The following is a 72,089-nucleotide window of genomic DNA, read 5'->3' as shown; positions in this document are numbered from 1 at the left end:
ACTTGATTGGTCATTTTCACTTCGCTTACCGGACTTTCTTCCTGTCTTTCTGGCTGAATTAATGGCAATAATGTTAGCTTTGCGAAAGGTAAATATTTCCATTCCAGTTGTAGCAGTCATAACTGATTCATTATCAGTGTGCTCTTCTCTGTCCGCATCTGGTCACTCACCTATAGTGAAACTTTTTAAATCGTTGATCCCCTGTCATCTCCGAAGTATTCATTTAATCTGGACACCAGGGCACAAAGGTTTGTTGTTAAACGAAATAGCTGATTCTCTTGCGAAGGCATCCCTTTCGACACCAATTATTCCTATTTTTCCCCATACAGTATACATTACGGTGGCGCGATTTCGCACACTTAAAATCAGGCAAAATTTATCTGACCCTGCACTGACGGCTTCTCCAGAGTACAAACACTTGTTATTTCCCTGGCGCAGTGAACTGACTAAATCAAGGATGATGGAAGTTGTCATCACAAAATTTCGTTGCCGCGTTACCTCCCTCAATTTTTACTTGCATAGATCAGGCATATTGAATTCCCCTATGTGCATTTACTGTAATCAAGAGGAAACGATCAGTCATTTTTTATTACATTGTCGCCGTTTCGATTTATTCAGGCAAAGCATACTAGCACCACCTCTTCAAAGACTGGGCTTGCAACTATCACAGCCTGATCTTCTTTCATTTGGAGCCTCTACACTGGGTTTCAGCCACAGGGATGTTTTATTCGCTGTTCAAGAATACATCACTGCGACTAAACGATTTTCTTGCTAAATTGCTGTCTCAAAATTTTTCTTATTTTTTTTCTGCAAACTTGATATCGGTATTTCAAATCAAAATTAAGTTACAAAAAAAAATTGTAGGAATGACACAATGCTGAAAGTTTAGGGCAAATTCACCTTAAAATCGGCCAATCCCCTTCTTTGGGTACGAGCCATTTCTACAGGGAAACAACAACAACAACAACGACTACCTCGTTGGGCGTCTGGCCCATAGGTACGACCCAGGCCACGTCGCGACACTCGTACTAGCCGAGTGGACAGCTCCGCCTCCGCTAGACGACCGGTCCAGGAGAGCTGGCGCCAGGTTCCTGAACCTGTCCTTGTCCCGCTGGTCGTGGAGAGCTGGCGCCGGGTGCCTGAACCTGCCCTTGCGCCGCTGTTCCAGGAGGGCTGGCGTGGGTTTCCGAGGCGGACTACAGGTGCTCAAGGGCACAACTCCCTGCCGCCGGAACACGTGAGTCGTCGGCTCCAGTTCGTCGACAGTGGCGCTGAGCCACTGGAGTTCGACGCGGCGACCCTGCGTCTCCCGACTTCGTCACTGCAGGTGACGACGCCGCCCAACATCGACTTCGCCACTGAATGTTGCCGACAGGGCATCAACGACGGCCCAGGCTACTACCCCGACGACCTGAACTGTAGGCCGAACGTTCTACTTATTCATTTAGTTTAGCCGCGTGTTTTTGTGTTAGGAACTTCGTAATGTGTGGGTTGTCCATGTGTGAAGGGTACAATAGAAGTTGGACGTGTGTTTGTGCACTGGCGTGCTGTCTGATTCTTTCTGGAGCGGTCCTGCCCCAATAACATCACAAACTGGCGAGCCTGCCAGGATCCGCTCGTTAAACCAGTGAAAGAAGACAGTTTCGCTCGAGGCAGACACACGTTCAGACTGCACCATGGACTTGGAAAAACTCGCCGCTATAGGGCTCCAACTAGGGTTCTCGGGTGCAGAGCTAAACAAGTGGATTGAGGCCCAACAGGCTAAGCTAAGGGATGAGAGAGCTGCAGAGCGAGAGGCAGCCAAAGAAGCTGACGAGAGGCAGCGTGAAATTCTGCAGCTTAAGGTAAAGCTTCAGGAAGGAGCTCAGAATATGCCTGTAGCAGCTAATGACGCTTTGACTGCGCCCAGCACCTCCTCACCCCTCAATCCGCAGAAGTTACTGCCTGTATTTGACGAGAAACGCGATGATCTGCACGCGTATCTGCAGCGATTCGAGCGCGTAGCCACAGGACAGGATTGGCCGCAAGAAAAATGGGGTCTCGCTGTTAGCCTGTGCCTAACGGGTGACGCGTTAACCGTGATAGGCCGAATGACTGCCGCTGATTCGATGGACTACCAAAAAGTAAAGAAAGCTCTACTGCAGAGATTTCAGTTTACGGCTCAAGGCTACCAAGATAAGTTTCGGAAAGCACGAGCAGCAGATGGTGAAACTGGACGACAGTTAGCAGCAAGAATTACCAGTTATTTCGACCATTGGATAGACATGGCAAACGTATCCCAAACCTATGAAGGTCTAAGGGATCACGTAATCGCTGAGCAATTCTTGCGTTGTTGCCATCCAAAGCTGGTTGTTTTCTTAAAAGAGCGAGAGTGCAAGTCACTAGATGAACTCGCTAATTTGACGGATCGCTTCCTTGAGGCGCAGAATTTGACTAATATAGGAAAAGGTCCTGACCCCGCGAAAGAATCCAGTGGAAAGCCTACCGAAGCGTCGCGGAAACCGCAACTCAAGTGTATCCTGTGTCATCGTTTCGGACATTTGGCTCCTGACTGCCGCAATCCACCTAAGCAGATGCTGAAATGCAAGTTGTGCGGTAAAACGGGACATGTCACAGAAACTTGCCGAAACCAGCATGGGAACAACAAACCGAGTTCTTCGTGCGCATTTAGCGAACCTGACTCTGCCCGGGCTGGTGCTAGAAAAACAGCCAAGCGTCCCGGAGGGAAGATTCCTTGCTCAAGTCACCACGACGACAAGAACGTGCAGGGTACAATACGTTTCCTGGCCGACGGGATGCCAGTGGTCGAAGGTCTGCTGCTAGGAAGAGAGGTTCGAGTCTTACGCGATACGGGATGCAACACGGCAATCGTCCGACGGGAGCTCGTTCCTGATGTGTGCCTGACAGGCAAGAAAATCAGTGTCGTTCTCCTAGACAGGTCAACTAGCCATCTCCCGGAAGCTATTGTACAAGTCAACACGCCGTACTTCACAGGGATGCTGAAAGTGGCTTGTATGGATCAACCCCTCTATGACCTTGTGCTGGGAAATCTTCCAGGCGTCAGAGGACCATACGATCCAGATTCTGACTGGAAGCAGGCGACTCATACCCAGGTGGATGAGTTACCTGCGCAAGCACACCCGACCAAGTCACCTGTCACCTCAAGATCTGCTTCTTCAAGCGTGGCAAAAACCAAAGCCAATCAACAAGGTCAAGAAAATATCAGGCCTTTGTACGTGTCAACAACGCTCTTACCTGATGTTACCAGAGCCCAACTCGTCGAGGAACAGCGAAATGACCCGACACTCAAAGCTGTCTTTGCTAAAGTGAATAAAGAGTTCAAATCGGGAAAGGGCCACTGTTACGATTTCATCGAAGATAAAGGATTGCTTTATCGACGCTACTGCCTTGCCACTGGCAGGACGTTTAAACAGCTGGTCACTCCGAAAGCGTTCCGGGTAGGCATACTGGACATTGCTCATGGCAGTATCATGGCGGGACACCAAGGCATCAAAAGAACTACTGATCGTGTCCTAGAAGAATTTTATTGGCCTGACCTGAACGGAGACGTAAAGCGCTTTGTCAAGTCTTGCGACAAGTGCCAGAGAACTACCCCTAAAGGAAAAGTTGGAGTCGCACCACTAGACAACATGCCTCTTATCCGGACACCTTTTGAAAGGGTCGCGGTTGATTTAATCGGCCCATTTTCACCAAGATCGGACCGTGGGAACCGATATGTTCTGACACTTATCGATTTTGCGACTCGCTACCCTGACGCTGTAGCATTGCCCGCAATCGATGCAGTTCACATTGCGGAAGCACTCATCGAGATTTTTTCCCGCATCGGCTTGCCAAAGGAAATCGTCACCGACCAAGGGGCAAGTTTTACCTCAGAATTAATGAACGAGGTTAGCAGGCTTCTCTCCGTGAAGATGCTAAAGACAACCCCATATCATGCGATGGCGAACGGTCTCGTGGAGAAATTTAATGGCACCCTGAAGACAATGCTAAAGAGAATGTGCCAAGAGAGACCTCGATCTTGGGACAGGTACCTAGCTCCGCTACTCTTTGCATATAGGGAAGTTCCACAGACAAGCCTCGGGTTCTCTCCGTTTCAGCTCATTTACGGCCGCCACGTCCGAGGACCGCTAACCGTGCTGAGAGAACTGTGGACAAATGAGGGGCTAGACGCAGAAACGCGGACGACTTACACCTACGTCTTTGATTTGCGCAATCGCCTAGAGGAGACTTGCAAGATAGCCCATGAACAGCTGGAGAAGGCTCGTGTGAAGCAGAAAACCTATTATGACAGGAAAAGTCGCCCTAGAAAATTATGCCCAGGCGACAAGGTTTTAATTCTGCTCCCGACTGACTCCAACAAGCTGTTAATGCAGTGGAAAGGGCCGTTCCAAGTCATCGAACGGAAAAATGATGTCGACTACGTCATCGATGTGTTTGGGAAAAACAAGATTTTTCATATCAACATGCTCAAAAAATACGAAGAGCGCGAAGTGACGGAACCACAACAGGTGTCAGTTGTTGCAGAGCTCCACGAAAATCTCCCCGAAGAAGAAGAAGAAGTCAAACAAATGCCCATATTGAGCTTGTATCGCACGCAGTTCAGCACGGATGTCAAGCTATCACCACACCTCACTGCTGAACAAGTTCAGAATGTGCAAGCACTTTTTCAAGAGTATGCGGACATTTTTTCTGACTTACCAGGGAAAACAGCACTCGTGGAGTGTTCGCTACGTCTGACCTCCAATAAGCCTGTGCATGTTCCGCAGTACCCCATCCCCCTTGCCTTGCAAGAAAGAGTAGAAAAGGAAGTGCAAGAGATGCTGAAACTCGGTATTATTGAGCGGTCTCAGTCGCCGTACCACGCTCCCATTGTCGTGATGAAGAAACCGGACAACACGATTAGGTTGTGCATAGACTTCAGAGAATTGAACAAGATTCTGGTCCCCGACTGCGAGCCAATACCACGCATCGATGTAGTTCTTGCACTTGTTGGACAAAAGCAGTTTTTCTCCAAATTTGATTTCACGAAAGGATACTGGCAAGTACCGATGGATCCAAACAGTCGTGAAAAAACTGCTTTCTCCAGCATGTCTGGGCTCTATCACTTCCTCTACATGCCTTTTGGCATTAAAACGGCGCCAGCAGTATTCGCGCGCCTTATGAGATCAGTACTGGGTGGCGTTGACAACGTTCACCATTATTTCGACGATGTCATCATTGCGACCGATACTTGGCAAGAGCACATCGACACCCTGAGACAAGTTTTTGAACGAATCAACCAAGCTCACCTCACCATAAAACCAAGTAAATGTGAGATAGGAGAGCGAAGCATATCCTTCTTGGGACATCGAATCGGGGAGACTACAGTTGAACCGCTTCTCAAAACGCTAGACAAGATTCTTGCCGCAAAACGACCTACAACCAAGAAAGCAGTGCAGTCGTTTCTTGGCTTGACCGGCTATTACAGGAAGTTTATACCTAACTACGCCGAACTGACCAAGCCGCTGACGGACCTTACAAGAAAGGGACAAAGCCACACTGTTTCATGGGGCGCACATCAAGAGGAAGCGTTTACGGCCCTCAAGAAGAAGCTCGGTGATGCTCCCATCCTCCTTGCTCCCGACCTCTCGAAGGAGTTCGTTCTTCGTACGGATGCCTCCAATACAAGCCTGGGCGCAGTATTGCTCCAGATGGGAAAGGGCCAGGTGCTGCATCCAGTTGCTTACGCAAGTCGTAATTTATTGCCCCGAGAAACCCACTATTCAACAATAGAACGGGAATGCCTTGCACTTGTTTGGGCAGTGCAAAAATTTCATATTTACCTCTATGGCAAACCTTTTGTCATTCAGTCAGACCACCAACCATTACAGTATTTAAATTCCGCCAAACACGTGAACAACAGAGTGTTGAGGTGGAGTCTCCTTATGCAGGAGTACTCATTCACAGTTCATTACATCAAAGGTTGTGACAATGTTGGAGCCGACTACTTGAGTCGCGCATAACTGCCGTTTAGGTAGCAACGCGGTTCTTAATACTACTAGCCCTCAGTCGTGAATAGTTGACTCCTAGTTGCGACATAGCAACCCTACTTGTACGGTAGTTTTCCAACCGAACTGTAAGCAGCCTTCTGTGAACATTCTGCTACTATGTACATGCGACCCATAAGACAATGCAGTGCAGTGCAGGGACCGTGCAGTGACCGTGCAGTGCAGTGACCATTCGTTCGCCCCGCGCCCTTGTAGTAGAATAGTTGCAAACAACTTTCTCGGAAAAGGGGGTGATGTCATAATATGTGCTGCGCGGACGCGAAACAGAAACTAAAAAAAAAAACGACAATAGTGTGCCGTGCGGTGGCGAAGAGGATATGATGTGTGCGTGTATGTGCCGTGCGGTGCCTACGAGGAAGACGACAGCTCGTGAGGCGCGGGCTCGAGGGTGCGTGACCCGTGCCTTCGGCAGTGCGCGAGGTACGTCGTTCGAGGCAGGACTACCTCGTTGGGCGTCTGGCCCATAGGTACGACCCAGGCCACGTCGCGACACTCGTACTAGCCGAGTGGACAGCTCCGCCTCCGCTAGACGACCGGTCCAGGAGAGCTGGCGCCAGGTTCCTGAACCTGTCCTTGTCCCGCTGGTCGTGGAGAGCTGGCGCCGGGTGCCTGAACCTGCCCTTGCGCCGCTGTTCCAGGAGGGCTGGCGTGGGTTTCCGAGGCGGACTACAGGTGCTCAAGGGCACAACTCCCTGCCGCCGGAACACGTGAGTCGTCGGCTCCAGTTCGTCGACAGTGGCGCTGAGCCACTGGAGTTCGACGCGGCGACCCTGCGTCTCCCGACTTCGTCACTGCAGGTGACGACGCCGCCCAACATCGACTTCGCCACTGAATGTTGCCGACAGGGCATCAACGACGGCCCAGGCTACTACCCCGACGACCTGAACTGTAGGCCGAACGTTCTACTTATTCATTTAGTTTAGCCGCGTGTTTTTGTGTTAGGAACTTCGTAATGTGTGGGTTGTCCATGTGTGAAGGGTACAATAGAAGTTGGACGTGTGTTTGTGCACTGGCGTGCTGTCTGATTCTTTCTGGAGCGGTCCTGCCCCAATAACATCACACATATGATTATGAGAGATGCCGTTGTGGAGGGCTCCGGAAATTTTGACCACCTGGGGTTCTTTAACGTGCACACAAATCTGAGCACACTTTTACATGATGTTTCGTGTTAATGAAATGAGTACACGTTTCAATGCGAACTCAAGGAGAAAACTCTCCGTCCAAAACGTGAGGTGATCGTCGCCATAAGTAAGTAATTGAATAAAAGAAACCAACCTTTTGTCTTAGTGTCTCTTAACTAATGGCCTCCACAACCACCCATTTTGGTCGTTGCCAAACGAAAGACACCATTACACTTGCAGTCAGTACGAATAAGTTTCAAAAATTAATAATCAGGTATATTAACAGGCAGATCAAAGACACGATACTAGTCTAGACTTCCTCTAGAATGCTTGTGTACTTCACCTAAGTGAGTTTTCGTGTCTTTTTGTAGTTGCAGAGCTTCGGCAATGCTATGTTATCAGTCTCGCTCGGCTAATACTATGCACCCACGCTTTTCATACTGGTTGAGTTGAATTTCATGGTAGTGGAATAAAGATCCTCTTTCTGCACGTCATGGTATACAGCCTTCGTATTAAACAGCACGCATCGAAAAATTCCTACTTTGCAAAAACTCGATCCCCGACATGCTGAAATTCTAACTGCACACTGCGTCTCAATGCAACAATGCAAAGCGCTCTTTCTTTCCTTTTTTTTTCACCCAGGCCCCACAGTCGACTGGGGCGCCACGACAACTGAGCAGGCTGGCACGCAGATTCGGCTCGTCGAGGGCGTACCAGTCGCCGGCTTCTGCGAAGACTGGGCCGTTCGCGCCGCTCTGCGTCACGAGCCTCGCGACGACGAAGTGTACGTGGTGGCCTACCCGAAGTCCGGCACCACGTGGGTGCACTACCTGACGAGGCGGTTGCTGCATCAGGGACACGAGAGCCCTGCAGAGAGCGCGATGCAGTGCATGCTCAGCTCCATCATAGGGTACACCGGCAGCGACAAGCCGGGCGCTGTAATCAAGTCGCACCTGCTTTTCGGCAGGACACCGTTTTCGGAGAAGGCCAGGTGAAGGGCGGCACGCCATGCTGGCGTCTAGTGTGATTAGGTGTTAACGGAGTACTGACACCATTTTTTAAACTCATGTTTACTATGTCACACAAATCTATACCGACGTGGCTCTGAGAAAGTGTGATGCTAAGCAAATGCTTATAGGATGATAGTATGTTTCATTTCGATATGAAAGTTACTTTTCACGTGCCGCACCTACTGACGTTGATACAAGTTTGACTTCAGGCTAGAGTACTGATTATGGTGACTTCGCGCAACCGTATGGCTAGTTGTGGTGACGTGAAGTACTAACATTTCCAAAACGGCTGCCTGCACGCCACCTAAACTCTCAAGACAGCCGTTATCGCACCAATAACAGAGACACGGTGTCGAGTGGCCGTGGAAACGTCACGATGCAGTGCGAGAATACGCGATGAGGAGTTGGCGTTTTGACGTCAATGTATATATATATATATATATATATATATATATATATATATATATATATATATATATATATATATATATATATATATATATATATATATATATATATATATATATATATATGTTTCCTGGGCGCACTCGCCCTTGCCAAGACATGCAATAAGTTTTTAATGGCTTGTCTTCTCATTTGATGCTAAAAAACGATAACAGAAAATTTCCGTGTGAGTAATGCTTCGAGTTTTTGAAAGCGAAGCGTTTCTTAGCGAACTTCAGCGAATTTGAGCGTGTATGTCTATCTATCTATCTATCTATCTATCGATCTATCTATCTATCTATCTATCTATCTATTTATCTATCTATCTATCTATCTATCCGCTTACGACTTCTAGCTCTCCTGACCGTTTCAATAATAGCATCATACCAAAACTTGGTACGGCATAACGGGAATGTATGAAGAGTGTAAGAGACAAGTCAAAACATGAAAATCATGACATATATGTCATGAAAGTCATAATTTACATTTCATGGTCTTGCAGCTCTCGCGGTGGTTCCGCTCACATGACATGTTGCAAAACTGGTATGGGATGACATGACTGCATGGCCAACGCAAGCGACGGACCCTAACGTAGACATCGTTGCATGCATGCCATGGAAGTCATGAGTGATGATTACATGCCACGCTCATGGTGCGCTTGCGTCCCGTAATACCAAATTTGGTATTACGGGACGTGAATGCATGACTAAGGTATATATTACTGGTGCAAACATGATAGTCATGAGATGCGTACCACGTTAGAAAATGACTACATGCCACGCTCATGATGCGCTCGTGGTCGTTCCACTAGCTTTACATATACCAAATTTCGTATTACGGGACGTGAATAGATGACGAAGGTATGTGACTGGTGCAAACATGATAATCATGAGATGTGTGTCATGTAAGAACACGAGACTACTTGCGTCACTCAAGGCCCCAATACACTTCGACGGAACCAGGTGTGCGTGCGCGCCGGCGTTCGTTTCGTCGCGTCACGACGGCGATGCCACGCCGGGCGCCGATCTGCCTGCCTAATATTACTCGCAGGCGCGCGTCGTGCTGCGTTGCTTAGACGCATGTGCGTGTGAGTGCGGCGGGCGTCCCTTCTTCGCGAAGAGAGGCAGACGCAGTGCTGTCTGGGTAACGTCGTCGGCGCGAAATGCACTATGTCGCACTTCGCGCCGGTTGCCGCCTGGCCGCACCGACGAACGCTGGTCGCGCCTGGCGTCAGACATATTGCTCGCGTTGCTACGCAGCGTTGCCATGGCCAGCGTGCGCGCGCGTCAACGTTATACGTCGAAGTGTATAAGGGCATTCATGATGCGCTTGCGGCCGTTTCGCTGGCTCCACATATATCAAATTTAGTATCAGGGGACGTGAATAGATGAAGGTAAATGACACGTTCAAGCATGATAATCATGACAAGGAGGTCATGTACAGCCTAATTTACCTCCCCCGTGTAGTGATGCGCTCATTTTAAAGTGACTTATCAGCCTTTTCCATACGTGCTTCGCATATCATAGATTCCCACTGTACGTGGGATCTGCCAATTTTTTACGTTCCAAAACCACGATGTGGTTATCAAGGACGTCACTGTGGAGGGCTCTCGAAATATATTTGAGATAATCGCTGTCAAAGCTGGCACGTTTGGCATGCATGGAATGAGCCTGCTGCACGTGTAAACACTGCGCAGTGTGGAATTATTATTTTAAAATAAGAAGCGCCCCTAATATTACGTTTTTTATTGCTTTGAAGCCACAGGTATCTCTGTGTTTGTAATGTGGACAAAGCGAGAGTGCTGACTCAGCGCATGAGCTAGCTGTGTGCGCGCTTGTATTGACTAGTATGGTGGCTCGCAGCCATAGGGTGGCTCACCATGCTCCCTCACCCTGAAATTTCGGTCGCCCTGAAAAATGACTGTTTCGAAAAGCTGCCCCCCCCACCCCCCTAAATCTGCTTACGCCCCTCTGCCGCAGCGGCGCATTCGCTTACACTACGCCAGGAACAGGACCACAAACGTTTTGAGAGCGTTTGTAATGAACCGCGTTCTGGGAACACATAGCCCGAAAACTGTACTGCCTATTGTTTCTGCAGGTATGTTTACGTATTGCGAAATCCCTACGACTGTTGCGTGTCGTACTATCACCAGCGAGCCGGCCTGCCCAACTTACCCGCAATCAGCTTCGATGAATTCCTGGACGACTTCATCGAGGGTCAAGTGCCTTTCGGCGACTACTTCGATCACCTGGCCGCCTGGTTTCCGGAGAGGTCGAGGCCAAACGTCATCTGCGTACCGTATGAGCAACTGAAGGGGGACGTTCGTGCAGGGATTCTGCGCATAGCCGACTTCCTTGGCCGAGACATCGGACATGCTTTGCGTAACGATGACGGGGCACTCCAGGGAATTATTCAGGTGGGTCAGCGACAGACTTCGTGATAAAAGTGCTCCGTTGTGGCACAGATTCTGCATACCACACCGTAAGCGCTACTGACTAAGCAAATTTATTGGGAACAGTGAAAATCCTACATTTTTTTAGAAATATAAAAAAGAGACGGCAGTGAAACTTGAATATCTGGTTGACATCATGATTTGATGTGCGCGGAGCATAGAAAGAATTCTGTTTTATGCAACGGAATGACAACCTTATGAGCATAGTTCGAGCAGAGTACTACATAAAGAAAAGATTGTATAAGTTCACCGTTCATATATGGAGTCAAATAAGTTTTGACTTTAAAGCCTAAACAGCGCATCGTAAGGCAAAAGACGAGCGTAAGGTTGGGGGTGTTTTTGTGTGTGTGTGTGTGTGTGTGTGTGTGTGTGTGTGTGTGTGTGTGTGTGTGTGTGTGTGTGTGTGTGTGTGTGTGTGTGTGTGTGTGTGTGTGTGTGTGTGTGTGTGTGTGTGTGTGTGTGTGTGAATATGATTCTCGCAATTCGATTACAATATAGAGTACACGCAAGTTCAACCAAGTTGGTTTGTACTATTTTAAGCATAGGCATGATATTGTTTCATGTACATGGTGCGTCAGATTATCTTTATCCAGAATTTTAAAATATTCCGACACACACAATTGCGACGCGAACAAATGCATGTTCGAGGCCGTTGCCTGGAGTTATAGACTTTTGTGTTCAATATTATAACTTTTTAGATATGTTTAATTAACTAACTTTTGAAGGAACAAAGATGGATAAACCATTTCAAAAAGAAAGCTTCAGATTAGTTTGCAACACATTCGATTAAACAGTTTGAAACTTCATATCTGTTAATTATGTGTGTTTCTCCGTTAACTATGATTGCCCGCAAAATACAATAAAAATACCACGTGAAGAGCCCACTTCTGGTGTTTTTTCTGGTGTTCTGGCCCAATTCTGGTGTTTTTTAAAGCTAGGCTTACGAACGCTACACTTTTCTTGTACCAATTCATGACAGCGATAAGAAGTCGCAGCGGCTATTGTTTTTGTGGCTGACAGCAAAACGTGTTCATCGCAAAGCCACTACGATCGTTGCGGCTCTGTCGCGACAGCACACTCGAGCAAATACTGTGGTCGTTCTTACTCCGAAGGTTTGGAAGCACTTGAATTATCGTGCGCACTGGCGAGCGAGTGGGTGTGTCACGTGGCATTTTTTTTGTATTTTGCGGGCATTCGTAGTTACCAGAAACACAAATAATTAACAAATATAAAGTTCAAAACTTTCTGATCAGATGTTTTGCAAACGGATCTACAACTTTCTCATTGAAATTGTTTATCCATCTTTGTTACTTCCAAGTTAGTTAAAGATCAAATCAAATCAAATCGAAAATCTTTTATTTTCACCATTTCATACAAAGGTGAAAAACGGAGAACTGGAGAAAAAGCCGATAGTTCTTCGGCTTGACAAAGCTCCGGTCCCCCAGGTACCCGAGACAGTGGTAAAGTTTGTTTCAAAACAATAGAAGAAAGCATGTTACAGAGTATAAGGCATTAAAGCAATAATAACATTTCAACTGAATATAAAATAAACATTGCGATGTAGGAAGAGAAATGTATAAATTAAAAACAACTATACAGCAACTACAAAGTACAACCGAGAAACACTTTTTTTTATAACATAGAAAATTACTATAACAGCAGCATGCTATCAACAACCGGTGGTATTTTTTGATATCTAATTAAACAATATTTATGGATATAAATAATTATTATCTAATGGATATCTCATTAAACAATATTTTAGAACACAAAAATAGCTTGACTATCTTTTTTGTAGGCCTGTGTGCCAAGATTTGGGTGCACGTTAAAGAACCCCAGGTGATCGAAATTTCCGGAGACCTCAACTACGGCGTCTCTCATAATCATATATATGGTGCTTTTGGGATGTTAAACCCCACATATCAATTATCGAAAATAGCTTGACTAACTCCAGGCAACGGTCAGCAACTTGCATTTGGTGGCGTCGTGATTGCATGTGTCAGCATATTTCTAAAACCTTGGGAAAGATACCTGGGTCATCCTGTATATGTATCTCAAAAGTGCGCAGTATGTTCTATCGTAAACAGAGTGAATGTTTGATATAACATCACATCGAGAGATAAAGGTGGTCTTGCGAAATTGCAACTGTGCCTGATGGGCCTGTGGTATGAAATAGGGCCAACTCGAAACAGTGGTTCAGATATTATGTTTCCGCTAATACCCGTTGAAATCTTTTCTTTTTTTCATACTTGAAGGCCTAAGCGCAAGTGAGACAGATCTTAAAGTTGCGGCATGTGAAATATTTGCTGAGCGCGCAACTTGCACACTTCTCCAGCGTCCCTTGCACTTGTCCAGAACACTATATCTGCAATCATAATTTCTGTTCAATTTGTGTTGTATTAACGCAATTGCCTTAAAGAGCTTGTATTGCAGGAATTACGGCATTGGTGTTAGTGTCGTTGGTTTCGAGCGAAAATCCATCTTGTGCGTGACAGAAAAAATGAGAAAGATGGAAATAAACGAAATAATGAAAATTCCGCGACCGATTAAAGATTGAGCGGAGGGGCGTTTGCGTGGCAAGCAGATTTTCTACAACACATCCATGCATCTGCCTAGAAATGTAGTTAAAATACCTTACTCTGCTTGGAAACGCAGTGAAAAGAACGTTCATGCTTTGCAAACACACGTGTCCTGTATACAAGCTTCACAATACAACATCTAATGTCGCGGTAATAGGGAGATTTAAAATACCGTTTGCAAGCGCTGCGGGCGTTGCGGGCGTTGCGGGCGTTGCGGGCGTTGCGGGCGCCATATGAGTTCTAGAATTGCGTTTGCCCTGCTGCGATCCGCAACGCACGATTGCAGCGACCCCTTAGCCTCCAAACCAGCGCTTGCGGGCCACATGCGGGCCACCATCATCGCATGCAATTTCGGATTTCGTGCGTGCGGTCCGCAAACGCCGACTCGCGTTACGACGCATGCGTAGTGGCAGCGACCGCACCGCAAAAGCTCGCGCTATTCTGCGCTATTCTGAAACTCCCTAATATCGCGTGATACAGGAGCCCTACGTTGCCATCGGGCGTCAAAGCATGGTATTGTTACAAAGACTACGTGGTTCTAAGGAGACCACCAATTGCAAAAGGCACGAACGTTACTGCATGTATTATTCACCTGAAGGCCATGTCGGGTGCATAGCAAGTTCGAAAAGATTTGACGCGCATAACTGCTCGTGTTTTGAAGCGTGCTACACATCAGAAACAATACAGCCACCTGGGAAGCTTGACTGACAGGAGGCACTTTTAATTTTATCGATTAGATTGTAGTAATCTACAATTTGAACTTAGTAGCAAGATAAACAACAAAAAAGTATGCATTAGGTAGCATTGGAAATATGCCCTAGGGACACCTTATTATCGCGTTCAACTCTTATAGGGCAAAGCTTAAGAGGGCCTCAATTTTTTGTCCGGCATTTTGCTACACACACTTTGTGACTCAGATCACAGTTTGTGGCTCAGAGCACAGGTTTGCGGTACTCTCTCCCTCTTTTTCTTCGTCTTTAATCCTGTAATTTCTACCAGGTAACTAGATTTCTCCTTGAGCAGTGCTCTACGTCTTTCAGTTTGGCCTACCTCTTTAGCTATGGTTAGGTTCGCCAGCGAGATTTAAAATGCAGCATTGGTCTAGTCTTGTTATTATCTCACTACCTTCTGATTTTCTTGGCAACGCAAGTACTCATTTTACCAATGTATTGGACATATGAGCGCTCTTTATAGCCCTTGAATAAATTCAAATGTGATTTTCCTTTCCGTCGCCACACATAGCTGTGAAGTGAATATAAAAACAAAAAACTAGACTGCGTTCTTTTTCGAACTACTGAGAGCTTTCTCATGCATATGTACACAGGTATGACTGCGCATATTAAGCATCATCTACTTTTTAGTCATCAGGGTTATAGTTCTTCCGGGCCCAAACTTTGCCACATGAAGCAAGTCTTCACTTTTCGTACGGGTTGCTGAAATCGTTTCAGATATAAATACGATAAAAACATGTAATGTATGTTTCCGCTAAATTGCACGTACGAATCATTGCTCACACATTTCTTCAGCGATCACCTACATGCGTCAATAATGAGGGCATGCTTCCGGCCACGATATCTGTGGAAAGGCCGAGCATTCACACATTTCTCGGAGGGAGGGCGGACGCCAATGCTACAATCGGCGTTCAGGTGTTTTCGAAGCTGAATAGCTCCAAAAGCTCAACAGCATGCCGTACTCTGTAACTTTTTTGGGACACATCAAAGCAGACGCCCAATTCACACATGGTAGGAGACTTCCTGCCATATAATTCGGGTCGCAGTGTGGGATACGAATTAAATGAACCTGATGTTCGCAATCTATCGCGTTGTCTTTTCCCCTCTACAGCCTCTACTCTCGAAATATTTCTGCCTCTGAAGTGATGTTGTACTACCTCGGCGCGAATTTTACCGAGCGATGATGTCGTGTGGTAAAGTAATTTTATTACGCAGTGCATTTCCGACCGCAGTATCATGTTTGGCATTCCCGATCGTTAATGTAACTTTACAATCACAAACAGTGGCGCTTTAGTGTGCACTTTAGCGTCCTTTAGTAACTGAGGCAGTCTCGCTCTTTACTATCCGCCTTCGCATAGACGGCTCACCTGCAGAACGTGTCCTGTTCTGCGTGCAACGAAATTCACCTTGATGACATGCTTCCAGATTTCGTACTTTGCCTTCCATTCCATTCCATACATAGTATTCTACATTCCACAATATTTAACACGAAGCTTACGGAGACTCTCGTAAAAACACTCATCGTGTATTCTTTTTTTGAACCTGTTTTACACGTAATGCGAATGTGAATGCTCCAGGTTAGCCAAGCTTTTCTCGTTGACCACCGGAGGAACAGTGGCTAAGGTGCTCGCCTGCTGACCCGAACATCACGGGCTCCTTTCCGGCCGATGGCGGTCGCATTTGAATGCCCGTGTACTTCAAGGCTCGCGTACTGTGCTCGTGTACTAAGCAATGTACTAGGGCACAGCGCACGGCTCGTGTATTTTCGAGGCCCGTGTACTCTGTTATGTCAGTGCACGCTGACGAACACATGATGGTCAAGATTTCCGGAGCCCTTCACTACGGTGTCTTTCGATCGCATCACAGCTTTGGTACGTTAAAACCCAAACATATTATTATTGGCTTTTCTCGTGAAGCCTCTACATTTACCAGTTCCAAAGTTACAGATAGGATACAGAAAAAAAAGAATATCAGATGGTGCATCGTTGTGCCACCTTTCTCTATTTTTTCCCACATTTCAGACAACGTCCCCGGACGAGATGCGACGGCATTTCTCCGAAGCACGAGCGGCACTGCTGACCGCCCCCAGTGACGAAAAGCAAGCGCAAGTAGCTGCGGCGTTCCGAGCCAGGGGTCATCGAGCACCACCGGCTGGTGCAGGTGACGGAGAAAAGGCCAACCTGTACAAACTCGTGCGCAAAGCGACCGTTGGCGACTGTAGGAACCACTTCTCGGATGCTCAAGCGCAGCGCATGAAAGCCAACATGGATTCTAAGATGGCCTCCAAAATGGCCGTCCATCGAGAGGCTGTGCTCGTTCTGTGGAAAAGTGTCAACCTGCCGTAGCTTGCGATGAATTCTTCTTGTGCCTAGCCCAAAAAAGCGCGCTTTCCGCTCTATCAATTACCTTTGTGTATTGCGACAATCATTTTTCACGTGTATTTCATTTTCACGAATGGTTTCATTTTTGTTCACTTCGACGTGACGCGTTTGCGTCCTCATAGTTGAAGTTGTGCATAAGGGTGCAGGACATTTTGCTACAGGATGTGAGGTCGTATATAGAGAAGGAAAATAACGAAGTATTGTGTAACGGGGCTATTTAATAAGATATTACATTTTGGCCGAATATAATTACCAGTTTTCATTGGAGGACTCATTAAGCTCAATAGGTGTATGTTGGCCCATATTTACAAGGTATGCTGTGTTTATTTTGTCAGCTCTACAAGCGCCTGGCTCTACCTAATGATAACTGAACAAAAACAAAAAATACGCCGTCTTGTGTGGTCTGTTCTCGAAAAAATAATTAGGACTCCTTGCACTAGGGCATGCTAGGCTGGAGTCAACAGCCGAAATTGTGATCCACCTATATTCTCCGGTTTTTTCTAGTCTTGAAGTGATGCTTTGTATTGGCCCTAATTAGCCTTATAATAATTCATTTTTACTACCCAAGTGTAACCACTTTACCTATGTTTTCTTGTACAAGGGTAAGAATATGGCACATTAAACGAAACAGCACCAAATGCCTTAACAAGGTCTTGTAGTAGAATAGCGACTCTCTCTAAAAAAAGAGTGGCCAATTTGGTGTTTTTGGCATCGTGAAATTGTACTTTACTAATACTTAACTTCACAGGGGCGTCTGCGCAAGCAGGAGTTTGGTGTGTGGCAACACCACGGGCACGAGCCAAGGGGGGGGGGGGGGATGACTTCCTTCCACGTTTAGCCGTGCGTGGCTTAGCTGTGTCCGGGGAAAACGGGTTCCTAAAGGTTGAGCTGACGCTGGGTGCTTGGACCTTTAAGGCCTCCCGGCAGAGGCAACACACTTCTTTGGCCCCAGCTTCAAGTAGACGGCACCCCTGGGTTGACCCAACCAGGGAAAATTGGCAGTTGCCTTTTTCTATCCCCGTATCTCTCCATTTCTTTTCTATATCTTCTGTACCTGTCCTGTCTTCTTAAATCTTCTTCTTATTTCATGTACTGGCGGCGAGGTTTAACCCTTGGGGAAATGGCCTCTCTTGGTCAGGACCACAGGGTTATAGTAGCAATGTATGACTAACGTGTGTATACGTTCTCCTTTTTGCACTTCATGGTAGGTGGCCAGCATAGCCACCGAATGACCATCATTTTCTATGGAAAAAGGTATCCCCTTTCCATAATGATCGGTCCCGTAAAAGGGGTCGCACCGAAGCAACCGAAAAATGCTTGACTGAAGAGAACGACTACAAGAATTTTTTTCTTGTAACATCTTTGACAGAGACTAAGATTCAGGATATATCAGCATTTCCAATTGCAAAAGCAATCAAAGATTGTATTAGAAGCAACTACAGTGCAAAAAATAAATTGGAGAGATATCCTAATAGAAGTATAGAACAAAGTAACAAAATCAGACACCTAGTGAAAATCAGACAACATTAAGTTCATGTAGCAGCCCGCCGATCTCTCAACAACACGCGAGGAGTAATATCAGAGAATGAACTGCTCAACTGCACCGATGCAGAAATTGAAGAAGCTCTAGCAGATCAAGGTGTACTTGCAGCACGAGTCATCATTATTCGTGGAGACAACACGGAAACCCGCACAAAGAATGTTATACTAACCTTCTCAAGCACAACACTCGCCACCGCAGTTAAGGTAGCATACCTATGTCAGGCTCTACGTACCCGATCCTCGCAGGTGTTTTAGGTGCCAGAGGTTCGGGCACGGGCGTCATTCATGCTGTGGTAATCCAACTTGTGCGAAAGTGGCAAGAATGAACATGATGAAGGCGAGTGCCCCAACCCGTTAAGCTGTGTGAACTGCAAAGGGCCCCATGCAGCGTATTCATGCTCCTGCTCACAATGACAAAAAGAAAATGACATACACTGAAAACAAAAGAAAACATTTCGTATCAAGAAGCGTGCAAGCGAGTGGCGCTTGCCCAAAAGAGCACCTACGCTGAAGCGGTGCGAAGGGGGAAGGCACCGTCGACGGTCTCTGTAGGCACACAGGTCGAACTCCAGGACCTAGTGGCCGCAGTCCATCGCCCAGACAAGAGCGCCAGAAAGGCACCAAATGCGTTTCTTCAGGGAGGCCCTAAAGCCTAAACCAGTGTTGGTGCCACCCAACCTAACGTCGAGGCAAAACAGGCCTCAACGATGGTGCCGAGTAGCCCACCTTCTTTGAGGAGGCCAGTGATCTCACAGAGCATCAACATTGTTGAGCACCCTGGTGGTGCGCATTTCATGGACGTGAGTCCAACGAACACTAAAAGCCTGGGAGACCCTGCTTCTACCAGCAGGATGATTAGGCAACCAATCATCATACCTTGCAAAGTAGGGAAAAAAAAACAAAACAGAGTTTCGGCCCCACAAAAAAAGAAGTAACCGAGCACAACACAATCGTCGCTTTTTAGGTTACGCACAACTAACTCAAAGTATGAGATCTTATACAAATTGCCTCACGCAATGGCTTGCATTATTCATTGGAACTGCATAGGAATCATACGCAATTTGGGCGACGTTAAAGACATCCTAACGAGCTTCTCTCCTCTTGCACTGTGCTTGCAGGAAACGAATATAGGACCGAAAAATACCAAAGCATTAAAAGGTTTTACCGTTATACGTCGCGACCACTTGCAAGGACACCGGCTGTCGGGCGGGTTCACCATTATACACCAAAAGGCATAGCGGCGAGAGAAGTATACTACTATTGAAACAGCGGCTGTCACTATTTTATCGCGCAGAACTATTACTGTGTGTTCAATATATATATTCCACCTCGTACAGCTTTTACCGTAACAGATCTAGAATTGATTGTGGAGCAGCTACCTAGACCCTATGTGATAGCAGGAGATTTTAATGCGCACAATACACTATAGGGAAGTGTCAAGACGGACAGTAGAGCGGAGGTAGTTGAGGATTTTATTCTAACCAACAATTTATGTCTTTTAAACACTGGAGCCCTTACGTGCTCCTCACCAAGCACAAAAGCCATGAGCTGTTTTGATTTGACGCTTTGCTCAAGTTCAATATTTGGTGATTTGGATTTCATTGATTTGTGGGGTTAACGTCCCGAAACCACCATATGATTATGAGAGACGCCGTAGTGAAGGGCTCCAGAAATTTCGACCACCTGGGGTTCTTGAACGTGCACCCAAATCTGAGCACACGGGTCTACAACATTTTCGCCTCCATCGTAAATACAGCCGCCGCAGCCGGGATTCAATTCCGCAACACGCAGGTCAGCAGCCGAGTACCTTAGCCACTAGACCACCGCAGCGGGGCTTTGGTTATTTTGTATGGTAAATAATAAACAACCCTTATGACAGCGATCATCTACCTGCTGTTGTTAAACTGAGGTCACCCCTTCCGATAATACAATCCCGGCCACAACGTTGGAAGCTACACTAAGCTAACCGGCCTCTATTGACAAAGAAAGCCGCTCTACAGAACGAGTTTTTTGACCACATAACAATAGATGAAATGAATGACAGGTTCACTTCGTGCATACTGTCAGCTGCAGAGCAAGCTATTCCTCAGTTCACGGAACTAGGTGGAAGAGCTCAAACCATGGTAGACAAGCGAGTGTTCTATGGCAAAAAAAACTAACTACAAAACAAAGCGTCGTGCTATTTCCGCATATATTCTACGTGTGATAAAATCCTCGCTTTCAAGCAGCTGAAAGCAGAAGCAAGATATATACGCAGACAAACAGAAAGATTGTACCGGCCAAAATACATATCCACGATCAATACCTAAACCACGCCAAAAATAATGTGGGATGAGGTTAGAAAGTTCATAGGTGACTACTCCCCACACACAATACTTATACTTACAAGCCCCGGTAAACAAACATCTCTAGAAGAGCAAGCGAATATTCTAAGTGAAAATTTTCGCACCATGCCAGTTCAGCAAATTACACGCATTCTTTCCTAAAATGCAAACAGATAACTGAGAAACAGAAACTACCGATAAGTGGACGACTAGATGAGCCGCATAACACACATTCAACACTGCATGGGTTTAATGCTGTGCATTCAACGTGGAAAAATACAGCAGTTGGTCCGGACAGAATTCAATACACAATGCTCGCGCACCTATCGCAGGCTGCCATACAAGCGCTACTAAATTTTTTAATGCGATATGAAAAACTGACCTAATGCCCACCAAATGAAAAATGGCAACTATAGTCCCATTTCTATAACCTGGAAAACCACCAACGTCACCGGGTAGCTATGGATCTATTGCACTGACAAGCTGCATGGCAAAATCCTATGAGAGCATAATCAACATCAGACTGACATACACCCTGGAAAGAGAGAATTTACTAGATAATCATCAATGCGGGTATAAAAAGAGGAACTCAACCATCGATCATCGCCTAAGCACATCATACGTGAAGCACACTTATATAGAGAATAATGCCTTGCAGTCTTTTTTGACCTGGAGAAAGCCTATGACACCACGTGGCGGTTTGGTATGTTGAGAGACCTGGCAAAATTAGAAACCGCGGCAGAATGCTCAACTGCCTGTCTGATCTTTTATCAGACCAAAAATTTCAGGTGCGGCTAGGCTCTACACTATCACGTGTTTTCATCCAAGACAATGGTGTGCTCAGGGTTGCATATTGAGTACCACACTCTTCGTGGTCAAAATGAATTCAGTGAATAGAGTAATACCACCTTTTCATCATACATCCACTATATGTGGACGATCTTTAAATAGCATGTCGGGCCTCAAGTATATCAAAATGTGAAAGACAGCTCCAGCTCACCATCAAAAAAATAACCAAAGAGGATCACCGAAACGCCTTTTGCTTTTCGATTCGGAGAACCATCGCCGCCCTATTTTCACAAAAGCGTGGCATGCATCCCGATTGTGTTCTTAAGATTAACAACACCCTATTGCCGCTAAACAACACGAATTTCTGGGCCTAGGTTTTGACAGCAAATTAAACTTCATTGCACATATAAACAACATAAAAAAGAAGACGAACAAGTCACTTAACATCCTAAAAATGCTGTCATGGAAACGCTGGGGCACTGATCGAATTTGCCTATTATGGATGTACCGCTCAATTGTGCGCAGCATACTTGACTATGGCAGCGTGTTTTATGGGTCGGCAAGAAAATCTTACCTGAAACGTCTTGATCCAATACATAATCATGGACTACGTTTGGCAACTGGAGCGTACAGGACTTCACCTGTCGAGAGTCTGTATGCCGAGAGCAATATGCCTTGTCTCGAACTTAGAACAGCGCTGCTTAAGGTATTGTAGGTATTAAGAACACGATTGAAAACAAATCACTCGCGTCACACCATTGTTTCTCACATTAGTACCAGTACACAGTACAACAACACAACGCACATGATAAGACCACTTCTCATGCGCTGTGAAGAAATTTGCCTCGAATATAAGGAACCAAATCAAGCGCTCAACATTGCTCAAACACCTGGAAGACTTTCTTCATGGTTGTACTTTTCGCATTACACCGATTTCACCCTGACCCACTTACGAAAAATCAATTGCCACGGTGGTCTAGTGGCCAAGGTACTGGGCTGCTGACCCGCAGGTCGCGGGATCGAATCCCGGCTGCGGCGGCTGCTTTTCCGATGGAGGCGGAAATGTTGTAGGCCCATGCGCTCAGATTTTAGTGCACGTTAAAGAGCCCCAGGAGGTCGAAATTTCCGGAGCCCTCCACTACGGCGTCTCTCATAATCATGTGGTGGTTTTGGGACGTTAAACATCTTGAATACTACACTTATGGTTCAAAAACACAGTAATATGCAGGAAGTGCTTTATATCAAAAGACTCAGAATCGTGTATGCGACTGCAACAATTCGCGTCTGTTTTTACAGCGTAAGTATATGCTTTTTTATTGCTCTTGAAGGGATTTTATCTAGAAACTGCAAGAAATCTACCATATACACTGTCTCGCTTAGCGCATTGAAAGCCCTACATGCAAGGTCTGAAAGCGAACCGCTTCGTGGGGACATTTTACGGATGCTGCAAGCAGCTGCGAAAAATGGCAAAAAATATTCACCTCGTATGGGTACCAAGCCACGTTGGCATACCAAGAAACGAACAGGCAGACAAGGTAGCAGCAATGGCGGGCAGCTATAGCGTAGCAGAACTGAAGGTACCATTCAGAGATCGTTTTAACATGTGTCGGACAGCTTTTAGAGCAAAGTGGCAGAAAGAATGGCGAGCTAAAGTACATAACAAACTTAGAACTGCTTAGCCAATTTTACAAGACAGGAAATTATGCAATCACTAAAAGCGCTTCATCAAAGTCATACTACGTCGCCTGCGAATAGGTTACACCCACCTAACGCACAACGTTTTACTACGAGGAGATCCGAAGCCCGAATGCAAACTTTGCAACGAACCTTTGACTATTAATCATGTTTTATTAACATGTTCAGTTTTCAAAAGCAGAAAACAGGAATATTTTAAAGCATTCTTTCGAACACAAACACATTTGCACCCAATGTTAATGCTACCACAAGCAATAATATGCACTGAAGACGTTTTCCAGTATTCAGAGGCCACGTGTATTTTAATCAAATTATAAACAAATTTTTTTCCAGACTCTTCATCTTAACATCTCATAACGATCACCTAGTGTCTGGCGCATCATAGCCACTGCTGCATTTGTGCCGAAAATCCAACATAACTAACTAACTAACTAACTAACTAACTAACTAACTAACTAACTAACTAACTAACTAATTAACTAACTAACTTACTAACTAACTAACTAACTAAAACTTGTACAATGCTTTTCCTCTTTAGTGTCCTTTTAAAGGGGTACGTGGTGCCATTTTCGAGGCTATAATAAGCCCAGTTTTGGTTTCTTCTGTATTCAAGGAAACAGCGTACGAATCATCAGACACTGTTAACGTTTAGGAGATATTTTTAATTCTCTTCCATCGTATACCTAAATATGCTAATTCTCCCGATCGAGACCCCACCGCTAACTCGTCCAGCTCCAACGTAGCTCTATAGGAACGGCAGCGAAAGCTGTAGTGGCGTTACACCAGATCTGTATTGCCGTGATTGACCTCCGGACGACCGCCACCTCCGCGACGTACCTACCGGCACAGCATCGGTCGCTATCAAGGAGGAATAAAGAAAATTTGTTGGAGTGGAAGCTCCCGCAATGCCTTGCCAGAAGAAGTGAAGCTACACTTTGCCACTGCCAAGATGGCGGAAACATGATTTTCTGATAGTGCCCACTTAAAGTTCAATGGATTTCATATGTTATGTAGATGCTACGTTAGTGTTATAATAAAAGATAGTTGTTCCCGACGAAGTCACACAGAGAAACGAGTATGGATGACTGAATCTTCAAAGAACTTTGCTTCCAATTAGAGGCTCACTAAAGAAAACTAGTAACTTTTGGACGCACTTGGAGCACTATGTGACCTGAAAAAGTTCCCACATTAAACTTGTTGGGCGTGCGAGGGAAACGCTTCGTTTTTAATCGCCGAACGGTGATACTTTATCATGCCCCTAGTAAGATGGCCGCCGCAGCCGCCATATTGCCAGAGGAACGGCTTCACTCCTGGGCAATCATTTCCACTCCAATTTTTTTTAAATCCTCCTTTGCTATACATTACTTGAGGCTGCGACTACTCACCAAGGCAACTGTCGGCGCGTCTGTTTTACTTGTGCTTGTGTGGCATGTGTGTGGGAGAGCAAACAGTATACACTAAGAATGGTGCACGTCACACCTTTGTGTGGTCACGTGACCAAGCCACCTACATTGCTACGTCACTGTCAAACTCGGCGCCCAGAAACAGAAACCAAAAGTTTTCCACATGAATAACGCGATATCAAATTATTTAGCGAGAATACGTGAATATTGATGCGTGTACCACGCTTCTTGGAGCTAAATTAACCGCTTGCAGCAAAGAAGGCGCAAACCGACTGCGTGAGTGGCTATGCGACAAATCCAGCATACTGTTTGTTACTCCAACTTCAAATATTTTCATGCAAGATAAAGTGTTCTCTGAGGTTACGGGACACTTCTTTTTTGTTCTCGAATTAAAATGGAGCGGAACTTCTTGCGGTGACACGAAACTGAAGGAAAAACGAAAGCCACATCGTTCCGCCACCCTGGTTTCGACAGCGTGAAAACGGCTAAATTTTCTTTTACCTGGATCTTATTCACGTTGACGGCCTTATATATAAGATTGTAGCGAGAAAGCAATACATTCTTGACACTCACCAGTAGCAGCTCCGTTGCAAAGATGACATTATGCGGTAGTAATAAACACTGCTATTGATTGTGCGTACACTAACTTTTCCATGAAGTTAACTCCGACAGCCGCTTCGAATTCACGAGCGTCGTGATGTGACCTGCCGACGACTTGCAGGCGTCACGCAAGTAATTTTGCAATGCTCGTGGTCAACTCACGCAATTATCATACTTTTTGCTTCTCTCCGGTATTTTCTTGTTTCGCGACGTATCTCAACGAGGATAGCGCTTCGATTCCCAGAGTGTTTACTTTGCCAGTGGATTGACACGTAACATTTGTGGCGCTTTTGTCAGAATATCCCTTGGTGACATTTAAAATGCCGGCCTGTAAAAATACACCAACATTACTTCGAAAAACAGCACCCAGTTATTTTAAACTAGCAAACAAATCAAGGTTGGAATTGCTGATGATGATGTTTGATGTTTTGTGGCGCAAGGGCCATGCCATGCCCAAAGAGCGCCAGTTCATGGTACTAGAGATATGAGCAAAGATTTTGAAAGCGGCTGTATAAAGACCTCAAAATTTCTCGCGCTAAGTGTGTAAAAACAAAGAAGTAATAAAATCGTGACCATGCCGTGAAAAGCGTGTGGTGTCAATGGATGACGCAAGTTTTTGATGATAACAACCATGGTGGACATGTATGAAATTAGCACAAGTGCCTCGATTGTTCACACCCTTGCGTACAAGGGCCGTGAGGCAAGTGCTTTGTTCAGTGTAGCCACTCTAGCGGAGACTTCTCTGGAGAGGTCGTGCTACGGAGTGCCCGGATATATGACTGAAAAGAACGGACTTCTTTCAAAAAAGTCAAACGATTTATGTGTGAAAAGTGGTTCCCTACTGACGAACATTGCAGGGTATCTGTTGTCCGTAGGGAAACGGAAAGTGTTGCCTTCTAAGCATGTCTAATTGTTTACACTGTACTGAAATGTAAAGTACGGTGAATCCTTCTCCACATCTGTCGCACAAACGTGGATCGCCCCTAGACAAAAGAAATGAATGTGTTGCGTGTATGTCCTGTTCTTAACCTTGTGAGTATTACTTCTGTGTGGCGTGATTTTGATACTGGTGGTCAATGACCAAGTTGCGGCTTGATCACATGCAATTTATTACCTGTGTGTGTGTGTCCCATATGCTCTGCCAATTACCCCTGAGCTTTCGTTTTAGAAAAGGTTTCAAGTCGAGTGCAGGAACTGGTATCGATGTATTGGACGCGGTTTTTTTTTTATATCTAGCCAGCTGGTCCACCAGAACGTTGCCTTGAATTTCACGGTGTCCTGGCACCCAGCAGACTAGAAGATGCAGCTTAGATGAGTATAGCATGCATAAGAGCGAATAAAGCGAGATAAGGACAGAGTTTTTGTACTTTTTAAGAGTTTTCGGAGCTTTTACTATGCTTAGGGAGTTTGTATGTATTATCGCCTGCTGTAGATTTATTTGTTTATTTTGTTTAACGGCCGCAAGTATTGCATAAGGTTTGCCGGTGAAAACGCTTGTATCAGAGCACAGAACGCCGGCTTCTGAAAAGGATGGGCCGATGGCTGCGCACGAGACAGAAGCGTCGGACTTTGAAGCAGCCATAAAAAAATTCAGGACATGTGTATTTCTGTTGTAGTTCTAGGAAGTATGTCTGGATATTTGCAATTGGGCGCACGCTTCGTAACCTCCGAGAAAGACACGTCACAATTTACCACCTGTCACTGCCACGGTGGCAGGCATACTGCGGGAGCTTTCAAATGGTGTTCAAGTGGCACACCGGTTTCCTTCTCCGGGCCCCTCACACGTAGTGAGTAGGGCTGTCTCATAGAAGGCTGTTTCTCAAACACAGCAAGGCTTGACATGTGAATAATTGTGGAATGTGATGGGTGATCTTTGTCTGCATTTACATTAGAATAATATATAAAAGACATGTAACATCTCTGTAGATGAAGCGACCATTCGTTCGATTCCACGTACAGGCTCTCCACGGGGATTGTGCGAAAAGCACCCGTGGAGAGGTGGATGCCTAGATGATGAACAGGGTGGAACATTTTAAGGGCAGTAGGCGTCATGGACTGATATTCTATTGCCCCATAGTCCAGGCGGTACGTATGATGCTTTTATATTCGTTCTTTGGGCACTTCTTGTCACTTCCCCACTTAGTGCGTGACAACACTTTTAGAACGTTCATGGCTTTTATGCACTTGTTTTTTAAATACTTGATGTGTGGTATGAAGGTTAGCTAGGTGTCCAAGCTTAGGCGTAAAAATTTGTGTTCGGTATTAATTGAAAAACACTGCCCATGCAGTTCAATATCGGGTTCAAAATGAATGCCTCTCTTCCCGGAGAACAAGACACGCGTGGTTTTCTGTGCATTCAGACGGAACCCGTTTTCTTCAGCCCAATTCAAGACTTTGTTCAAACCAAGCTGAACCTGCCACTCACATGGCCATATTGCAAGACCTAAAACCAAGCTGGACGTCATCGACATATGTACAATAAAACGCATTGCGAGGGATGGACAAGCGCAAAGAATTCATTTTGATAATAAAAAGTGTGCAACTAAGTACACCACCTTGCGGCACGCCGATTTCTTGTACAAATGTTTGGGTAAGAACGCTGCCTACTCGAATGTGAAATGTCTGGTTTGACAAGCAACTTTTGATTATAGTAAACATTCTACCACGCACACCAAGATGAGACAGGTCTCTTAATATTTCAAAGCGCCATGTTGTATCATATGACTTTTCGATATCGAGGAACACAAAGAGAAAGTACGAAAAAGGTGGTCGGTGGTAGATCTACCCTCTCGAAACCCGCAATGGAATTGGTCGATCAAATTGTGTGCTTCAAGGAAACGTAGAAGTTGGCGGTTTATCATTTTTTCGAAAAGTTTGCACAGGCAGCTTTTAAGTGCAATAGGCCTATAACGCGAAACTGAAGAAGGGTCCTTGCCCTGTTTTAAAGTGGTGATAACAATAGCCTCTTTCCAGGAAGTAAGAATAGTGCCAGAGAACCAGATAGCATTATACAAACAAAGTAAGGTTTTAGTGTTTCGGTTCATAGGTTTTTTTTTTTTAGTTTCATACACCACACTTTCAGAACCGGGGGCGGCATTACTGCAGGAGCTTAGTGATGTTTGGAGCTCAGCTAAGCTGGAAGCTTGGTTATATGCCTCGTATTTAGTAAATTTGTGTTCAAGTTTCCGCTTTTCTATTCTTGATTTGTATTTTTGGAAAGCATCGGTATATTGTGACGAGCTGGACACTCGTTCGAAGTGTGCACCGAGGAAGTTCGCCTGATCTTTGAAGATATCACCCTTTGTGTTTACGAGTGGGAGTAAGTGTGCTTGTCTTCCTGCTACCCTACGAACTATGTTCCAGACTTTTGCCTCCGGTGTACATGAATCGATCCCTGAAAAAAACTTCTGCGAGCTTTCTCTCCCGGCCTGCTAGTGCGTTCTGCTACCTTGAGACTTTATTTTCTTAAAGTTGTCAAGATTTTCGGCTGTCGGTGAGTTCCGAAGCAACCTCCATGCTCTGTTTTGCTGTTTGCGCACGTTTCGGTATTGAGAGTTCCACCACGGCACACGTCGTTTTCCAGGGTGTCCGTTCGTTTGTGGGATGCATTATGTTGCTGCATAATTCAAAAACGCAGTGAAGTAGTTGAAGGCAGCATCATTTCTCAAAGTACACATGCTACTCCAACCTAAACGAGCGATGGTACTACGCTGTTCCGAGTCGGTTCCGTTTATAAGTCATTTGGTAACCCGTGGTGGACACTCAGTTGCTGTAGTTGTGCTCAAAACTACGGGGTAGTGGTCATTTCCGTACAGAGTACTCATGGCTTTCCACTGGAGTAGAGCCACAAGAGACGGAGATACTATGCTTAGGTCTATGGAGGAGTAGGTATTATTAGCGAGATTATAATAGGTTGGTTCCTTTCGATTCAGAAAACATGCGCTCGAAGAGAGAAGGAACTGTTGATCAGCCGACCTCGCGCATCACAACTAGAGTCACCCCATAGCCTGCTATGCGCATTCAAGTCTCCAAGGAAAACATAAGGCTCGGGAAGGTCGTCTATTAAGGACTGGAAGTCATGTTTTTGTAGGTGATAGCTCGGAGGTACGTAAAGAGTACAAATTGTGATCAATGTGTTCAAGCACAGCTTGAACAGCCACTGCCTCAAGAGATGATCGAAGTTGAAAATGTGTGCATGCAATCTCTTGATTTGCCATAATGGCAGGACCTCTAAATGATGCCATGACATCATCACGGTCCTTTCGGAAAATAACTTATTTACGGAGAAAGTTGGTGTGTTTTGAATTCAGGTGCGTTTCTTGTACACACAGCACTTTTCTTGAGTGTTCGTGTAAAAGTTCTTGGACGTCGTCAAGGTTTCTGATAAGGCCCCTGACGTTCCATTGTATAATTTGAGTGTTCATGATGAATGTAAAGTAGTGGTGTTTGTACGAAAAGCGAGTGGATGTTTAGCCGGGAAGTTTGAATTCAAGTAACAGGGCCAACACCAGGCCCCATTATTTGCTGTTTTTTTTTCTTGACGCGCTCTAAGGAGCCACGCCGCTCTTTCGGTACCAAGGGCACCGACGTATCCATAGCCTCCTCGGAGCCACTGGACGCCCACACGTGAGAGCTGGTAGTTTGAATTCTGGGCCTCACCTGGTGAGGCAAGGGCTTGAGACCTGAGGACCCAGGAGTCTCAGGCCTCTGTTCGCGAGTACGTGGAGAAGTCTGGACTACAGCCGCCTTGGGGGCAGGGGCCACAACCGCCAGCTCGCTATGCACGGGCCGAAAGAGTGACGGGGGCTGGTGCGGCAGTGCCCCCTGACGCACCGCATCAGCATACGTTGGGCCATAGAATGGTGAGACCCTTTTCCTTGCTTGCATAAAGGAGATTTTCTTCTTCATCTTCAAAGTAATTATCTCTTTTCTTTCTTCCACAAGGCACAGGAGCGTGAATATGCTGTATGAATTCCTTCACAGTTTACGCAGTGTGGCGGTTGTTTGCAGTTCTCAGACACGTGGCCTAGGACTCCACATTATGCTCAAGTCTGGCGGCCACGAAAGCTTTTAGAGCCATGGCCATACCTCTGGCATTGAAAGCAACGACGAAGGTTTGGTATGTATGGTTGAGAGAGGTCTTTGTGTATTCTGTTTAAATGGACTCCGGCAGTTTACTGGAAGAAAACGTCGTTCGAATGGACTCCAGCAGTTTACTGGAAGCAAACGTCAGTATTAAGTGTTTCGTAGGTGTTTTCTTGTTATCTCTTCTGATGATAATTCTTTGTACATTAGTCCAATTTTCGCTCTTCCACTTCGCCAAAAGTCCAGTTTCTGTCAGGTCAAGTAAGTCTACGTCGGATACCACTCGGCGAGTTATGTTCGTTGATCTGTGTGGTGTTACGGTGGTCGGTACGTCACCGAAAGTTGAGAGGCCGTCTGAGTTTTCAAATTGTTCGTTGTCCCGAAGTTCAAGGAGGAGGAGGTCTTTGCTAGTCATTTTGGTTGCCTTGTATGCAGACCGAGAGTTTCGGTAAGACACCTGGCAACTACATGAGGAGATACGGTCCTGGCTTGCTTTCCAGTTTTCTCACAGTGAATGACGTGGAAGTGAGAAAATGTTTGTATTGGCTGGTTGAAAAAATTCATGTCATCGGTGTGTATCCGCTTTAAGCCGGTACGATCGGTAAGTAGGGGGAATGCTCTATGGATGCCGGTCTTATTTTTATTCAGCAGCGTTGGCGGCCTCCCACTACAGAGCCCAACAAGGGTACGATGCAAGTTTGCGGATGCTGAAAGCTTGCAGACGTCAGCCGTGCAACACTGCCATAACCCAATCCGCCTAGGCCAAGTTTGACTATTTGCACAGGGTTAATTCTTGCCGCCAGGAAAACTGGAAGTAAGCAGAAGAGAGAAGAAGACAGGAGAGACTAAAAGTGTGAGACAAAGACGAAGTTTTAAGGGAGAGACAGGAAAAGTCGACTGCCGATTCCCTCTGGGTGGGTTAGTTAGTCCAGGGTGTCCATTTACGTGAAGCCGGTGCCAAAGGAGTGTGTTGCCTCTGCCGGGGGGTCTTAAAGGTCCGATCACCCGGTGTTGGCTCAAGCCACAGGATCTCCTTTGCCCTGGACACGTCTCAGCCACGCACGGCTAGGCGCGGGAGAGGTTGAAGCCCCCGCTAGCTTCAGTACATGGTGTCGCTACACACCAAACGCATGCTTGTGCAGATGCCCTTGCGGGGAGGATGAAATTACTGTGGACGTCATTGCAATGAGTGCCAACGCAGCGTTTGTTGTAAACGCTACCTTGAGTGACTATAGCTATGCTTTACAGTCGGTAGCCGAACAATTGTGGCATTGAAGAGAAAAAATCGCACAGCATCAGCAAACGAATATAAACCAGAGCGGAACTATGTAGCCTGCGTGGGAGGTATAGTCACGTCGTTCCGAAATGCCGACTGAACTGGCTATAACGCGTTGTTTGAGCTGTGTATTTAAGTTGGAGCGACGATTCTCTTTTCACCACTGCGCACCTCCTGCCCATCGGTATGTACTTGTATGTCACGGCGCTTCTCCCGAGGTTTTGGGACGTTAAATCCTACATATCAATCGAAGCGAGAGAGATGTGACACGTAGTGAGCGCGTGGCAGGTCAAGTATAGGGTGATGTTGGCGCACTGCGAGGGAAGCCATGACCTACTTGGCACCGCCCCAACACCTGTAGTGAGGGGAGAGTGGCGCGATGCGGCGCGTTGGCACGGAGACTCGGACGGACAGCGTTTTACAGGCCGGTCAAATAGCTGCTTTGCATTAAAAAAACAAACGTTCAAGCACTTTCATTGTTTTGCAATTTGTCCTAGATGGCCATATAACTAGGATTTTCGTCAACGAGAACGTTTGCTCCGAGTGCAGCGGATAGGGTTCCTGTTGAAATGGCTGTCAATGTGGGGTGTGCTAGAAAAGTCTTGCCACAGATGATGCACATCCTTGTTGTCGTAGATGCATGAACATGTTGAGAATGGCGCACGGTGAATCTGGAATGAAATCACGAAAAGTTTGCACTAAGTTATGCAAAGCTTGGCACAACAAAGCTCACTGATGATCATCCTGCTGCAGCACGGGATCAGCAACTCCAGTAGTCATTGGATCCATCGTGCTTGGACGAATAAGTGGTAGCCGAGAGACGACGACAGATAGATTCGGAATACACGCCGAGCTTGCCACTCTGAATGTGTTGAAATCTCTGTGCATGAGCTATAGTGTAAGAAAGTGTGGCAGTTTTTATGACGACGGGCTGACGGATTGGCGGCGGCTTGGCTACATTTAACAGAGGTGGCGCGCAGCTGTGGTGGTTGCTTTAACAACGGAGCAGCAGGCGTTTTTCGTTAATGGACGTCTTACTGCCAGCTTTAACAGATTTTCTGCTAAAAGTAAGTCGAGTAAACAGTTCGGAGTCTTAGGCGATGACTGCGCACATGGATATGTCACGGGATCTGTGAGTCTAATTGGCACCCTAGATAAAGTCACAAACATTCAAGATAGATTCCTTCGTGTTGTTTGAAAGCCAGGTGGATAAGCATAATTCACCATTTACTCTTCATAATAAGTGGTGCCTGTCACGTTGCGAGATGATAATGACGCGGGTTGGCGTAAAATATTAAGCATAATAATAATTTATTAATAATGATAATGATTTATAAATAATAATAATAATATAGTGAAGGAATGATGACAAGAAAAGGGAACAGCAAGCATCATCGCAGAGTAAGGCACCACGAGATCGGCGCTCGAGCTCCTCCATCTTCCTCGTCCTGTCGCTATCTCCAATCTCCTACCTGCCCGTTTGGTTCGCCCAATAAACCTCTTTACATTTGGTGGAGGTGCTGGGTAACCACATCGCCTACAACCTGGAACTCCGATCTCGCACCCTGCCGTCGACCATGCAAGTTGACGCTGATTGATTGATATGTGGGGTTTAACGTCCCAAAACCACATATGATAATGAGAGACGCCGTAGTGGAGGGCTCCGGAAATTTTAACCACCTGGGGTTCTTTAACGTGCACCCAAATCTGAGCACACGGGCCTACAACATTTCCGCCTCCATCGGAAATGCAGCCGCCGCAGCCGGGATTCGAACCCGCGACCTGCGGGTCAGCAGCGGAGTACCTTAGCCACTAGACCACCGCGGCGGGGCTGCAAGTTGACGCTGCCCAACAAACAATACCTCTCGCGGCCGCTACTTGCCCTGGCCCGGTTCATCAGCGAGACCCCCCGATCATTGCCGGCACCGAAGATCAGGACGTTGAGGACTGGCTGTCGTCATACGAGAAAGTCAGTGGACCCAACAGGTGGGATGACGCTGCTAAGTTAGGCACTGTCAATTTTCATCTCACCGACGTGGCCAAGCTGTGGTATACGAACCACGAAACCGAGTTCGCGAATTGGTCCGCCTTCAAGGAGGCAATACGTGCCGTTTTTGGTCGTCCTGCCTTACGGGAGCTACGCGCCAAACAACGTCTGCGCGCACGGGCACAGGAGCCAGGTGAAACTTTCACATCATATATAGAAGATGTGATTGATCTCTGCCGGCGCGTCGATGCTTCCATGAGCGAGAGTGCGAAGATACAGCACATTATGAAAGGCGTCGACGATGACGTTTTCCAGATGCTTCTCGCGAAGTCTCCAAGCACTGTGGCAGAAGTAGTGACTTTGTGCCAAAGCTACGATGAATTGCGGAGGCAATGAGCTCAGACGCGACGCTCATTCCAGACAATACAAACAGTGACCGCACTGGACGCTATGACTGACCAGACAAACCTTCTCGCACAAGTGAAAGACTTCGTGCGAGAGGAAGTGGCTCGGCAGCTTTCTCTGCTGCCTTTTGCTCAACGCCAGGAGCTCTCGCACCAACAGCCACTGCGACACCCACCACCATTGGCTCCCATGCTCCGACATGTGGTCCAGGAGCAGATTTCCGAGGCTATGCCGGTGCTCTTGCAGCAGCCCCCCGTCACCGCGCCTCTTACTTACGCTGAGGCACTAAAGTTGCAGCAGCGACACCACCACCCGTCGTTCCAGGGACTGCCGTACACCTCAGCCCCGACTCAGCCGTTTACCGCCTGGGTTCCTCCCATTGCCACCACAGCCTCGACTCACCCGTCTGCCGCATGGACTGCTCCCCTCGTCGCCAATACTTGGAGAACGCGCGATAACCGGCCCATCTGTTATGCGTGCGGTGGCCCTGGCCATATCGCCCGTTACTGCCGTCGTCGCGTGCCGGGATACACAGACGCCCGGACACAGAACAGCTTCATGGACCTTTCTCCATCCCGTCTGGAAAATTCTGACCCTCAGTCAAGCTCGTCTTCACGGGAATGTCCGCGTACTATGTCTGGTCGCTCACCTTCACCCCGTCGTCGCTCCCTGTCATCTATGCGTCGTCGGCCAGCTCCTGAGCACGAGGGAAACTAACCGCCACAGTTCAGGAGGCAAGAACTCCGCTGTCGAAATGATCAAGTCCTCGGACATTGCCGTCGAATATTGTCAAAGTTTTTGTAGAAGGTACTCGAGCATATGCTGTAGTGGATACTGGTGCTGCCGTTTCCGTGATAGACGCTAAACTTTGCCGCAAGCTCCGAAAAGTGACGACGCCTCTTAATATGATGTCCTTGCAAACAGCGAATGGGGACCCGGTTCAGCCTGTAGCCGCCTGTACTGTCCGACTGATGATCGCGAAGGACCACTACACTGTTGAGTTTATTGTCCTGTCGTCATGCTCACACGACATCATACTTGGATGGGATTTTTTATCGCGCAACCATGCCGTTATTGATTGTGCAAGATCGGAGCTTGAACTTTTCCCGTTTTACGACCAACCAACCAGCCGCATTCAGCCCGCCGTACACAAACTCGTCGTCAAAGAAGGCACTGAGATTCCTCCGACAGCAGCTGTGTTGCTCCCCGTGTTCTGTGACGGCATTAGGAACGAAGCTGCATTCTTTGAGCCATCAAGCCTCTTCCTTAGTCGAAGATCACTTCTTCTGCCTTATACAACCCTCTCTATTTCTGAAGGAAACAGTGCTCTTTGCCTCATCAATCCCCTTCTGTATCCCGTTGAACTGTTTCAAGGTGAATCTCTTGGACACGTGCATGCCATTGATAAAGAACAAATTTTTACCATGCCGCCAGATTGTTCCGGTGACTACGACGCCATCAGTGCCCTCAACCCTTCCAATATACCACCTTGCGAGCTTTTCAATTCATCGATTGCCCTCCTCCTCGCGAGCTCCTCAGTGACCGGGGCCGTGTATTTCTATCCGACGTAATCCAAGCACTTCTCCGTCAGTGCCATATTGTACACCGGATGAGTACTGCTTACCACCCTCAGACGAATGGCCTGACTGAGCGGTTTAATCGGACCCTGGGTGACATGCTCGCGACGCATGTGGCATCTGACCAAACGAACTGGGACCTGGTTCTTCCGTTTGCGACCTACGCGTACAACACCGCTACCCAAGTCACCACCGGCTTTTCTCCATTCTACCTTCTATACGGACGTCAACCATCGCACACAATTGACACTTTGCTGCCATACGCACCAGATGTATCTGAGTGCACGACCGTGTCTGAAGCCGCCCGTCACGCCGAAGAATGCCGCCAACTAGCGAAGCAGTTTACTACGGCTGACCAGCAACGCCAGAAAAAGGCCCGCGATGACGACCACCCTCCTGCCGCCAAGTTCGCCCCTGGAACCCTTGTATGGCTGTATGTACCACCCTGTGCACCTGGTTTGTCTACCAAGCTACTTTCAAATTACCATGGCCCATACCGCGTGGTAGAGCGCACATCGCCCGTCAATTACGCCATTGAACCGCTTACGCCGCCTGGTGACCATCGTCGGCGTGGACACGATATTGTTCACGTGGACCGCTTGAAGCCGTACTTCGACCCGCTCGTTCCTACTTGTTAGATCGCCAGGATGACTTGATCTTTCTCGACGGGGGCAATTATAATGAAGGAATGATGACAAGAAAAGGGAACAGCAAGCATCATCGCAAAGTAAGGCACCACGAGATCGGCGCTCGAGCTCCTCCATCTTCCTCGTCCTGTCGCTATCTCCAATCTCCCACCTGCCCGTTTGGTTCGCCCAATAAACCTCTTTACAATAATAATAATAATAATAATAATAATAATAATAATAATAATAATAATAATAATAATAATAATAATAATAATAATAATAATAATAATAATAATAATAATAATAATAATAATAATTTGCGACCTCATCTGCCATTTCATTTCTCTTCATTCCGCAGTGACTCGAAATGCACTCAAAATGCCACATGCTCACCTAACTTTGTATCTACGGGGAGCTCGTCTATACTATGGGTACATTTATTTTTCTTGGAGTGGCATTTCCCCCGCATGCAGAAGCCGCCAGGGAAGTTGTGATTACGACATACCTTCTAGGCGTCGCTGAGAGTTTAATAAAACAGATGGCTATCAAAATAGCTACAAGCTTCGATGTCGTGCAAAAAGAAGGATGGCCCCAGCTTACACGCACAATTTTTTATGCAAGTACGGAATAATGCTTATTAAGCGTTAGACTCAGAAGCAACCAACAAAACAAGAACAATGCATATGTCTCGCTCTACCAATTTTCGACGCATTTTGATGAGGCACTCATATGTCTTTACGAGACATGTCATCCATGCACATTTTAGTTTCCTTGGCAACTATCTCACGCTTAATGTCTAAATTTATTCATGCATACAGCAGTAACAGTCGCATATTCATTAGCTGCCATATGTAAACGTTACTGCTGTAATGGCGTATAGTTCAACTCGACTGTCATGCCCTCGTTTCGCAACTAGAGCGTGACTGTCGCTAAAGCCTTCAAAAGGACGTGCCCCAGATATTTTCAACTTTTCGTGTCGCCATGTCTTGTGAGGACATTTTGAATGATGTGTCAAAAGATCGCAACATCACGTCGGAGAACAGCACCAAAGGATTTTTTTGCAGGAAAAAAAATCGAAATCGGACGTCATGAATGTCATCGTCTACTTTGAGTGGCGTGGCCCTCAGCAGCTCGTAGCTGAAAATTTGTAGCTGTCAGATCATTAGCTAGCAAATATAAATGAGCCTTAACGAGCTCGATTGTGTCCTCTGCGTAGAAGATCTGCCCAGGTTGACGCATATGCCGAATGAGCTGAACATAGCGCGTTGTGTAATCTATACGATAGTTATGGTACCCTTGTTTAGCACTGCGAATCTTCTTCTCATAGGTGTTAGCCTAAAAACTGTTTACGGAGCTTCTTCCAAAATATCGTGTAAGAATGCAATGGGTACTCCTGTAGACTGGTAAGTGATTGCAACTTATCTCCATTATTCGTATGCGTGTTCTCCAAGTTCTCATTGTTAGAAAGTACATTTCGTTTGTGGAGTCTTCACATAACAGCACTAATAAGGTCGCATACATTGTGACCTTTTATTTAAATTAGTTTTTTAAAAGCCACACATAACAGTCCCTTTACCAGGATTTTTCCAAGTCGGGGCGTTTTGAACGACAACGAAGTGGGTTCCAAACATTCAGTTATGTCCTGCCGTAAAATTTCATGTGAAACGGCGCACAAAAATAACATGTGTTACAATAATCGAACTGTTGCAATACACCGAAATTACGCTTCATGTGAAAGTATGTAGAGAAACGTTGAAATCGTTTGGCAATTGACAACTTTGTCAGGAACGAGAGAATAATATCTTACACAATGATCGAACTGTTGTTATACACAAAATCTCTGTTTATGTGAAAGTATGTAGAGAAATGCAGAATTCGTTTGGCAACTGAAACTTTTGTCAGCAACGGCGTTTTGTTCCAAATGCACACGCGGTAAAAGTATATTGTATTATAAGTTAGCCCCTTGTGACAAGTTTCTTGCCTTTTTGGGATGATGCGAACGTGTGAAGAGCGTGTTAAAACGTGTACAGTTTTGTTAACGCTTAATTTGCAATTGTATAATTAGCCAAAATGTTCACTATCTCGGTAACATGTTGGCAATCGTTTTAGAGTTCTGCGCATTGTAGAATGGATCATGGAGACGTACGTCAGCTATTCGGGTAAAAAATAAACCTGACTGCGTATAGGTTCATCAAGTTTACTTAATTTGTGTGTGGGGGGGGAGGGGTGTTTGTGTGATTGTGTACGTGTCCCGGACAATAGAAGCATGCTTTATAATGAAGGTCGCATAAAGTTTCTGTATGACAAAGTTTTAGTTAAGCTGGACGTTTCCGAACGTTCGTCTCCGAAAGATGAAGTTCTGCAAAAAGATGCGTGCAATGCTTACTTTAGTGAATATCTAACGTGATTATCGACAGTTAGTACTGGGAACTACAGATATACTAGGCTTATCAGTTCTTTAACTGAATGTTTAGGGGTGTTTCTCGGTGTTGCAGTCATCACGAAGTTCTTTGTTTATACAAAGGTCACATGCCGTCTCAAAGTCCAGTTTTGTGCAGCAGACAACGAGGTTTTCAAACTTTTTGGTCGTTTCATTTGCGCACTTTTTGAGCGTAATTAACACATCTGCAAGAAGCTTCAGTTCGACACGAACCTAAGCAAAAGCATATCACAGCAGCACACACACACACACACACACACACCACACACACACACACACACACACACACACACACACACACACACACACACACACACACACACACACACACACACACACACACACACACACACACACACACACACACACACAAAATAGAAAGACAGAGAGACTGCTTGGTTTCCTCGTGCATCGTAGTTCCGTGCAAAATTGTGCTCAAGAGCTGTTCAAAGCACAAACACGGTGCAAACGCTGCACTCACACTATTCAAGATTTGTAAGGCATAATAGTGCGTGCCGGCAGGAGGAGGGGGGGGCGGAAGGGCGGCCACTTCACCTGCAATGGTAGCTTCCCACGCTGACATAGAAGGGAAGCTTGGGGCCCTGCGACTCGGTAGGAGGGGTCGCAAATTCCACCCTATACGTTGATATAACAGGAAAAGGGCTGCTGCGGCGAACTTTCACTACCCCACTCCCGAAAGGGAACCCTGTGGGCGCCTATGTCTTAAGAGGGTATCAAACAACATCTCTGCGTAATACCAGCCATAAAACAATCACAAGCGACGTTTTATTGTGACTGTGAAGTGCATGCGATATCTTGAGTATGTAGCTGACACCTGACAGCGATGACGACCGTACCAGTTACTTTGCATTGTCAGCAAAATCTCCTACATTGATCTTTTGGTGTCCTTTATTGGCGTAAAGGAGACATAGGCATCAAAAACGCCGCAGTTGGAGAATAAACAATATTATGAGCATTTTAAGTTGCCTAGGCTGCAATGAGTACTAGTGACATTTCATTTTCTGTCATTGCGCCCTCGTAAAAGTGCGATAGCCTATCAAGTCTACTTAATAACAACGCATCAAGACGCAGTTGACGCTCATAATTGAACCACCGCAAGTCATTCTGCAGAACTATTAAAAAGTTTGTTCGTCTAGAGTCGTCTCATTTTGGTTCTCTCAGATGCAACAGTTTTTCGAGTCCGTTTAGCTACTCCAGTATGACTATTTTCACGTTCTTGCTTTCACTTCAATAAGAAATCGGGAAGCGGGTCCTCGCTCAGCCTTTTTTTTCTTAAGAGCTCCCAATTTCCTCTGTTTTCATCGGCAGGGCCCCAGCTCGGTCTGTCAAAAGTGTTCTTTTTGTATTTTTTTGTACATCGACTTTTTAAATGCTACCCTGTCATAGTTTGTTTTTCACTTGGGCTGCGACGCAGAATGCATCTCCGTGTAAACACTAATGTAAAGGACAAAGAGTAAATACGGAGATAACAGTCTGACAACTTCCTTTGAGAGTATGGCAGTCGGCACACTCTCGTTCATCGAAGGAGCCAATGTATTCTGTGCATCAAAGGAGTCACAAAATCTACACGACGACATGTCCCCAATGTAAATGTTGATGTAAGTGTTCGCGCACCGAGCCAGAGCCAACCGTTAACTACAGTATGCCACGAGTACCGGAAGAAAGCGATTCGTTTAGGACACGCAGGTCTGGGTGCTGATTCTGGAGGCACGCACCACTGGATGAAGACACCGACGTTATCAGGCGCGCAAAAAATGTCAGAGCAGTCACATTCGTTTTGAGGACAGGCTGACGCGAGGTGATGAGCTTTTTGATCGCTGCAGGGATACCCTCGCACAAATGTGTTCTCAAGACACAACGGGGGATACCCTGCGAGAAGCAACGTTGCTGACGAATTCAAGTCTAATAGCCCGCAAAAAACAGCGGAATGTCGACCTAGTATGTGCCGATTCCTCACCTCTAAGAAATATTACCCGCTGCCATATCCTCGGTTGCTGACGAGGACGGCTACGATATTCTAAACACACGTGGGAATGCAGTCGAGAGGCAGAGGAAAGCTTGAAGGTGCCATGGGTGCCGCCGCTTAAGAGGTGTTCGTAGGAATTTTCAGAAACTTCGTAATTATTCCAATATTTTTAACTGACTCGATTCAACCAGATCCGGATGACATGATTAAGGCTTTCCGTTTATTTTGGGAATAGAAAGGTAAATCGATAAATTTGTTACATTTTTGTTGCTTTTGTAAATAGAGAAATTCGATACTTGGGGTACACCAAGATTAGCATGTGAGGGCAAGATTGTTTGACCAATATGACTCGCTAGTCGTGACATGTATAATGTCGTAATGCCATCGCGTACGTCGTCAAACTCATTCTACCAGACGTGGGGCGTATACCTACGGGCGGGTATGTGCTACAGTGTGCGAATATGTGCCACAAGTTACTGACAGTTTACATCTACCGAACGGCGAGAACTCATTAGGGTAATTTGAAAACGCAAGCGTTAAAAGAAAAAAGCTGACATCAGCAGCAGTGATTTGACGAATGCAAATAATATCTAGGTCCCAACAGGAACCGATCCCCAGCATTCTGCGTGGCAATCAAGTATACCACCGCAGAGCTACGCCATGTCTCAGAACTGCTTTGGAAACAAACGTGAATCATGGTTGCAGTGCTGCCTGTTCAATTTTACAAATGCGGCCACACACTGCGTAAAAACCGAGATCCATTCACAGGCATCTATTCACAGACCCCCCAACACGTTCTGGACGACTGGTAGGTGATGTGGTACCACGCTGCGTACAAACCAGCGCAGCCTCCCCTGCGTCATTAGCTATACCAGCGTAACGCGGCCGCATGCTGCAACACACCACCGATAAGAGACAGCGCCACCGTAGCGTCACCAGAGGCTTACGTCACCGACGGTGGCTATAAACCCGGGCTGCAAGCTTACAATATTATCATTGCGCCGTTAGCTCTGACGAGCGCAGCGTCAGTATGCTCCATCGATGCTGTTCTGACATCGAATAAACAGTTATGTTTTCTTGTTTGTATCAGTCTCTCATCGACACGGCATCCCATACAAACGTTATTTGAGCACTCCTATGATACATTCGTCACGTTGGGGTAATGTTCATTGTAGTTAGGCGCCATCCAACGAAGTTGATTTATGTAGCAGTGTCCAGGGCTACCATCCTACAGTGAGCACGAGCGCTTCACATCAGCTTACTGTTTCTGGTGTTGCTAATAACCATGTTGCTGTTGGCATCGTTATGCAACTGTAAACAGCTGATTATATGAAAGATACGCGGGTGTTTATCATATGTATGTACATGTATTTGTACATATCTTTAGTGCTACTTCGAAACTTTTCGCTCAATAAAAAAGTTACAGCCCCGTCAACTTCAAATCGGATGCTTCGCATAACATCGATTCCCAATGTACGTGGGACCAGCCTGATTTTTATTTAAGTATGAAGATACTGTTGACGAGAAGCAAGCCTAGTATCAGCCTAGCCGGCCCATATGCCTCAAAAACCACTTGAAGCATGCTATTTTAAGAAGGAATAAAACGGGGTAATATTGGCCGTTCAAATTGGAGCTTATCCAGTAAATTCGAATTCTCAAAACTTTTGCCGGCAAGTTTGTATAAAACTTTCTCGGTTTTTTCCGTAAACACGGAGCTCTCGTCCTATCTATAACGTCACACACAGCCCGAACGTCACTTCACTTGCAGCTGTGGCTGCAGAATGGGCAGTTTTCCAAACATCTGCTTTTGTAGCACTCATTTAACCAGATGTGCATCATACTTGTCCAGGCGAGCCTTTTTTCAAGCCGTGAACTATATATCAAAAGACTTTTTATGGTGTCATAATACTTTCAAATATAAAAGCAGTGCGTTCTCTCACTCATGTATGATCATGGTATGAGTGAAAACTTGAAGGGCTAACCTCTAATATGTCGATCTTGTTTTTTACGTATGCACGCGCGGTATAGAGATTAAGTTCCTTAAGTGTTAATGCGGAGCGCTACTTCAACATATCGCTGCTTTTTTTTTTTGGTGGGGGGGGGGGGGACTGCCGAGGTAGATTTAAGATTTCCTTGCTAAGTAACTTAAGCATTTGCGTCGGTCTGTATGATGTCCGAGTTCCTTATAAATTGCCTTTTTTGCAGGTTTGTTATTTACAAGCTGCCAAAGACCAAGGATCATAGAAACACGAAGCAGCTTGATGGTGGCGAGATGGCGTATTACGGCAGTGATTCAGAAAATTCAGAATGGGAATTGTTGCCTTTCAGTATTTACTTTGGAAAATCAAACCCTGTTAAAGAGACGCTAGCACCAATATATAATAAAGCACAGAGCGTAAGTCATTCCAGCTGGTATAGTAGAAAGGTAACGCCTAACGTCGACACTTCATTACATTATCCTTGACAATTACGAGACTAAACCAATGAATGAGACAATTTCATTGTGGCCACATTATTTTCTGTGCTAAGGAGTGGTAATCCTAGACAAACAGGAAAGCGCACCATGCAGTTGATAGGAACATTTAGAGGGACCGGCTGCGGCGGCTGCGTTTCCGATGGAGGCGGAAATGTTGTAGGCCCGTGAGCTCAGATTTGGGTGCACGTTAAAGAACCCCAGGTGGTCGAAATTTCCGGAACCCTCCACTACGGCGTCTCTCATAATCAAATGGTGGTTTTGGGACGTTGAACCCCACATATCAATCAACATTTAGAGAAACCCTGCGACAAAATATAAATAGGCATATCATTTGGTCGCTTTTTCTAGAAGTTTGAAATGCTGTGATATCTGTTCACAAGTAGAAACACCGAAAACAATCAGTTATGAAAATCTAAACAGAGAAACCGCTCTCTGGACCGACTGCAGCAAGGCAAAACGGCGATTTTTGTAACTGGAAGTGACGTTTGGTAATCTGATGACGCCAATGGCTTGGCATTCTGATTAGCCTCCCAAGTCGTGTCGCACGTAACATTCTGATGGTCACAGCACGGGCACAATTGTAATGTAGGACAAATATAAAAACACTCTTGTTACTTTACCACAGAGAGAATGATACCGAATATAAGGTATCGTATTTAAAAAACTATTCCCACACGACAGTAGATGTGCTGAGAATGACCACTGGGAGGTGAGACTGGCCCTGATCTCCGTTGGAGGCTTACGGAAAGAAAATTATTCTCTCTGTTGTGTCCCAAACCATCCCGAGGTGCCGAGTGAGCTTCCGAGCGGTACACCATGAAGCGGTGAACGACCGGTTGCAAACGACTCCGGTCATCAAGACTCCTCTGCTTTCTTGTCCTCGTCCCCCGCTTTACCCACGGCAGTTCGGCTGCCGCTCCCGTCTGCGTAGGAAGAAACCAGTTTTGACCGTTCGAGGTTGCCCATGCCTTTTCACTGCCGTTTCAGCAGTACGTGTATGGGACGACGACAACCCCGGACATAACACTCCCCTGATGAGACTAGGAGCTCATTGTAAATGCGAAATTGATGCAAACTCTTTGTGAAATCATACTACGGCTTTGAGACTTGAAAAAGTGTGACCGCCCGCGGCAATGCAGCGCGAAGAGTTCTTTTGCCTTGGAGCACGTTGGACCAACATCATTGTCACCTGCTCTGTTTTTTCAAGAATTATTCCAGTGGGTGACAGCTAAATGAGAATAATAATAATAACTGGGGATTTGCATTCCAAAATCACGATATGGTTATGAAAGACGCCATAATAGAGTGTTCTGGTGGGAGTTTTTGACCATATAGTGCTCTTTGATGAGCACTGACATCGGACAGTACTAGAGCCTTTAGCATTCCCATTTCATCTCAATCGATATATATATATATATATATATATATATATATATATATATATATATATATATATATATATATATATATATATATATATATATATATATATATATATATATATCCGTAATATGAATGTGACAAGAAAACATGCCATTTTAGGACCGTTGAAAAAGGATATTTGTTTTCTTGGGACTCGTGGCTTGTAGTGATACCGTGTTTTGCTAACAATGTGCCCTGTATTTTAAGAAAGTAAAATAACCACAGACAAAGAGAAATACAAGCATGTACCTCGTGTAGCAACAACCTTTTTGCTACAACTTACCTATAGAAGGTATGTTGTAAACTTAAAACTCAATGCCATTACAAAAGCCCCGCCACGGTGGTCTAGTGGCTAAGGTACTCGGCTGCTGACCCGCACGTCCCGGGTTCAAATCCCGGCTGCGGCGGCTGCCTTTCCGATGGAGGCGGAAATGTTGTAGGCCCGTGTGCTCAGATTTGGGTGCACGTTAAAGAACCCAAGGTGGTCAAAATTTTCAGAGCCCTCCACTATAGCGTCTCTCATAATCATATGGTGGTTTTGGGACGTTAAACCCCACAAATCAATCAACAAATCAATGCATTACAAAAAAAGCGAGTAATCGGAAGAATTAAACTACAATAACTGACCCGGATATAACAAGAACGTCATACTCAAGTGGCAGGCCCGTAGCCAGGAATTTTTTTCGGGGAGATCCCCCTGATTCACGGCCTAGAGAAACACCTTTTTAAATTATTTCTTTGCTTGGTAAAACAGGCCTTTCTTCCAAATTTCAAGGGGGGTAGGGGCTTCTAAAGAACCAGCCATCCTGGCTACGATTCTGTAATGCGAACCGTTTCCAAAGTTTGTGTTTCAAAGCTGTATTTCGTTCTACAATGTGTGGAACCTGTTCATCGACAAAGTTACAATTTTCGAAATGCACCTATAGCTACATGAGACATGGTTAATCTATTGATTGGTTAGTGTTATGCACGCAGCTCTCACACATGTATCGCCAAGGAGTCTGTTTGCCACGAGCACACATGTTTTTCAATAGGAAGTGGCATTTCTGGCATACAACGATCAGCCACCCCGTGGATTCCGCGGTAAAAGAGGAGGGCACACAAAAGGTTCGTATGTTACCGCCTGTTAAAACACGCTCGCGGTAATTGATTGCGAAAGAAAGGAAAGATTTACAGTTCTAGTATTATATGGCTATAAGAGTACAACGCCTTTTGTTTTCAGCAATAGCAAGTCTAAAACAAAACTTCATGGCAGGAGCTGTCAATTAAAGACTGTATGCAATAAAAATAATACTTATATTTAATGTTCAATGTTTCCAATGCGATTCTTAGACATACTTTGTATAATTACATTAGCTCATTTGCATTATTGTTTTTTTCTATCTGTGCTTATTAGCACGTCTTCGTGGGGGCGAATGACAGGCGCGCTATGTCTTGGCAGGCTATGACTTTGTGCTAGTTGGTGTTAGGAGTTCGTAACTTAGTGATGCGCTAAGCAAACTAGATAGAATGCAGAAATCCGTGACGCGCACATGCTGTATCTGTTTGAGCAAGTGTTTTTAACTGTAGTGTAAAGATGTATTTTATAAGCTGTGTGAGCGCGAACTCCTGCGTTCTGTTTTTTTCATTAGTATACGATCCAGGAAGCGTAGTCACGTAAGCAGTGCAAGTTAAAAAAATGCACACAGAGAAGAAGACTCTTAGAGTGTACAAGCTTTGTGCCTCCTATTGAGTATTTCTTTTTATCGGGTAACTATGGTCAGCCTATCTCTTACAAGTGAAGTCATCTTTTTCTAGGTGTCAATGTTGACCGCCACTTCTCCTGGAGTCCTCACGTGACTCACATGAAATTGAAACTCGCATCTCTTGCCACGTTCTGAAATTCATCGCTAAAAGAAAGATGGGGTCCATCACACAGTTTCATTCTACAGCTATACCAAACACTTTTTATTGGTGCACTGCGCTACAGCTCTCCTCTGCTTACTAAAAATTTTAAGTCAAACATTCCAGCACTTCAGAGCGTGGAAGCACAGGCACTACGTGTTTGTCTCGGCCTACGACGAACCAACCCACAGGCGGGACAGTTAGGTTGGCTCGGGACCATCCGGTTATGACTCATGTCACAACAAACACGCTGATAGCACATATTCGGCACGTTTCAAAGATGCTATCGAGCCATCTGTCGTTCCTGCCAGAACAACGACCGCGGGCGTCATTCCCATGTGTCGTCAGCTCCCACCACGCTTTACTACCACACGGTTTCACATCCTCGGCACGTTCACCGGCCGCTTTGTGGTGCATACGACAACCCGATGTGCGCCTTTCCGTCTAAGGAGTAAGAAATAGAAAAGTTCTTTCAGCCTTGGCCTTGAAGCAAGCAGCTCTGGATTGTTTGCACATTTTTTATCTTGATAGAATCCACGTGCACAGGGATGGCTATATCAGCCAGACTAGTTCCGTCGCCGCCACCGACGTCTCACTGCGACACATTGAGATCATTCACAAACTTTGTTACGTAAGCACATTGACTGGTTCGGAGATTGTTGCTCAGCGAAGTGCCATCGTAAATATCAAGCAACAACCGGCTAATCAATGTGCAGTAAGGCGGCTCTGCAATGTATTTCGTCGGCAATTCGTCGCGAGCCGTATGAACAACTTGTGTGGGAGATCAGAGAAATACAGCACTATGCGACCGAAAAAGGGAACAACGTTGTGTTGAAGTGGATATCAACTCATTATAGTATCTCTGGCAACGACCTCACCGATGAAGCAGCTAGAAGTGCACAAGTACAAATCTTGTTTCCATAAATTTATCCATAGGGATCATGCGGCTAGCTACTTGAGTCAGCTGGCGAAAAACATGACATTCCAAAAATCACAGTAATCCCAATTCACACATCATTGATTGCTTTATCTCGACCCATCTCTGCGACTACTGCTCACCCCTGGTCTTGTCAGAGAGGAAGGTGCAGTGTTGTGTTGTCTGCGTCTGGGCGTAGCCTTTACCATTTACCAATGCCTACTCTTTAAGATTGGGATGGCCGACAGCGTGGAGTGCAATGACTGGGCAGTCGATGAGGCTATCGAACTAGGGGATTTACCTGCGCAGTGTTCCAAATCAACTGTACAGAAGCGATTTCACTGTCGAGAATGTATCGAAACCATGGCGCTGCCCATCTCACTTCCGAAAGGCAACGAAAGTGTTGTTGTGTTTTCTCAAAGACATCGGTCAGTTTCGTCGCTTGTGATGTGAAACATGAAACTTACGCACGGGCCCAGCCTGTGAATTTTTTCTCCTCCTTTATTACTTTCCTTCCCCATCCCCCCTTCCCCAGTGCAAAGTAGCCCACCGGGCTCAGTCCTGGTTAGCCCTCTCCACCTTTCTTCTTATTCTTTCTCTCTCTTTCTTCCTCTAGTTTTCGCTGCTAAAATGAATGTGACTTCCAGCATCCTACTTGCCTGCCTTACCTGTTTCAAGCGTACCATAGTAAAAGTTTGATTCGGTTTCAATGTTACCGATGTTGTATATTTAATCTATGCAATGTTGAATACGAATATAATGTCGAGTACGTGCTTCTGCAAATCACAACACTGCACTGCGGATCCGAAATCACGTAAACATACGTTGTCGACGCCTCCATGCAGGTCTGCTGTTGGTGGGCAAGGGGAAAAACGGAGGTGCCGTGTGGCTTCAGCACAGTGTGCCCAGGTTTGTGGACGACGTGACCAAGGAGTACGAATACCCGCACAGTGGTCGAGAGAATGGCCAGCTGTTCTTCTGCACGTCGTTCTCCTTTGAGGCCGTCGAAACTATATGTACGCTGAGCTCCATCAGGCTGTTCTCTTTGCCGTGACATATTTGAAACACATGTTTCTTTCCAAAATTCACCTTATGAATGCCCGTTCTTGGTTCATAATGCAACGACGCTGCGAATTCACCTCGAGCATTTCCATAGTTGCTATTACGAAGGGAAGTTTTTTCACTGTGTAGGCTTACCCGTCACAGTATTCTGGTGGCGAAGGCAGTCCACTCCTCTTCCGCAGGCCGCTGAATCAAATCGCCGTCGTGGCGGCCTCATTTTCGATGCAGGCGAAAATTATTGAGACCCTTGTGCATATATTTAGGTGCACGTGAAAGAATTCCTGGTGTTCGAAATTTCTGGACCACTTCACTGCGGCGTCTCTCATAATGATGTCGCGCTTTTTGGATTAAGCCCCTGCAATTATTATTAATTAGTACTTTTACTTTGTATCCCTAACGTTGCTGCCATTGGATAGCGTTCGGTAGTGAAATTAAACATACCGTATCGACCGCACTTATGCAGCATCTCATTTCCGCTACCAATGAGTAATCTCAAGGTCATGATCCATGGAACTGAGCTACCTTAACTGATGGTCAAGTCAGCTGGGTCATGATTAAACGTTTCGTCACTGCCTGAAAATGGCAAGAGTTATTGTAGCACAAAGTCATGTACACAATGATTCGCTTTCTTTACCGCGATCACATAACTACATAAATGCAGGCTAAGTGCTAATTGCTGCAAATGCTGATGTTGATGACCTCAGATGGATGGCGCTCACCCACAGAGGGGGATGGGCCAAGAACCTGGCGGCCGGATACTTAAATGAAACTGAAATGAAATTAAAGCCCATCTGAAAACATACTCTGCTAAAATAGCCTCGTGTACATGTTGCATTGTTTCTCCTGTTTCAGCCTTTTTAGTTGATAACGCGTAAGCTAATCTTCAAAATTTAAAGAATTTTCTCTGCCATCTCTTCAAGCATCTTTGCATAAAATTCTCTTTACAGCGCTTCATCTTCACATTCAAGAGGCCAATGTCTACCAAGCCCGTGCGCCGGAGTGGGCACGCGCCTTCAGAAAATTTTGGCTTTTGCTTCGCAAGAAGTACCTGAGGGACAAAAAGGCTAAGTTAAGAGTTGACTACCTCAGGACAAATGGGAGGACGCCCGTAATGATGATCGCCAAGCCTCCTCGATTGTTTACAGGTAAGGTGCTGCGCGGGAAAGGTTCTCATGCAATTGTATTGTGTGAAATCCTAGAATATGGTGATGTCTGCGAGGGGAGGGGGGTGCGAAATACACAGTACGCAAGAAAAAGGAGAGCGCGGGACGATGACGTTACCAACGCCATAGATTCAAACAGCTAGTTTTGCAGAAATTCCGGCATCGGCTTCATTGGTTGTGAGCGAAAAGTCATTATCTCTGCCAGGCCTCTGCTTGAAAATACAAAGAAAATAGCTTGCGCTGCTTGGAAATGCTTTGAAATGCTGTGTAACTTTCATGCTTTACAAATACACGCGTCCTGTGTACATGCCTCAGAATACGACATAAAACGTTGCCATAATAATGCGTGGCATAAGGTCACATTGCCATCGACGCCAGAACATGGAAATCTAATAATTAGTTCATACTTTAAAGCCAGTCACCCACTACAAAAGGCACACATGCTACTGCACCCTTGAGGTCATGTATAATGGGGTGCATAGCAAGATCAAAAAGATTTTATACACTAAGAGTTTAAAGTACGTACTAGGAACGGAATATCGCTATCCCGTTCAACTCATGATGGCGAAGCTTAAGTTTCCCCCAAATTTGCTTGTAGGCTGTGTATTTAGCGCCCCCCCCCCCGTTATGATATAATGAACCAACACTGATTCGCCCAAAGATAAAAAAACAGCAACAACGAACTTTAATGCCCAAACTGTTATTTTTCTGAAATAACCTCATAGCGTTCCTAATACAATGATCACAAGGGTCGAGTGGGTCGTTGAATGCTTGAAACCTTTTAGAAAGATCTCAGCCATACTTCCTCATCGTAATCAGCCGCATCAACAAATAACAAAATGCACATAGCGCTTGCACATGCGTAGCGAGTTCCTCACTTTGCCGCAGAATGACTAACAGAACTTGACAAAAATTATGATTCATGACGCAGTATTATAGTGCCGCATTCCATTTCCCAAAAAGACCCCGTGACAATAGTAAGCGTACTTCTATTGGTAGCCCCAAGAAAGCTTACAACTTATATTAAAAAGGCCACTTTTCCAGTTTTCGCTGTTACTGTGCTGCGCTTTCCGCTCACGCCTGGCCTTTTTTTTCTTGTACCTCTGAGTGCGATACAACTGGTCTTATCTGCACTTGCAACTTCTGTGCAATGTTGACCAGACTTGCCTCCTTCGCGATAGGTTTTTTTGCCTTCCAAACAGCACCCGCGAAACGCGGTCACTTAAAATTGTAGAAATCACAGCCACGGTTACTCAAGTTACATAACTTTCGTTGTGTGGCACATACGCATATGGCGCGGTGACGCCAAAATGCGCGCGCCTATTCTTTATGCCGAAAAACTCGCAGGGCTATTGGCCGCAGAAATTGGGCAAGCCCCACTCCTCACAAGTCCCCTAAAAATGAAGGGACAACGCGGCGGCAGAAACGTTTAATATTTATGCGCGAACATTGCCACAAGTAATGGGCCACTCACCAGGCTCCTCACCAAATTTTAGTTAGACCGTGGAAGTTTTCGGGTGTCCGATGAGAAACATTTTGCCACAAAAAATTTTTGAATCGATTCATTACGAGCTGAGAAAACGATTTTTTTGTTGAAGCGGCGCGAAACGAGGATAAGAGGAGGCGAGCTCGAAACCCTTGCCGCTCCTATGCGTAGCCTTCGCAAGCCAAATATCTTTTTTACCCTCTCAGAATAAACGTAGGTCCCATCCGCATGACGTGCCCGAAGAAGCCCAACCCACGTGGCTGCGAAAAGCGTTTTTTTTTTGACCAGCGTTGTTTTGAGGAGGAGGAGGAGGAGGAGGAGGAGGAGGAGGAGGAGAAAAATACAACTTTACTTGAACGAAAAAATCAAAGTAAATGTGGGTCTATTCCGTTTATGAATTTTGACCAAATAAACAGACATGGATCCGTGTTTGTAACATTCACAGGGTGATGCCTGTAGTCTGTTTAGGTGTGGGTGTGGAAGGGGAAACTTCCGACGCCCCAGCTAATAGTGCTTACAGACCTCGTTGAAAGTGAGAAGAGGGTCCCTTTGCCACTGCCCTCCCTCAGCCTCCGAGTGCCCACTTCCGGCGTGGTGTGTGAGACCTTGCGCCTGGGAGTGTGCAAGTTCGTTGGCGTTTGGGATAGTTTCATGAGCATCACTGCCCACGTGACCAGGAAACCAAATTATATGCTTTTTTGCCTTTCCAAGATGCATCAGAGAGAACACGAGCGGCTTCTTCGCACACCGAGCCTTTCATAAATGCTCTAGTGGCGGCTCGCAAGTCCGTGTATATAGTAGAACGATTCGTAGCGGCCATGGCGATGGCCACTGCCACCTGTTCGGTTTTGTCGGCATCTGAATTTTTCAGCGTGTGATGTCAGCAGCTCTCCCCGTAACGACGTAGCTGCTGAAACAAAGTGATTGGAAGTTGCGTATTGCACTGCGTCAACGAAGGCGACATTGTCCTCAATCGTAGCCGCTGTTCGAAGAAGGACTCTGGCCCTTGCTTCGCGTCTGCCGCAGTTGTATTGGGGATGCATGTTTCTAGGTACCTGAGATACAGTATACATTTCCCTGACTTTAATAGAGAGCGTGCACTCCCTTTGTCTGGCAATGGGAGACCGTATACTAGTATGCGCTAATAACTGCCTGCCAGCCTCTGTGGAAGCCAGTTTTGAAACTTGGGCGACCTGTTGTGCCTCTACTATTTCGCCAAAGGTGTTGTGGACACCCAGCGCCAATATATGTCCTATGCTGGTGCTCTGTGGGAGACCCAGTACCTTTTTTATGTTCTTGCGAATTATTGATTCTAATCGGGCTTCATCCTCCTGCTCCACTTGTGGGCCAGGGCGATGTAGTTGATGTGGCTCATTAGGAAGGCGTGAAAGAGTTCACCAAAGTTCTCCTCAGATAACCCCCTCGTTTGTTGGTCATCCTCGTGATTAATTTTGTCATGGAATCGGCTTTGGCTGCGATGCGCTCTAACGTGTAGGCGTTAATGTCGTCCTCCTCCGGGAACATACCGAGGATTTTAACTTTCTTTACGATTGGAATAATAGAGCCGCCTGTTGTGGTGATTAAGATATCAGGAAAACTTCCTTTCTTTGCCCCGATTGTTGGCCGGTGAAGGAGCAGATCCGATTTATTAGCCGACAAGCAGAGTCCTGCCTTGTGAAGAAAATCTTCAACAACCCTGATCGCTGTTTGTAATCGCTCTTCAATTTGCCCATCACTACCTCCCTCGCACCAGACGGTGATGTCGTCGGCGTAGAAGGCGCGGCCGAAACTTTCAAACGCGGCCAGACTGTGGGAAAGTGCTCTCAGCGATAAGTTAAATAGAAATGGGGAAAGCACTGCCCCTTGTGAAGTGCTTAGGGGTCCAAGATCAAACGTCTTCGAGCCGAGAGATCTTACGCGAATGGTAGTTTTTCTATTCTTAAGAAACGAGCTGATGTAGTTGTAAAAATGTTCTCCTAGACCCACTTCTTTATTGGAATAAAGTATGTGAGAGTGTGTGACCTTGTAGAAGGCCCTTCCCAGGTCAAGTGCCAGAACAGCTCTGGTGTCTCTAGAGACCCTGCCAATCATCTTGTGTTCTAAAGCAACGTTACATCCTGCGGTGACATTGACGGCCTAAATCCAATTAGATTAAATGGAAAGAGATTCCTTTCACCGGCAATTTTAGTGGTCTGCTTGAAGATAACGTGCTCGGCGACCTTCCCCACACATGAAGTGAGAGATATCGGCCGGAGCGAGCCAAGCTCGAGGGGTTTCCCCGGCTTCAGAATGAGGATGACGGTCGCGTTGCGCCAATCTATTGGAACCTCGCCGGTCTCCCACACCTCGTTGATTTTATTCGTTAGAAGCTCGATATCCTCGTCAGGTAAATTCTTGAAGAGTTTGTTACTGATCCCATCGGGGCCCGGAGCTGGTCTGCAGTGGAGCTCATATAGAACCTCTCGTACCTCTGCGCACGTGAACGGGGAACCAAGATGGTCCATTCCATTCTCTGGCAAAGCAGGAGGGTAGTCATTGTGTGAGGCGTGTTCTATGCAAAGATATCTCGAGGCGAGCTCATCGATAATTTGTCTCTGTCAGACCAGAGTTCTTTAGGTTTTGGATAAGTCTGTCAACTGTAAGCTGCTGATTGGCTTTGGATTGTTGATTCCCTAGTAGATGTTTGAGGAGGTTCCACTTCGCACCACTCCTCATTTGCTCATCGACGGCATTGCTTACTTCGTCCCATTGTGTCGAGCTAGCGTTTCACTAAGCTCATCTATCTGCCTATTAAGTTCAGCATTTTTTTTTTGCTTAGGCGTTGATTTAGTTTCTGCGTTTTTCATTGAGCCTGCAGCGCGTTTTTAGCTTCCAGCAGGTGGGCTAATCACCTGTTCATGCGCTCTCTCTTTCTTTCTGTCTCCACTTCCTTTGTGGAAGCAGCAACGTGTTCTTTGAGGTGAGTGATTAATTCGTTTAGCGGGTTGTATTTATTCTCGTCTTGCTTTCTGATACCTCTAAAAAGGTCCCGGTCTGTGACGTGAAATTTTCTGAGCGGTGGTGACGAGATTTTATCGCGAAGTGATCACTACTAATATTTTCTTGTAAGTTAGTCCATACGGGTTCCTCTGCATTCCTAACCATGGTCAAATCTGGTGTGGTATCCCTACTGACCAAGTTGCCTATTCTGGTGGGATATCGTGGACCAGTGACCAATGTGAGACCACGAGCTATGATCTGTACAGCGAGGGCTTCGCATTTTGCGGTATTCTCGATATAGCCCCAATCTTGATGATGTGCGTTAATGTCCCCTGCTATGATGAGCGTTCGATCACCTGCAATTTTACACGTTTTGTGGAAAAGAGCATAAAACGTCTCTTTTCTGTCGGCTGGTGAGCTGTAAACGTTTTAAAATGGAAACGGATTGCTTAAGTTTCGCGTTCTGGATGACCTCGTTCATGATGTGTTCAATTCTTAAGACCGGCCTTACGTCATGACGTAAATAGGCGAGATGCTTTGAGACAAGTGTCGCTACACCCCTTTTGCCCTCCTTGAAGTACGCTTCAGCACAATAGTGACGAAGAGCGATGACATCGGCGAGCGTTTCCTGGAGGAAAATCACCGATGGCCTTTCGGTAGCAGAGCTAATTAAGTGTCGCAGTACTGCCTTCCTTTTGCGGAAGCTGACGCAATTCCATTGCCAGATTACTAGATTGCTTGCGTTAGCCATTTTGCTTATTTGGGGTGCCCCAAGCAGTGAGGGCTGCCTGTTTGATTCTAAAATTTGAAGCCTCGCGGTGTGCTCGGTGAGTTGGAGCCTGATAGGGGTAATTTCAGCAATAATGTCATTTCTTAGCTTTTCAAGCAGTATTTGGATGCCTGAGACGTTACGCGTCTCCTTGTTCATGGGCTCAGGGCCTGCCCTGCGTTTCGCGCCTTTGTTGACGGACGCTGTGGCTGTGGTAGCTTGACCGCTAGACGCGCGCTCTCGCTGCTGCATTTCTTGCGAGATTGACTTAATATCAGATAATTCCTGTCGAAGAGACGCATTCTCGTGCTCTAGTGATTGTATTTTGCCTCGCGTTTGCTGTGACAGTTGCCCTGGTTGCATGGGGACAAGGGGCTCACCTGTTCTGGCTACCTTGTCCACCCACGTAGGTTGCGAGTTCGTGTCACCCCGGGAACTCCGAGAGCGTTCCGTGGCGGCGTTCCTGGGAGCAGCCGCAGGTGGTGTCTTGCTAGGAGCGGCGATTTCCCGGTCTTTGGCGTTGCTCGTAGCGTTCTTTGTCTTGTGACCGCCTTTCCTTCTTTTTCTACGTCGTCTTCTTGCAACGTAGGGAGCTTGGTACCTGTTTTTGCAGGTACGGTCACTGGTGAGATGAGCGTCTTCGCATAGCGCGCGCTTCGGTTGCACACATTTGTGTACGTTTGCGATGATCGAAGTCCCACACTTTTCACACACTTTTTCAGTCGGTCTAGGGCAGAATCGGCCGCAGTTGCGGCAAGTGTCGATTTGCCTTTTGTACAGGGTACAGAGTAGCAATGTGGGGCCACAGTGAACATAGTTGGGCACTTTCATGCCATTGAACAGTGCAATCACGGTAGATGTCTCTTTTATGTGCCTGACTCCTAGCACCTTCGGGTTTCTGAGTGTGACAAAAAGGCTTTGCAGCGCAGCTTCGGCCAGATCTGTGTCGATGCCTCTGACCACACCTCTATAGGTATTTCCCGGAGGTGTAATGTAAGCCAAGATAGAGTGCTTTTTATCTGCCAAGAATATTTCCGGCCCTTTGCAGTACGCATTGGCATTCGATTCGGAGGGTGCGCTTATAACGAAGATATTCTGCATGGCGTTCACACACACGATATCCTCCTCGGCTGCCGCTGGGGGCAGCCTGGCAGCCAATAAAATGGCTTGCGTGACCATTAATTTATTGCATGTTCGCACGTCCAGCCCTCCCCACGGGCGGACGACCACTCGAAGGTGTGATGTAGGCAGGCGTGGTAGCCTGGATGCTGCGGCAACCTTTCTCAGCTGGCTGGCTTTAGCGGGGCCAACGTAGGCTCCAGTTTGCCTAGCCGAGCACGTCTCGTGATTGAAACGAGTTTTCTCCGCATTCCGCTTTCTGTGGGCGGTAATCCAGCCGTTGGACTCGGCTTCCTCTTTGGAGATTCGCTCTCCTTCTACCATAGCCTCATGAGGCATGGCCTCCTCGGTGGTTGGCCGAACAAGCGACCACGTGTTCCGCCTTTCCGCGCTGCAGCGCCCGATGTCGTGTAAAAGCACAAATAGGCCTAACCCTTGGTGTCAGAGAAAGGACCTACAAAAGAGGTTCCAGTGGACATACCATGATTAATAGGGTATCAAGGTGTTCCTTGAAACCGCCCGGAGGTGCTCCAGTAGAAATCTCGGAGGGAAAGCACATCGGACTCAGTTGAACAACGTCAGTTGGCGTAGCCGATGCAGACGCGTCCACAAGCCACTCCGCCACCTAGCGTCCTTTTACTTATTGCGTCTCATCATTTATCTAGAGATTTATTATTCTCTTCAAGTAACAAATACATAAACTACGCATGTTGCGTTAAATAAATTTCGCCTTGTCACGTGGCGCTGTTGGCAACGTCAGAGCATAGTAGTCTACGTAGAGGATCAACTTTACGGCATTCCCGTGTACGTAGGGCCATTCATACGTGCATGTCATGCCCTCGTTCTCTGGGCGCGCTCCCACAAAAGGAAGGGGGAGCAGCGTTCATCTTGAAATTTGGAATTTGGCCCATTTTCTCGGCGCAATGCGTTGCAAATTTTGGTAGACGTGATTATGAACGCCTCATCTACGCTTGTCAGCTGATTTCATTTGATTGATTGATTGATTGATTGATTTATTGATTGATTGATTGATTGATATGTGGGGTTTAACGTCCCAAAACCACCATCTGATTATGAGAGACGCCGTAGTGGAGGGCTCCGGAAATTTCGACCACCTGGGTTTATTAAACATGCGCCCAAATCTGGGCCCGTTGGCCTACAGCATTTTTGCCTTCATCGAAAATGCAGCCGCAGCAGCCAAGATTCTATCCCGCGACCTGCGGGTCAGCAGCGGAGTACCTTAGCCACTAGACCACCGCAGCGGGGCGCCCTTGTTAGCTCAAAACTGTCAAACCTATAGCAATTGGACCTTTAAGAATAGCTACAGTGAGACGGCGGTATTAATCCAATGGCAAACATTGAGCCACCCGTTTTAGCGTCCATCTATGCCAAACGCGTAGGGGTGATTTGTTCTTTAATGACTCCCGCAGATGTCTACACAAAGGACCTAAAGAAACGAATGAACGACAGCATCATGGTCCAGTCCTGGAGAAATGGTGCTGGCGGTGCCCAGCAAGAATACTGCTCCATAAAATACAGTGTCACTGACGTCCAGACCATCGTGATCCGCACGGAAGAAGAAAATTTCTATTTTTCAACGAGAGAGGACCACAGCAAGTGGTACATCACAAGATCCAGCGGAGTGTTCTGCTTTTCCACCTTGAATCGTATGGTGAGTACCGGGGTCCTGCCTTCTAGTTCCAGAGAGCATAAGTTTGAATGAGCATTAAGAAGAGAGTTTCAAGTTAGGCAACAGCACCTTTTTCACGAAGGACAGCAACGGAATGGGTGACTGTAACGAACACAGTGAGCCTGCATTTTCGATGGAGGTGAGAATGCTGTAAGCCCGTGTGCTCAGATTTGGGTGCACGATAAAGAACTCCAGGTGGTGGAAATTTCCGGAGGCCTCCACTACGGCGTCTTGCATAACCATATGGTGGTTTGAGACGTTAAACCCAACATATCAATCAATCAATCAAATTTTGTGATACAGCCATCGCATCGTGTTTAAGTCTATTGTAGTTAAGCGTCATCTGCTGAGGTTGATTTCTGTAGCACTGCCAAAAGCTACCATCCTCGTAAACGTATGCACTCTGTATCAGCTTACCAGTTCTGTTGTTGCTAATGCCCATGTAAATGTTCGCATATTTAAGCAACTGTAAACAAGTTGTTATATCAAACATATGCGGGTTTCGAACACATTTAGATGCGTACTTTATACGCACATATATTCAGCGCCATTTTAAAACGTTTCGTTCAATAAAAACTTATAGCACAGTCACCTTCCCTACGCATGCTTCGCACAAAATTAATTGCTAAGAGTACCCTCTCACACTAACTAAGGGGACGACCACCACAGCGCCCACATGTCGATAGATAGATAGATAGATAGATAGATAGATAGATAGATAGATAGATAGATAGATAGATAGATAGATAGATAGATAGATAGATAGATAGATAGATAGATAGATAGATAGAAAAGATCAAAATGTTTCTAGCACGTAAAGGAATCCGGCACATTTAAAACCAGGGTTCGAGCTGTAATCAACCCCAGGCATTCTGCATGGATTTGTTGCGTCTTACCTACCGCAGAGCCTTCCCAGTGATTGAAACTGGTTTGGAAAGAGATCATCTGCAGGTTGTGTGGGGCGTTTGAGGCCTCCTTAATTTGCCTGGCGGGTGCAAATAATCGCATCAGGCGCCACACCATGTCGTAGGCTTTAAACAACTAGTAGTGGTTTCGAGTTAGTCACACATTGCAAAGGACTCAGTCAAACTAACGCGATAGCGTTAAAGAGCTCGTGTCGCAGGAAACCCGCCGCCGGCGTCGGCTCCGTTGGTTGTGAGCGAAAAATTGTCTGTGCGTCTGTGGCCGAAAAATCAAGTTACCGAGATAGCCGCTGGAGGCCGCTACTTGTCCACGCGTGCGCGCGCAATCACACTGGGAAAGCCGCGCATTTGAAAAAAAAAAGCATGCTCAGGGTCACAAGGCACGGTAGTTTCTTTGTCCTGCCACCCCTCCCTACTAAGCTTCCAATGCTTTCGTCTGGACGAGTGAAGATATAATTAAGTTGCAGCATGCGACAAACCTTTGTAACTCCAGTCGCACTGGACGGATTCTTAGAATTTTCGCGGCGTTGAATTCTTGAGGCAATAGGCTCTTCTAGTGAATTCATTCTGTGGTTTCTCAAAAAAGTGTTTCAGGGCCCCTTTAACACATTTTGTTCGACAGGTGTCATGACGAAAACGAGCCCATTCGGCGATAATAGCGCGCGCTGGCCCAATCTACTGTGTGCGTGTTTGTGTGCGTGGGTGTGTATGTAACAAAACATATGAATAAGTATGCACTTAGCGGCTGAAGGATGCACTAGGGGCCGGATTTCGCTATCGCACTCAACTCCTATAGGCGAAGCTTAATGGTCCCCTAATTTTTCGTCGTCACCTCCATCAACGATTTATTACTACATTAAATGGGGCTAGGGTGCCTATTGGGATATCGGATGGCACATACTTCCTCGACTGTTCACATACAAAGGTCCTTACTGAGGCTCACGTCGGAGTGCTGATAGCCGTACAGGCGTCACTTCGTCCTCCACTTCAACCGAACGACTGTCTATCTTTCCGACTACAAGACCGCGTGCTGGTGCAATACGTCTTGCACACTCCAAGGCGTTTTTACAGTGTATAGTGGGGTCTGTCAGCGCGTTTTATAGTATACGTTTTGGGCAGCTATTCCCGTTATGTGGCAGCTATTTCCAAACCTGGCTCCAAAAGGAGAAACCATGTTTATCGCTCTGGCGCTAGACTTTTAAAACAGTGGGGCCTTCGTAAATCTTGCACTGACGTGTCAATGGACCTAAAACAGACTGCCTTTGTAACACCAGGTGGCCTGTCCAAGTTAAAGGTCATGCCTTTCAGTCTTTGTTCGGCACCTGCGACATCGTAACAGGGCCAAGATACAGTGCTAGCCGGCTTGAAGTGGTGGGCTTGCCTTATGTACTTGGACGACATCGCTGTGTTTATTCAAGCTTCGAAGAACACCTGCACGGCTTCAAACTGTGCTTCAAGCAATCAAGAGTTCTGGACTTATCCTGCAGCAAGACAAGTCACCACGGTACCTCCGCCTACCACCCACAGACCAATGGCCTCAACGAGCATGCAAATACTATCACAATGAATACGCTGGTCATCTACGTCGAAGTTCAGCACAGGACGCGGCAAGCCATCCTTCTGTATGTGACCTCTACATACAGCAGAGCCGCACAAAAAGCGACACAGATGTCACCGTACAGGTTGGTACACAGAAGGACCCCGGCAACCACGCTCCTTTCCATCGCTGAATGACCGCAGCCTCGTATGTGTGTTTAGAAAAAGTGGTTAATGATTTTGAGCGATAACGCTTGAATATTCGATGCCACGTGTATCCATGCCAACGCACGTTGCCGTGGATCGAAGTATCTACGGCCGACGCTCTGTTGGCCGCTATGAGTGCACCATGCGCATTGCTTGCTGTAGTTTTTCAGTTTCCTTGCCACGAGTTCTGCCAAATGAATAATTTGAACTTGGACCATGGTGCAAGAGTACTTTAGGTGAGCGAGCGCCGCGAAGAGAGCGCTTAGCGGGGAGGGACCGATTATGTTCTCGTTTATAGGCGCCCAAATCCGGAGTTTTGCGGACACGCAGCGCCACCTGTCGACACAGTTTTGGATAGTGCAAAGCCCGACTCCCTTGCACAGATTACTGCGCAACCAGGCGCAACAACAGTGTAAAAAACAGCGATTGCGCTAAATTTGAGGTGTAATTGAGCATTGAATTTTTTGAAAAAGAGCTACGAGTTTTTCTCCGCTAGTCAGGTGCGTCACCGAACCACCGTGAAGTGCTTGCTGGTTCACTTGCCATAACAACGGCGAAAACAAGAACAGATGCAGCAGCTCAGCGCCCTACAAAAACAGACACCAGACAACGATACAGTTGAGTTGTGAATTGCTCCGGACGTTAAGGACTTCGTTTTACTGTTTTCCGCAGCTTTCGCGAAGCTGAACGGCGAGAGCACTGGACATGAGCTGTTGTGTTGTGTAAGCGAATCACTCGCGTTGTCTACAGCAGTTCGCGTGAGAAAGTGTGATTTTGCTCCTGTTATTGTTTTGAGTAGCTTTGATATTTGTTTGCAGTATATACAGAACGGATGATAACCGTCAACAGAACATTCTATCATGCGTAATAAAACAGTTCAACGCACAGGAAGCGACACATAGATAGAGAATGCAACTGCAATTGCGAAAATCGCCAGGGCTATTTGTGCCGAATAAAGTGAACTTCGTACCACTGATCATGAGATAGATTGTTCGTGTGTGCACTTCATCGCTTTGGCATCATGTGTATACCTACGTTTAACGCACTTAGGCGTTACAGAACGAACATACGAGTGCTTGCCTGTAACTCGATGTCATGTGATGCTCGCTTGCACCTATAGTGCCAGTTGCAAAGTGCCGAATTAATTGAAACATCTTTTGCATTGTACCTACAGTTTTGATGAGCTTCCTACTTGTCTGAAGCGAGGTAGGACTGAAGTAAGAAGCTCTCCTGGTCCTTGATTTTCAGGGAAAAGCGCCTCAAGGCCAGCAAAAGAGAAGGGCCTTGTGTTCGCGTGTGGACGGCTCGCTTTGCACTACCCATTTATGATCGGGGCGACAATGGGGACGCCGATGGCGGCGTTTCTCGCAGCGCCGCCTGAGCAGAGTCTGACGTTTATAGCATGCCGATAGATTTCTCGCCGACTGAGGACCATTCAGCTGTATCGTACATAGAAAGAGGCCATTGCCCTGATATCTGTGTATGACAACAGTGGTGGAAGTGGGCTAGTGTTCGAAGTGCGCGCGGGAGCACTTCGCATGCTCACATACCGCAGCCACTTCGAACCATACATACACTCGACCCTATGCAGAGCGTGCAGAGCGTAACAGGAGACAGTCGAGCAGTTGGTGCTACAGTGCCAAAAACTCTCCGCTGCCCACTAGAGGCCACTACACTACCTCAGGCGCTAGGCGTACATGTACACTAGGCGTGGAACATGTAGTCGCTAATCTTTCAAAGGGTATCTATAGAGGTAACAAGGTAGTTATAAAGTGGGAAAAACAGGTATTCAAGCCTGCAGAGGTAAAACGGGGGCTTAGGCAAGGGTGCCCCCTGTCACCCTTATTATTCATGATGTACCTACAAGAATTAGAGGCAAAATTAGAGGGAAGTGGACTGGGCTTCAACCTCTCTTTAGTCAAACAAGGAAAACTTATGGATCAGGCACTACCAGCATTAATGTACGCAGATGATATAGTGCTAATGGCCAACAACAAGGAAGATTTGTAGAGATTGATGGACATCTGCGGTAACGAGGGAGATAGGTTAGATTTTAGATTCAGTAAGGAAAAATCAGCAGTCATGATTTTCAATGACAACGACAGTAGTGAGCTTAGAATACAGGAGGTCACGCTAGAGATAACAGATAAATACAAATATCTGGGCGTATGGATAAGCAATGGGACCGAGTATCTGAGGGAACACGAAATATACGTGACGACTAAAGGTAACAGGAATGCAGCAGTCATGAAAAATAGGGCACTGTGGAATTACAATAGGTATGATGTTGTGAGAGGAATATGGAAAGGGGTCATGGTTCCTGGGCTGACGTTCGGCAATGCGGTCTTGTGCATGAGATCAGAAGTTCAAGCAAGATTAGAAATTAAGCAACGTGGAATAGGTAGGCTTGCTTTAGGAGCTCACGGGAATACACCAAATCAGGGAGTACAAGGTGATATGGGATGGACATCATTTGAGGGCAGAGAAGCTAGCAGCAAGATAAAATTTGAGAAGCGATTGAGAGAAATGGGGGAAGAGCGTTGGGCTAGGAAGGTTTTCAGCTATTTGTACATGAAGAATGTCGATACAAAATGGAGGAAGCGAACCAGGAAGTTGACTGGTAAATACTTAGAAAACAGCAGGTGGCCAAACCAAAAAGAACTATCGGTTAAGAAGAAAGTGAAGGAAACGGAGACTGACATGTGGAGAATGGGAATGATTGAGAAGTCCGCACTAGAGACCTATCGAACTTTTAAGCAGGAAATTGCCAAGGAAAGGATCTATGATAATACTCGGGGTAGTTCTCTACTGTTTGAGGCCAGGACGGGAGTACTGCGAACCAAGACATATCGGGCCAAATACGAAGGGGTAGACACAGTATGCAGTGCGTGTGGAGAGGAAGAAGAAACTGCCGAACACTTGATAATGTTCTGTAAAGGGCTTCACCCTATAGTTCAGGATGATGGCGCAGAGTTTTTCAAAGCACTTGGATTTAGGGACAGCGAGGGCAAAATAGACTTTAAGCGGGTAGACTTAACTAGAAGGAGGTTATCTGATTGGTGGCTAAAGTCAAGGCACGAGTGAAAATTAAATCCTTCACTGCGAAGTACGAATCCTCAACTTCATTATTTAAAGGAAAAAAAAGATAAATGTAATGGTTAGTTCACTAAGTATTACGGCTAGGTGGCGTTAGCCGCCGCCCGATCTAAAGGGTACAGCCACATCCATCCATCCATCCGCTGGCGTTGACTGACACGAATGCAAAAGCAGTTTCCACCACAAAGATAAGGCTCCAGTAGTGGTGGAAGTGGTGCCAAAAGTGAACTCTCCTTTGAGCTTTCAATCTTCTTTTTTGTTCTTTTCTTTCTATATACCTAGGCTGGAACACAACATATATGTGTTCACCCGTAGGGCAGAGCCACAGATCTTCTTCTTCTTCTTCTTTTTCGTCATCATCATCATCGTCGACGTCGTCGTCGACGTCGTCGTTTTGGCGGCCTGCTGTCGCTTCTGGTTCGTGAGCGACTGTTTACAAATCTGACAAAACCGGGTTATCACGTGATATCAACCACGCAACGTGCATAGAGTGGTGCCGCGAAAGATGGGGCTATGAGGGAGGAGGCAGAATGCGCGGCAAGGGTTTTGTTCCAACGATAAATGAGCGCCGCTACTTTCCTACATACGGCGCTTTCCTAGACCGAGAGGCAGAAGGAGAGCCGAGGCATAAAGCCCCTATAGAAGTTGGGGCTTTACCGGGGCAATGTTTCTAGCGCCATCTCTCAGAATTTCAGCGAAGCAGAACATTATCGGGCACCAGATAGTCCCTGCGTTCACTCACCTAAAGTATTCTTGCACCGTGACCTGGACACACCGACTGCTGCCTTTTAGACGTCACGGTTCTCGGTGCATACCTCAACCGTGCCGCAAGGAAACGTGTGACTGTGACGACAACATTCCCTGCTTCAGCGTATCATTCAATGCGCATTGCAAGCACATTTTATTGCCCATTAAGACATAATTATTTCTTTTGCTAATCTTGACGGGCCCACAACGTATCTGTAGGACAACGCGCGAACTTACGCCGCTGCTCATTTCTTTCATGGTTCTACCAATGGTTATGGTTAGTGCTTTCTGATGGGTGGATCTTTGAAACACCTGTAGTGGAGCATACGCACTAACGTGTATGCGCCTTCCAAAGAGAAGGAAAAACCCCGTGCTCTGATTGCACGAGAACCTGGGCCGCTTTTGCCAGACTTGTCGTACGGCCATTTTTCGTTACGACATTGCTGCGACTTCTCCGGTTCAATAAACGTCATCACATTTGGTGGAGGCTGCTGAGATCCCCAAGCAGACCTGGAGCTCCGCTCTCGTAAGTTGCCCGAGAGACCATTGCGAAACATGACTGATGCAGTCGCCAACCCGCCCAACCCAGCCCAACAAGCACCACAGGCTGTCCCGTCTACCTACCCCGGCGCAACTCGTCAACGAGACCCACCAATCTTCAGCGGCAGTGGTGAGCAAGACGTCGAAGACTGGCTCTCCTTGTACGAACGCGTAAGCGCCAGCAACAAGTGGGACAACGACTCTAAGCTCGCCTACGTTATCTTTTACTAGGCAGTCGTAGCTAAGCTTTGGTTTACGAACCGCGAAACCACCATCGCCAACTGGCCCTCCTTTAAGACACTCGTGACTGAAGCGTTCGGCCGACCAGAGGTCCGCAAGCTCCGCGCTGACCAGCGCCTGCGCCACCGAGCCCAGCAGCCTGGCGAGACGTTTACTAGTTACAGAGAGGACGTGCTCGACCTCTGCAAGTGTGGGAATCCGTCTCTGCCCGAAGGAGAGAAAACTCGGCAGATTCTCAAGGGCATCGAGGATGGTGCATTCCAGATGTTGCTAGCGAAAAGCCCGAACACGGTGGCAATCCTCGTAAGCCTCTGCCAGAGCTTTGATGAGTTGCGCCGTCAGCGTTCCATTGACCGACAGAGTGTCCCACCGCCGGATTCGATCTCGGCCGTCGCACTCACAAATGCCAACGTTCGCCAAGAAAGTCTGCCCAACCAGATCAAAGACATCATCAGGGAGGAAGTCGCCCGACAGCTCTCCCTGCTGCCGCATAGCGACGCGCCCACCGCAAGCCTGCCTTCGACACTGCAGCAGGCCATACGCACTGAAATTCGTGATGTCCCCCCTACAGTGCAGGCCCCTTACCCATGCACTTCAGTAGCACCTAATCTCTCAGCTGTCGGCTACGCACCACCTGCACCACCTTCACCTCTCAGCTACGCAGCTGTGGTCGAGCGGCCCCCACCGCATCCAGTCGCCTTATCAGCTCCACCTCCCCCGGCCTCGCCTCCAGTTTACAGGCCCTCACCTCGCTTTTTCCGTCAGTTTAATGTGCAGCGCACCCAAGACAATCGTCCTATCTGCTTCGCCTGTGGCATGGCTGGCCATATTTCACGCTTCTGTCGCCGTCACCCCACACCTGCAAACGCATACTTCGGAACTCCTACCTACGCACCGCAGCAGGCCACCGCAACTGCATATGAACAGAGGCACTCAGACTCGGATCGCCGCCCATTGACTGCTCGTTTCCCATTCCCTCGTTGCCGATCGCCATCGCCTATGCGTCGTCGACCATCTCTTGAGGAGGGAAACTAATCAGTGCAGTTCCGGAGGCAAGAACTGCAACTTGTGCGCAATTCCCAAGGCCTCCGTTTTCGCCGCAAAATTTTGTTGATGTCGATGTTGAGGGACTCGCCACATTAGCGTTAATTGATACCGGGGCCGCCGTTTCTGTGATTGACGCCAAATTTTGTCGGAAACTGAAGAAAGTGGTCACATCTCTCTGTGGCATGGTGCTGTCCACGGCTAGCGCGCAACGCATTCATCCCTTGGCTCTCTGTACGGCGCGCGTCGTCATCTAAGACGTTTTGTACGTCGTACAGTTTTTTGTTCTGCCATCTTGCTCTCGTGACCTTATCGTCGGTTGGGATTTCTTATCACGTCATGAAGATATCATCGATTGTTCCCGTGCCAAAGTGTTCCTTGTGCCAAAATATGAATTTCCACCACCCGACCAGTCTCCTCGGCTCTGCAAACTAATCGCTGACGACGACATCACCTTGCCCCCGGAAGCTTCGGTCCCTATAGGCCTTTCATGTGTGGCGCAACCTGACGCCGCTGTGGTGTTTACGCCATCTCCAGTTTTTACTGAACGCAAGGGCATTATTCTCTCATTTGCCGTTCTTACAATTGCGTCTGGTTTAACCGTAATGCTGGTTACCAACCACTGCAACTACCCCATTGGCTTACTTCGTGGTGAAACGTTGGGATATGTGCAACTTGTCGACCATATCGATGATATTATTCTTCCCGACAAAACGCCATGTCACATTGCCGCAATAACTCATGCGTCTGAGGCATCAAATTTGTCAGTCTTCGACATTGCTTTTGACGCGGACCTTCTCCTCTCGCATCGCCGCCAACTTGTTGCTCTCCTTAACAAGTTTCGCTCTTCTTTCAACTTTCAAGAACCTGCTTTGGGCCGCACCATCACTATCACTCATACTATTGACACCGGCTCACATTCGCCTCTGCGACAGCGTCCTTACCGCGTTTCTGCCGAAGAGCGCCGCGTCATTACGGAGCAAGTAGACGACATGCTTAAACGTGGAGTGATACAGCCTTCTCAAAGCGCTTGGTCATCACCTGTGGTTCTGGTAAAAAAAAAAGATGGCACCGTTTGATTTTGCGTGGACTATCGCCGCTTAAACAAGATTACGAAGAAAGATGTCTACCCGGTACCACGAATAGACGATGCTCTTCACTGTTTACAAGGCGCCGAGTACTTTACATCCTTGGATCTGCGTTCTGGGTATTGGCAGGTGCCAAAGGCTGAATGTGATCGCCTTAAAACAGCCTTTGTAACGCTGGATGGCCTATATGAGTTCAATGTCATGCCATTTGGGCTCTGCGTCGCACCTGCCACAATTGAGCGCATGATCGATACCATCTTGCGTGCCCATAAGTGGAAAACTTGCTCGTGTTACCTGGACGACATCGTAGTCTTTTCATCTGATTTCCCGACACATCTTGTTCACCTCCACGAGATTCTGATGTGTCTAACTTCTGCAGGCCTACAACTTAACTCCATGAAGTGCCACTTCGCAGCCCGAAAACTAACCATCTTGGGACATGTCATCACAAGAGACAATGTTCTTCCGGATCCCGATAAGCTTCGAGCTGTCGCTGACTTCCCGTTGCCCACGTCACTGAAAGCCCTAAGAAGTTTCGTCGGTCTCTGCTCCTACTTTCGTCGCTTCGTGTGCAACTTCGCGTCTATCATCGCACCTCTCACGAGTCTGCTTTCCAACAGCAAAGGTATATCTGCATGGTCACCTGCATGTGAAGACGCATTTAGCCAGCTGCGCCGCCTGCTGACCTCACCACCCAGTTTTCATCACTACGACCCCGCTGCTGCCACAGAAATTAACACCGATGCAAGTGGCATCGGTCTTGGTGCAGTTTTGGCACAACGGAAAGGCACCCAAGCCGAATACGTAGTCGCCTATGCAAGTCGCGCTCTCAAGAAGGCTGAAATGAATTACTCCGTGACAGAGAAGAAGTGTTTGGCCATAATCTGGGCCTTGACGAAGTTTCGCCCGTACCTTCACGGCCGCCCTTTCGACGTGGTCACAGACCACCACGCTCTACGTGTGCTGTCCACATTGAAAGACCCGTCCGGATGCCTGGGACGTTGGGCACTTCAATTGCAAGAATACGACATCCGAGTAGTATATCGTTCCGGTCGCAAGCATGCGGATGCCGATGCACTTTCGCGATCGCCATTAACCCCAGATGTGGCTTCTCTGTCACCACTTTTTACCACCTTGTCACCAATAGACACCACTGACATGCTTTTGGAGCAGTGTAAAGATCCATACCTTGCATTGTTACTCGACTACCTTACCGATCCGTCTGCTGTCCCTTCCACGAGAGCGCTACGCCGACAAGCAGCCCTTTTTCCGTGCGAGACAGCATTCTGTACCGCCGCAACTACATGCCTGGTGGTCGTAAGTGGCTTCTTGCTGTCCCAACTCATATGCGCTCTGACATCTGCATGAATTTCCATGCAGACCCCCAAAGTGCTCGCGCAGGTGTCGTGAAAACCTACGAAAGGCTGCGCCAACGATATTACTGGCGAGGATTGTATCGCTTTCTGCAGAAATACGTTCAGTCTTGCACCACTTGCCAAAAAAACAAGACACCTCCGCGGCACCTTACTGGCATGTTACAGCCGCTTCCATGCCCGGCTCGCCCATTCGACCGCGTGGGTATCGATCTCTATGGCCCCCTCCCATATAGTCGCTCTGGAAACCGGTGGATTATTGTCGGCGTCGATCATCTGACACGCTACGCTGAGACTGCAGCTCTACCGGCAGCGACCGCCTATGAAGTTGCACTCTTCATTCTGCGCAGCTTCATTCTCCGCCATGGGGCTCCACGGGAATTACTCAGTGATAGGGGTCGAGTGTTCCTGTCGGAGGTCATCCAAGTTATTCTCGCTGAATGCAACATCATCCACCGGAAATCTACCACATACCATCCACAGACGAATGGTCTCACTGAACGGTTCAACCGCACACTTGGCGAGATGCTGAGGATGTACACCTCCCCCGATCACACTAACTGGGACGCTGTCTTACCTTTTGTTACCTTCGCTTACAACACCGCGACGCAAGCGGCTACCGGTTTTTCCCCGTTCTTTCTGTTGTACGGCCACGAACCACCCCACCCACTCGACACCATACTCCGGTACCGCTCTGATGCATCGGAGTGCTCCCCACTTTCGGAAGTCGCCAGATACGCTGAAAACTGCCGTCAGTTGGCTCGGTCTATGACAAGTGAGGCTCAAGGTCTACAAAAAACCTGACATGATGACGCTCATCACATAGCGCCTACGTTTCGTACTGGCTACCTCGTGTGGCTTTGGGTGCCCTCGCACGTTCCTGGCCTGTCGTCTAAACTTCTGGCCGGTACCATGGTCCATACCGTGTCATTGACGCAACCTCGCCGGTGAATTACATCATCGAGCCCCTAACACAATCGCCAGATTTGCGCCGTCAAGGACGCGAGACCGTACACGTCGACCGTCTCAAGCCCTACTACAACCTCCTCATTGTGCCTACTCCCTGAGTTGCCAGGAAGGCCAGTCTTCACCCCGGGGCGTATTGTAGTGGAGCATACGCACTAACGTGTATGCGCCTTCCAAAGAGAAGGAAAAAACCCGTGCTCTGATTGCACGAGAACCTGGGCCGCCTTTGCCATACTTGTCGTATGGCCATTTTTCGTTGCGACATCGCTGCGACTTTTCCGGTTCAATAAACGTCATCACACACCTAATTCACATCTCTTCAAGCCTGGTGTGGTTCTAAGCTTCTGCTACGCAGCATATGATGCGTTAAGAAGACTCCTTTTTGTGACATTATCTTGGTGTTTTTCTTTTTTTCAAAGTAGTTTGAACAAACCTCAAGGTGCTACTGTAGCACATTTGCTCGCCACGCAGACACTCAGGGCTAGATCCTCACTCGGACCCATAAATTTTTATTATCAATTTTTTGTTTGAATCTTTCTCAATTTCTCGATCACGGAGAAGCATAGGTCGGTGAACTCCCTGATGAGTCGACTCAATCGGGCTCACTCAGATTCATATTAAGCCGTGAGTCTGAGTGCGAGGAAGCCAGGATAGAGTAATATGTGAGCCCAGGTGAATAAACATTTTGTGAGTGTGATTTCGAAAGAGTCCGGGTCAGGAGAATTTTGGTAAATCTGTGTCCAAGTGAGATCGCGGTGTGAGATATATTTCTTGAGTGAGCCTCCGTTCCACACTTTTTACCGACCTATGCGGACAGGACAATTTTTCGCACGCAACCAACGACGCCAACGCCGACACCGATGCCGACGCCAGAATTTCTGTTAAACACGCTCTGTCAAGCCATTGCGTTAAAAGCACGCACAATAGCGGGAAACAGAAACTTTTCGTGGCCTCGACTGTTTTGCTTTACCCATTTTATAGGCACACTTTTTCCTTGGAATTGCGTCACTGCTATTTTTCTGGTGCAAGATCTTAGACAGTTGGAACATCTGCGACCGCATACCTGTCTCTGCACTTGATGATATATCCCCTGTTTTACAGCGGCAATAAGAAACACCTAATAAAGTGCGTTCTTGGGTGCTTGCGTTCATTTTGCAATAGTTTTGAGGGCCAATGGATAACACACAAGAACACAGGACTGTGCGAACGTTCGTGCGCTCGTCCTCTCTTTTTGTGCGTGGTCCATTTGCGTCAAATCTATTACAATAAGGAATACCACGGGGAAGCAACTTATGGTCTTCATTTAGGCATGTGCAAGATCACGAAGTAAAGTTGTACGGAACCGAAACAAAGATGACAGCAGAACACATCATATCTGCCAGTATTGGTGAATGTCTGCCAAATCGTGGCAAAATGCGATGTGGCTATTATCGTTCAACCAAGCCTATTGCTGGTTCTTGAGCAGCAGGAAGCGGACCCCCTAAATGTTTCACGATAGTTAACGCGTATTACACCTTAGCTAGTTATACGCTATGACTGGGTAGCAGGACCAAAAAACAATTTGGGTCTCCTGCACTAGCCCATTCGCCTAGGCAGTAGCGTAAATAGCGCCCCTCATTCAGTTTTTGTTGCCACTTTATGGGCGTAAATTACACGCGCACATGTCACAGTGGTGCACAGACCACTCCTCACCCCCACAGGTTGAGAAGCTGGCGCGCTCATTCAATGTGACTGCAGGAGACAATGCAGTGCGATTCAAATATCGACGTACCTGCAGCGAACGGCATACGCGGGGGCTCTAAAAATATTCTGACGTATGAGAGTGCACAGCGTAAGGCCGTCTTTTTCAACAACAAAAAAGCTCAGTGTAACAGCACCAGTATTATTTAATGTCACTTCTGTTTTTTTTTTTTCAGCTATCCCAACGAAAACGAGGTGGTGAAATTACGTGTATAAAGGAGAAGCCTCTGGCGAAACTCTTTGAGAAGAGTATCGATAAGCGTAGTACTTGCAGAAAAAAAATGACATATTGAATACACCGATCTGTGTACATACCAACAACTACAACGTCGCCAAGAAGAATCGAAGTCGTCGACTTTCTCCAGCCTCCGAATGCATATTTTTTTATTTCACGTGGAAAGTTCTTCCTTAGGCATACCATGATTACTTCAGTGGACTTATCTCATTTAAGTTATCTCACAAGGTCCAGCAATATCCTGTATGGGCACGTACAAAGGCCTACAAATAAAAATGAAAAAAAAATCTTTCAAGCTTCGGTATAAATACCTAGCGCTCTACCACAAACTATGTGGATATAACGAAGACAACGAATTGTTTATAAAAAAAGCGAGAAAGGCCCACGCGTACGCATGCACGCGACACAGCCTCAGTCGTGTTGAATGTTACCGATAAGTTAGGGCCACCCGAGGTTAGGTGCCACGAACCACTTCAGGTGTTCGGACGTGATAGTTTACATACGTGTCTTTTTTAGGGGTGAAGCTCCTTAGGGTGGGAGTCGCTTCTTTGTAGCAGTTGTGGTATGTTGCAGTAGTAGCCACTCCTAGTTGGTTTTATTAATTGCTCACTAGCTGACGTTGAGTGTATATTTTTTGGATATAATATCACTAGATGGCGTTGGTGGCTTTCGTATAAAAATTTACAGCATATTTAAGGAGTGATTGATGATGAGTGGGGCGAAACATCCGTTCGTCTGTCCGTCATAGACATACAGATGGAGGGACGGACGCTTCGCCCCACTAATATCGTTCACTCCATGGATATGATGCTAATTTATTTTACTAAAGTGAATCTACCCCATAATTAACAAATGTAACGCTG

The 72,089-nt window shown here is 46.7% G+C and overlaps 2 protein-coding genes across 3 annotated transcripts; both read left to right on the top strand.

The window, feature by feature from the left end:
• The first annotated feature begins 5,108 nt into the window (after window positions 1-5,108).
• On the top strand, window positions 5,109-17,536 carry LOC119185533 (uncharacterized). Its single transcript, XM_037434511.2, has 4 exons — window positions 5,109-5,754; window positions 7,832-8,180; window positions 10,741-11,059; window positions 16,427-17,536. Exons 1-4 carry the CDS (start codon window positions 5,109-5,111, stop codon window positions 16,748-16,750), a joined length of 1,638 nt encoding a protein of 545 aa, XP_037290408.2. The 3' UTR covers window positions 16,751-17,536.
• Window positions 17,537-37,290: 19,754 nt separating this feature from the next.
• LOC119167954 (deoxyribonuclease-2-beta) lies at window positions 37,291-71,515 on the top strand. 2 transcript variants are annotated; one of them, XM_075865524.1, is made up of 7 exons: window positions 37,291-37,501; window positions 42,731-42,920; window positions 45,458-45,530; window positions 48,069-48,239; window positions 49,233-49,430; window positions 57,232-57,473; window positions 71,168-71,515. In XM_075865524.1, exons 1-7 carry the CDS (start codon window positions 37,338-37,340, stop codon window positions 71,282-71,284), a joined length of 1,155 nt encoding a protein of 384 aa, XP_075721639.1. In that variant the 5' UTR covers window positions 37,291-37,337; the 3' UTR covers window positions 71,285-71,515. The 2 variants fall into 2 exon arrangements, with proteins under 2 accessions (XP_075721639.1, XP_075721640.1); XM_075865525.1 differs by lacking the exon at window positions 57,232-57,473 and having other exon boundaries at window positions 37,292-37,501.
• Window positions 71,516-72,089: the final 574 nt, after the last annotated feature.

The sequence above is a fragment of the Rhipicephalus microplus genome, chromosome 6, assembly GCF_043290135.1.
Source record: "Rhipicephalus microplus isolate Deutch F79 chromosome 6, USDA_Rmic, whole genome shotgun sequence".
Lineage (NCBI taxonomy): Eukaryota > Metazoa > Arthropoda > Arachnida > Ixodida > Ixodidae > Rhipicephalus > Rhipicephalus microplus.
This window is presented reverse-complemented; position numbering and strand designations above follow the sequence as displayed.

Bases quoted from the DNA above. Each gene is read 5' to 3' on its own strand.
- LOC119167954 (XM_075865524.1), top strand. From the start codon at position 37,338: ATGCCGAATGAGCTGAACATAGCGCGTTGTGTAATCTATACGATAGTT. The intron at 45,531-48,068 runs GTTCGTATGTTA...GCCTCCATGCAG, and splicing joins AAGAGGAGGGCACACAAAAG to GTCTGCTGTTGGTGGGCAAG. The intron at 49,431-57,231 runs GTAAGGTGCTGC...TGACTCCCGCAG, and splicing joins GCCTCCTCGATTGTTTACAG to ATGTCTACACAAAGGACCTA.
- LOC119185533 (XM_037434511.2), top strand. From the start codon at position 5,109: ATGTCTGGGCTCTATCACTTCCTCTACATGCCTTTTGGCATTAAAACG. The intron at 5,755-7,831 runs GTAATTTATTGC...TTTTTCACCCAG, and splicing joins TCCAGTTGCTTACGCAAGTC to GCCCCACAGTCGACTGGGGC. The intron at 11,060-16,426 runs GTGGGTCAGCGA...CCCACATTTCAG, and splicing joins CACTCCAGGGAATTATTCAG to ACAACGTCCCCGGACGAGAT.